Genomic DNA, 72,089 nt, shown 5'->3' with positions numbered 1-72,089 from the left:
ATAGGCTCATATTCAAAATGTCCTTCTCATATAACGGCAACGACTGCACAAATGAACTTCCTTTGTGAAAAATAGCAGACCACCGTTTTAAATAGATAGATAGATAGATAGATAGATAGATAGATAGATAGACAGATAGACAGATAGACAGACAGATAGATAGACAGATAGATAGATAGATAGATAGATAGATAGATAGATAGATAGATAGATAGATAGATAGATAGATAGATAGATAGATAGATAGATAGATAGATAGATGTGCCTTTATGCGCTCGTCTTCACAAAAACTACATGCAGGGTTTTAAACATCTCGTGTGGACAAAATATTGTTTGTTTTGCAAAGCCATGGCAAAAAGCAGAATAACTTGTAGGCTATAGCCTATACTTGAAAGGAAAACATATTTGCCGAGTAAAAACAGAGTTTGTGTTGTTGAATCATATATTTTTTTCTAGTAGCTACATCTTAAAATATAGAGCTCATGACAAATAAAGTTCCAGATGGACAAACATTAAATGCAAAAACCAGTGTGAATAACAGTATCTTAAAATAGAGAGTGGATATGGCCTATTTATGAATGAAATAAATTGTCATTTAAACTGATGCAAACAGGGAAAGAGAGTAGAATACACCTATTATCCTGTCGCCCCCTCTAGTGGACAGCATTAAGTAGTACGGCCTTCATTGCTCAGATAACGCAAGTCAATGGATTTTTTGGGAAAGTAAGTCTGAACAGTGAGAAAAGATATAAGCGAGTCAGACCAGTCTGAAGGTCTGAGCTGAGTTTGGTGAAGCATTAAAGTTCTAGGCGGAGTCAATTTCTCATATTAATAATAATAATAATAATAATGTTCAAATATGATGGCTTTCTTAAGCCAACATAATAAAGAAAACTCAGAGAAACATCGACCAATTCAGTATGTAATAAAATTTTATTAGTTTTATAATAAAACTAATAACATTTTAAAGGTATGCCGTGCTCTTCAACTTGCATGATTTTAATGAATCCCAAACCTGGTAATTTTGTCAGTATTAGGCTAATGTACGTGATTCTAGCTTCTCTCTTTTCTGTCTTTCTTTTCATGTGAACTGAGTAGGCTACACATGCTTACATTCATAAATATAAACTTTATTTCTATTAAATTTTCTAAATTATTTATAGCATATGTCACACACGCCTACCTGCCTTTTGATGTAAATAAAAGACGAGAGTGGTAGCTTAAATGTTACGGACATATTATCATGGGACCGTTCAGCCTATTATTGATTTTTATTTAGGCTACACTTTTATTCAAAGAGACGGAACTATTTGCACTGTATTTATCAATGGGAAATACATGATGCTAAAATAATCTGTCATATGGCTCACATTATTGGGGTCGCTTGCAAGTCGCAGCAGCACAAATTACGTGAACCAGCAACATATTTCTGCTTCAAATATTGTGCGTAGTTCACAGTGAGTGGTGGTTTCAGACATTATTTTATTAAAGTGCATTTGTAAGAGCCGCACTCGTACTGACTCTTATTCTGCCTGACAGAAAGAAAAGCGTGTAGCTTACGGAAGGCGGAGCGTTTTGGCCAATCAGATGAAAGGGGCGTTTCGGCGCTGCCCACGTGTGCAAATGAAATATCGAACCCATAATCCGATTTTTAAACCACAAACGAAAAATGAAAAATCGAGCCAAAATCTCATTTTTCGTTTTTTAAACTTAGCTAAAAAACGAATAAACGAGCTGGTTTTTATTTCTCATTATTTCATTCCAAACAGGAAATAAAATGACCAAAAAGTACACGGACCCTACAGATTCTTAAACTGTACAGGGCAGGTCCTATTGGGCTTTCTTCTGTGCAACTTTACACGTTTCACAGAAATCTTTACTTCAGAGTGATCACGGGTGAATCTGACTGCAGTAGATGTGAAAGATATTAATAAAAGTGATGTTATTTCAGCCAGCGCACATACCTGTATTTTCTTCCTGTTTTCGGTCGAAGTCCATAGTAATCGATTGTCGAGTTCACGCGCGTGATCATAGGTAACTAAACCTATGCGTGTGAACTCGACAATCGATTACTGTGGCCTTAGACCGAAAACAGGATGTAAATACAGGTATGTGTGCTGGCTGAAAGAACATAATTTTTATTAATATCTTTCACATCTACTGCAGTCAGATTCACCCGTGATCACTCTGAAGGAATCACTCACATGGCTGGGCACTTGTAATGACACATCAAGAATGTTAAGAGGCTAAAAGCAGGTTTAAAACTTGCCCCATTGAAGTCAACAGGGTGCAAATTTTAAAAAGAGGATAACATGTGTAGGCAGCACCGATTTTTGTCGTTGTTCTCTGTATTGACAGCACTCCAAATTTACAAAAAAATTAGCTCAATGTTAAAATTGACCGGAGTTCTCCTTTAAATCTGTGTAATGAAGCTGCGCTTGACAGCGCCGAGTGGGAGAGGCTCACTGACCAATGTTCAGTCAGCAGTCAGAACTTTTCTTTTAGAACTTTTTCCTACAGAGTGTAACAGATGTGCAAGAATCATGATTCTGTTTTTCCCTGCACACAAAACTCCAGAAGCCTTGTCATTATAAATTTTGGCCAAACTTTTAACGTTTGACCTGTAAATGTAACTCATAGCCCTAGAGCCGCTAGGTCTGCGCTGTGTGGCAACTTTTACAGCTCTTCCGACACTTAATGGCATCTCAGAGACATCCCAGAACCTGAAACCAACATTCTTCTTCCCCTGTTGGGAGCTGCAAAGAGACCCACAGAGAAATAACAAAACTTTCTCCTGCTACGTGACATCACACACACACAAACGTTTCTTTACACTCATCATGTAAGTCATTACTAAGATGTATTTGATAGGTTTGTGCGTTGCATAACTGGTTAGCCATGTTATGTGATGGTTATGATTTTCTGATTTGTAACTTGGAAGTGTTTCTTCTAAGTAAATGTCTCAAATAGAGTCAGGGTCTGGTAACCTAACCCCCCCTGCTCTCTCTCTATGTGACATTCCAGACTGAGAAGTTACATCACACACATACATACACAAAGAGACCAACCTTTGTGTGTAACTTAGGATAAGAAATATCGTTTTAAATATATTAAATATTTTAAATATATAATTCCATTATGCATGTGTGGTTAGTTTGCTTTATAATAGAGGTGTGGTTTGCTAGTGTATAGTTTTGAATTCTAAATGTTCACTGAAAGAAGGTTCCTCAATAGTGTCTTGTAACCCGACCTCGACAAGGTCATAAACTTTATGACTCCAAAGCTGCAGCTCATCCAGCTCCTCTGCAAGCCAACATTCCAACACATTAACACACACACACACACACACACACACACACACACACACACACACACACACACACACACACACACAACACACACACACACACACACACACACACACACACACACACAAAACACACACACACACACACACACACACACACACACACACACACACACACACACACACACACACACACACACAAACAGGCGCACATATCTTTGTGGGGACTCTCCATAGACGTAATGGTTTTTATACAGTACAAACTGTATATTCTGTCCCCTTACACTAACCCTACCCCTAAACCTATCCATCACAGGAAACATTCTGCATTTTTACATTTTCAAAAAAATATCATTTAGTATGTTTATTAACCCATTTCCCTCATGGGGACCGCTGGCTGGTCCCCACAATGGAGGTGATCTCAGGTTTCACTATCCTTGTGGGGCCATTTGGTTCCCACAATGTAATATAAACAAACACACACACACACACACACACACACACACACACACACACACACACACACACACACACACATACTAACCCAATGGATGAATTGCAAAAAGCAAGTGCATATTTACTATCTGGATGGCAGGCTACACGAATAAACAAGGTATGCAAAGTGGTGCAATGGATCGCTGGGTCCTACCACCTTGGTGAAAACTTGCTGGGACCCGAGGGGTATATATGCCTCCAGCAAAGGCTTCAGCAGATACCATTGGGGATACAGGCTTTGACCCCATAGGTGATATCTTTTCCCTTCAAGGTTTAGTCATAGAACATCAATGGAACAGAACAATACCTCCACACAGAGCAAACTTGAACTAATATAAACTTTTTCTTACAATTAATTTTCACACTTTACAGTTTTTTACAATCACTTTGCTACTATTTTCAGAACCTTGATGTCATTTTTCACAACTCTAGACACAAAACTCACAACCAATGATCAAAATGCACATTTTTCAAAACTCTAACCCTTTTCTCAATTGCTTGGATACAATACACATAAAACTTAGATCATTTGTTCATTCAACAAAAATCACCTGTTCAATATGACACAACTTAACATCAAAGTACTGCTATTTCAAAAGGCAATTCACACATTACATTTCAAATGAGTGTCTATTCATTTCCTTACATTGATCTAACTATCAATTGATACAACTGCTCAAAATGATAAGTTACTGTTGCATTACTCTTAATGCATAGTTGTATGGAAACAGACAAACAATCTTCCATGTTTACAGTAAATCATGAAAGTTTCAAGATAACGATCCATGGATATTGTAGTCTAATTGGTCCTTGCTCCACGCTAATTGAGCATGAACCAATTAGACTACAATATCCATGGATGTAGCCTACTGTAATATTTGTATCATAATGCTTCATCAGTCTATGGTCCCAAATACTGTACCACCTTTTCAGACTATTTACAGTATTGACAGCACTGCACTGTATAGATAATCACTCTTTTGTTTCTTACAGTACAAGCAAGCAAGTTGAGGGACACTGCATTTGATGTTTTACAGTACTGTCTTTTCTTTTCTATTTCATAGCTAATTATTTTTGCTTTGATCCAAATAAACCTATGTTGTGATTGTACTGTAGTGTTTTGCATCAATATATTACAAACTTTGTTCAGTGATTCCACTGTGTCTGTAGTATTCTCTCTACTACTGCAGTACTTTTACAGAGATGTATTTACTGTACATGTAGTGCCATAATGAAACCTGTATCACCTATTTTGTTCTACAATATTTAATGATTGTACGAACAATGACACAGTGAAACTATCGGTTGCTTGTGTGTGTGTGATCTATAGTTATGTTTCAATGGTATTTCACAGTAAATTTGTTTTTTGAACCAATGATTGTGCAAGTGCAAGATGTCTTTAAAGATGTGAATGCACAATGCAGTGTTTTGAACATTAGACAGCCTGTGTTACAAGTGATAACCGTTTTGAGTTTTGTGTCTAGAGTTTTGAAAAATGAGATCAAGGTTCTGAAAATAGTAGCAAAGTGATTGTAAAAAACTGTAATCATATAGTGAAGAGTGGTGTTGTAAATACCTAAAGAGTTACATATGCCAAGTAAGAAACAGTATAAGTGGCTACATGTGGTGTGATAGAACTTCAAGGCCCTAGGCATAGTTGTCTATAAAAATCTCGTACAGCAATCATGAGAACAGCAACATGAAAACAAATAAGAAGAACCCGTCAAAGTCTAGAACTCTTGATTAGTTTGATTCCATAATAACCCAATGGATGAATTGCAAAGCAAGTGCATATTTATTATCTGGAGGGCAGGCTACACGAATAAACAAGGTATGCAAAGTGGTGCAATGGATCGCTGGTTTCTACAGCCTTGGTGAAAACTTGCTGGGACCCGAGGGGTATATATGTCTCTTGCAAAGGCTTCAGCAGATACCATTGGGGAACAGGCTTTGACCCCATAGGTGATATCTTTTCCCTTCAAGGTTTAGTCATAGAACATCACTGGAACAGAACAATACATCCACACAAAGCAAACTTGAACTAATATAAACTTTTTCTTACAATTAATTTTCACACTTTAATCGTTGTAAATACCTAAAAAGTAACATATGCCAAGTAAGAAAACATATAAGTGGCTACATGTGGTGTGATAGAACTTCAAGGCCCTAGGCATAGTTGTCTATAAAAATCTCATACAGCAATCATGAGAACAGCAACATGAAAACAAATAAGAAGAACCCGTCAAAGTCTAGAACTCTTGATTAGTTTGATTCCATAATAACCCAATGGATGAATTGCAAAAAGCAAGTGCATATTTATTATCTGGAGGGCAGGCTACACGAATAAACAAGGTATGCAAAGGGGCAAAATGGATCGCTGGGTCCTACCACCTTGGTGAAAACTTGCTGGGACCCGAGGGGTATATATGTCTCTTGCAAAGGGTTTCAGTCGATACCATTGGGGAACAGGCTTTGACCCCATAGGTAATATCTTTTCCCTTCAAGGTTTAGTAATAGAACATCACTGGAACAGAACAATACATCCACACAGAGCAAACCTGAACTAATATAAACATCTTCTTACGATTAATTTTCACACTTTTATCATATAGTGACCAGTGGTGTTGTAAATACCTACAGAGTTACATATGCCAAGTAAGAAAACATATAAGTGGCTACATGTTGTGTGATAGAACTTCAAGACCCTAGGCATAGTTGTCTATAAAAATCTCATACAGCAATCATGAGAACAGCAACATGAAAGCAAATAAGAAGAACCCATCAAAGTCTAGAACTCTTGATTAGTTTGATTCCATAATAACCCAATGGATAAATTGCAAAGCAAGTGCATATTTATTATCTGGAGGGCAGGCTACAGGAATAAACAAGGTATGCAAAGGGGCAAGATGGATCGCTGGGTCCTACCACCTTGGTGAAAACTAGCTGGGACCCGATATGTCTCTTGCAAAGGCTTCAGCAGATTCCATTGGGGAACAGGCTTTGACACCATAGGTGATATATTTTCCCTGCAAAGTTTAGTCATAAAACATCACTGGAACAGAACAATACATCCACACAGAGCAAACTTGAACTAATATAAACTTTTTCTTACAATTAATTTTCACACTTTAATCGTTGTAAATACCTAAAGAGTTACATATGCCAAGTAAGAAAACATATAAGTGGCTACATGTGGTGTGATAGAACTTCTAGGCCCTAGGCATAGTTGTCTATAAAAATCTCATACAGCAATCATGAGAACAGCAACATGAAAACAAATAAGAAGAACCCGTCAAAGTGTAGAACTCTTGATTAGTTTGATTCCATAATAACCCAATGGATGAATTGCAAAGCAAGTGCATATTTATTATCTGGAGGGCAGGCTACACGAATAAACAAGGTATGCAAAGGGGCAAAATGGATCGCTGGGTCCTACCACCTTGGTGAAAACTTGCTGGGACCCGAGGGGTATATATGTCTCTTGCAAAGGCTTCAGCAGATACCATTGGGGAACAGGCTTTGACCCCATAGGTGATATCTTTTCCCTTCTAGGTTTAGTCATAGAACATCACTGGAACGGAACATTACATCCACACAGATCAAACTTGAACTAATATAAACTTTTTCTTACAATTAAATTTCACAATTTAATCATATAGTGAACAGTTGTGTTGTAAATACCTAAAGAGTTACATATGCCAAGTAAGAAAACATATAAGTGGCTACATGTGGTGTGATAGAACTTCAAGACCCTAGGCATGGTTGTCTATAAAAATCTCATACAGCAATCATGTGAAAAGCAACATGAAAGAAAATAAGAAGAACCCGTCAAAGTCTAGAACTCTTGATTAGTTTGATTCCATAATAACCCAATGGATGAATTGCAAAGCAAGTGCATATTTATTATCTGGAGGGCAGGCTACACGAATAAACAAGGTATGCAAAGGGGCAAAATGGATCGCTGGGTCCTACCACCTTGGTGAAAACTTGCTGGGACCCGAGGGGTATATATGCCTCCAGCAAAGGCTTCTGTAAATACCATTGGGGAACAGGCTTTAACCCCATAGATGATATATTTTCCCTTCAATTTTAGTCATAGAACATCACTGGAACAGAACAATACATCCACACAGAGCAAACTTGAACTAATATAAACTTTTTCTTACAATTAATTTTCACACTTTTATCATATAGTGACCAGTGGTGTTGTAAATACTTACAGAGTTACATATGCCAAGTAAGAAAACATATAAGTGGCTACATGTTGTGTGATAGAACTTCAAGACCCTAGGCATAGTTGTCTATAAAAATCTCATACAGCAATCATGTGAAAAGCAACATGAAATTAAATAAGAAGAACAAGTCAAAGTCTAGAACTCTTGATTAGTTTGATTCCAGAATAACCCAATGGATGAATTGCAAAAAGCAAGTGCATATTTACTATCTGGATGGCAGGGTACATGAATAAACAAGGTATGCAAAGTAGTGCAATGGATCGCTGGGTCCTACCACCTTGGTGAAAACTTGCTGGGACCCGAGGGGTATATATGCCTCCAGCAAAGGCTTCTGCAGATACCATTGGGGAACAGGCTTTGACCCCATAGGTGATATCTTTTCCCTTCAAGGTTTAGTAATAGAACATCACTGGAACAGAACAATACATCCACACAGAGCAAACTTGAACTAATATAAACTTCTTCTTACGATTAATTTTCACACGTTTATCATATAGTGACCAGTGGTGTTGTAAATACTTACAGAGTTACATATGCCAAGTAAGAAAACATATAAGTGGCTACATGTTGTGTGATAGAACTTCAAGACCCTAGGCATAGTTGTCTATAAAAATCTCATACAGCAATCATGTGAAAAGCAACATGAAAGAAAATAAGAAGAACCCGTCAAAGTCTAGAACTCTTGATTAGTTTGATTCCATAATAACCCAATGGATGAATTGCAAAAAGCAAGTGCATATTTACTATCTGGATGGCAGGGTACACGAATAAACAAGGTATGCAAAGTGGTGCAATGGATCGCTGGGTCCTACCACCTTGGTGAAAACTTGCTGGGACCCAAGGGGTATATATGCCTCCAGCAAAGGCTTCTGCAGATACCATTGGGGAACAGGCTTTGACCCCATAGGTGATATCTTTTCCCTTCAAGGTTTAGTCATAGAACATCACTGGAACAGAACAATACATCCACACAGAGCAAATTTGAACTAATGAACTAATAGAACTTCTAGGCCCTAGGCATAGTTGTCTATAAAAATCTCATACAGCAATCATGAGAACAGCAACATGAAAACAAATAAGAAGAATCCGTGATATCTTTTCCCTTCAAGGTTTAGTAATAGAACATCACTGGAACAGAACAATACATCCACACAGAGCAAACTTGAACTAATATAAACTTTTTCTTACAATTAAATTTCACACTTTAATCATATAGTGAACAGTGGTGTTGTAAATACATAAAGAGTTACATATGCCAAGTAAGAAAACATATAAGTGGCTACATGTGGTGTGATAGAACTTCTAGGCCCTAGGCATAGTTGTCTATAAAAATCTCATACAGCAATCATGAGAACAGCAACATGAAAGCAAATAAGAAGAACCCGTCAAAGTCTAGAACTCTTGATTAGTTTGATTCCATAATAACCCAATGGATGAATTGCAAAGCAAGTGCATATTTATTATCTGGAGGGCAGGCTACACGAATAAACAAGGTATGCAAAGGGGCAAAATGGATCGCTGGGTCCTACCACCTTGGTGAAAACTTGCTGGGAGCCGAGGGGTATATATGTCTCTTGCAAAGGTTTCAGCAGATACTATTGGGGAACAGGCTTTGACCCCATAGGTGATATCTTTTCCCTTCAAGGTTTAGTCATAGAACATCACTGGAACAGAACAATACATCCACACAGAGCAAACTTGAACTAATATAAACTTCTTCTTACGATTAATTTTCACACTTTTATCATATAGTGACCAGTGGTGTTTTAAATACTTACAGAGTTACATATGCCAAGTAAGAAAACATATAAGTGGCTACATGTTGTGTGATAGAACTTCAAAACCCAAGGCATAGTTGTCTATAAAAATCTCATACAGCAATCATGTGAAAAGCAACATGAAAGCAAATAAGAAGAACCCGTCAAAGTCTAGAACTCTTGATTAGTTTGATTCCATAATAACCCAATGGATGAATTGCAAAAAGCAAGTGCATATTTACTATCTGGATGGCAGGCTACACGAATAAACAAGGTATGCAAAGGGGCAAAATAGATCGCTGGGTCCTACCACCTTGGTGAAAACTTGCTGGGACCCAAGGGGTATATATGTCTCTTGCAAAGGCTTCAGCAGATACCATTGGGGAACAGGCTTTGACCCCATAGGTGATATCTTTTCCCTTCAAGGTTTAGTCATAGAACATCACTGGAACAGAACAATACATCCACCTAGAGCAAACTTGAACTAATATAACCTCTTCTTACGATTCATTTTCACACTTTTATCATATAGTGACCAGTGGTGTTGTAAATACCTACAGAGTTACATATACCCAGTAAGAAAACATATAAGTGGCTACATGTTGTGTGATAGAACTTCAAGACCCTAGGCATAGTTGTCTATAAAAATCTCATACAGCAATCATGTGAAAAGCAACATGAAAGAAAATAAGAAGAACCCGTCAAAGTCTAGAACTCTTGATTAGTTTGATTCCATAATAACCCAATGGATGAATTGCAAAGCAAGTGCATATTTATTATCTGGAGGACAGGCTACACGAATAAACAAGGTATGCAAAGGGGCAAAATGGATCGCTGGGTCCTACCACCTTGGTGAAAACTTGCTGGGACCCGAGGGGTATATATGTCTCTTGCAAAGGCTTCAGCGGATACCATTGGGGAAAAGGCTTTGACCCCATAGGTGATATCTTTTCCCTTCAAGGTTTAGTCATAGAACATCACTGGAACAGAACAATACATCCACACAGAGCAAACTTGAACTAATGAACTAATAGGACTTCTAGGCCCTAGGCATAGTTGTCTATAAAAATCTCATACAGCAATCATGAGAACAGCAACATGAAAACAAATAAGAAGAACCCGTCAAAGTCTAGAACTCTTAATTAGTTTGATTCCATAATAACCCAATGGATGAATTGCAAAGCAAGTGCATATTTATTATCTAGAGGGCAGGCTACACGAATAAACAAGGTATGCAAAGGGGCAAAATGGATCGCTGGGTCCTACCACCTTGGTGAAAACTTGCTGGGACCCGAGGGGTATATATGTCTCTTGCAAAGGCTTCAGCTGATACCATTGGGGAACAGGCTTTGACCCCATAGGTGATATCTTTTCACTTCAAGGTTTAGACATAGAACATCACTGGAACAGAACAATACATCCACACAGAGCAAACTTGAACTAATATAAACTTTTTCTTACAATTAAATTCCACACTTTAATCATATAGTGAACAGTGGTGTTGTAAATACCAAAAGAGTTACATATGCCATGTAAGAAAACATATAAGTGGCTACATGTGGTGTGATAGAACTTCTAGGCCCTAGGCATAGTTGTCTATAAAAATCTCATACAGCAATCATGAGAACAGCAACATGAAAGCAAATAAGAAGAACCCGTCAAAGTCTAGAACTCTTGATTAGTTTGATTCCATAATAACCCAATGGATGAATTGCAAAGCAAGTGCATATTTATTATCTGGAGGGCAGGCTACACGAATAAACAAGGTATGCAAAGGGGCAAAATGGATCGCTGGGTCCTACCACCTTGGTGAAAACTTGCTGGGAGCCGAGGGGTATATATGTCTCTTGCAAAGGTTTCAGCAGATACTATTGGGGAACAGGCTTTGACCCCATAGGTGATATCTTTTCCCTTCAAGGTTTAGTCATAGAACATCACTGGAACAGAACAATACATCCACACAGAGCAAACTTGAACTAATATAAACTTCTTCTTACGATTAATTTTCACACTTTTATCATATAGTGACCAGTGGTGTTGTAAATACTTACAGAGTTACATATGCCAAGTAAGAAAACATATAAGTGGCTACATGTTGTGTGATAGAACTTCAAAACCCAAGGCATAGTTGTCTATAAAAATCTCATACAGCAATCATGTGAAAAGCAACATGAAAGCAAATAAGAAGAACCCGTCAAAGTCTAGAACTCTTGATTAGTTTGATTCCATAATAACCCAATGGATGAATTGCAAAAAGCAAGTGCATATTTACTATCTGGATGGCAGGCTACACGAATAAACAAGGTATGCAAAGGGGCAAAATAGATCGCTGGGTCCTACCACCTTGGTGAAAACTTGCTGGGACCCAAGGGGTATATATGTCTCTTGCAAAGGCTTCAGCAGATACCATTGGGGAACAGGCTTTGACCCCATAGGTGATATCTTTTCCCTTCAAGGTTTAGTCATAGAACATCACTGGAACAGAACAATACATCCACCTAGAGCAAACTTGAACTAATATAACCTCTTCTTACGATTCATTTTCACACTTTTATCATATAGTGACCAGTGGTGTTGTAAATACCTACAGAGTTACATATACCCAGTAAGAAAACATATAAGTGGCTACATGTTGTGTGATAGAACTTCAAGACCCTAGGCATAGTTGTCTATAAAAATCTCATACAGCAATCATGTGAAAAGCAACATGAAAGAAAATAAGAAGAACCCGTCAAAGTCTAGAACTCTTGATTATTTTGATTCCATAATAACCCAATGGATGAATTGCAAAGCAAGTGCATATTTATTATCTGGAGGACAGGCTACACGAATAAACAAGGTATGCAAAGGGGCAAAATGGATCGCTGGGTCCTACCACCTTGGTGAAAACTTGCTGGGACCCGAGGGGTATATATGTCTCTTGCAAAGGCTTCAGCGGATACCATTGGGGAAAAGGCTTTGACCCCATAGGTGATATCTTTTCCCTTCAAGGTTTAGTCATAGAACATCACTGGAACAGAACAATACATCCACACAGAGCAAACTTGAACTAATGAACTAATAGGACTTCTAGGCCCTAGGCATAGTTGTCTATAAAAATCTCATACAGCAATCATGAGAACAGCAACATGAAAACAAATAAGAAGAACCCGTCAAAGTCTAGAACTCTTAATTAGTTTGATTCCATAATAACCCAATGGATGAATTGCAAAGCAAGTGCATATTTATTATCTAGAGGGCAGGCTACACGAATAAACAAGGTATGCAAAGGGGCAAAATGGATCGCTGGGTCCTACCACCTTGGTGAAAACTTGCTGGGACCCGAGGGGTATATATGTCTCTTGCAAAGGCTTCAGCTGATACCATTGGGGAACAGGCTTTGACCCCATAGGTGATATCTTTTCACTTCAAGGTTTAGACATAGAACATCACTGGAACAGAACAATACATCCACACAGAGCAAACTTGAACTAATATAAACTTTTTCTTACAATTAAATTCCACACTTTAATCATATAGTGAACAGTGGTGTTGTAAATACCTAAAGAGTTACATATGCCATGTAAGAAAACATATAAGTGGCTACATGTGGTGTGATAGAACTTCTAGGCCCTAGGCATAGTTGTCTATAAAAATCTCATACAGCAATCATGAGAACAGCAACATGAAAGCAAATAAGAAGAACCCGTCAAAGTCTAGAACTCTTGATTAGTTTGATTCCATAATAACCCAATGGATGAATTGCAAAGCAAGTGCATATTTATTATCTGGAGGGCAGGCTACACGAATAAACAAGGTATGCAAAGGGGCAAAATGGATCGCTGGGTCCTACCACCTTGGTGAAAACTTGCTGGGACCCGAGGGGTATATATGTCACTTGCAAAGGCTTCAGCAGATACTATTGGGGAACAGGCTTTGACCCCATAGGTGATATCTTTTCGCTTCAAGGTTTAGTCATAGAACATCACTGGAACAGAACAATACATCTACACAGAGCAAACTTGAACTAATATAAACTTCTTCTTACGATTAATTTTCACACTTTTATCATATAGTGAACAGTGGTGTTGTAAATACTTACAGAGTTACATATGCCAAGTAAGAAAACATATAAGTGGCTACATGTTGTGTGATAGAACTTCAAGACCCTAGGCATAGTTGTCTATAAAAATCTCATACAGCAATCATGTGAAAAGCAACATGAAAGAAAATAAGAAGAACCCGTCAAAGTCTAGAACTCTTGATTAGTTTGATTCCATAATAACCCAATGGATGAATTGCAAAAAGCAAGTGCATATTTACTATCTGGATGGCAGGGTACACGAATAAACAAGGTATGCAAAGTGGTGCAATGGATCGCTGGGTCCTACCACCTTGGTGAAAACTTGCTGGGACCCAAGGGGTATATATGCCTCCAGCAAAGGCTTCTGCAGATACCATTGGGGAACAGGCTTTGACCCCATAGGTGATATCTTTTCCCTTCAAGATTTAGTCATAGAACATCACTGGAACAGAACAATACATCCACACAGAGCAAACTTGAACTAATGAACTAATAGAACTTCTAGGCCCTAGGCATAGTTGTCTATAAAAATCTCATACAGCAATCATGAGAACAGCAACATGAAAACAAATAAGAAGAATCCGTGATATCTTTTCCCTTCAAGGTTTAGTAATAGAACATCACTGGAACAGAACAATACATCCACACAGAGCAAACTTGAACTAATATAAACTTTTTCTTACAATTAAATTTCACACTTTAATCATATAGTGAACAGTGGTGTTGTAAATACATAAAGAGTTACATATGCCAAGTAAGAAAACATATAAGTGGCTACATGTGGTGTGATAGAACTTCTAGGCCCTAGGCATAGTTGTCTATAAAAATCTCATACAGCAATCATGAGAACAGCAACATGAAAGCAAATAAGAAGAACCCGTCAAAGTCTAGAACTCTTGATTAGTTTGATTCCATAATAACCCAATGGATGAATTGCAAAGCAAGTGCATATTTATTATCTGGAGGGCAGGCTACACGAATAAACAAGGTATGCAAAGGGGCAAAATGGATCGCTGGGTCCTACCACCTTGGTGAAAACTTGCTGGGAGCCGAGGGGTATATATGTCTCTTGCAAAGGTTTCAGCAGATACTATTGGGGAACAGGCTTTGACCCCATAGGTGATATCTTTTCCCTTCAAGGTTTAGTCATAGAACATCACTGGAACAGAACAATACATCCACACAGAGCAAACTTGAACTAATATAAACTTCTTCTTACGATTAATTTTCACACTTTTATCATATAGTGACCAGTGGTGTTTTAAATACTTACAGAGTTACATATGCCAAGTAAGAAAACATATAAGTGGCTACATGTTGTGTGATAGAACTTCAAAACCCAAGGCATAGTTGTCTATAAAAATCTCATACAGCAATCATGTGAAAAGCAACATGAAAGCAAATAAGAAGAACCCGTCAAAGTCTAGAACTCTTGATTAGTTTGATTCCATAATAACCCAATGGATGAATTGCAAAAAGCAAGTGCATATTTACTATCTGGATGGCAGGCTACACGAATAAACAAGGTATGCAAAGGGGCAAAATAGATCGCTGGGTCCTACCACCTTGGTGAAAACTTGCTGGGACCCAAGGGGTATATATGTCTCTTGCAAAGGCTTCAGCAGATACCATTGGGGAACAGGCTTTGACCCCATAGGTGATATCTTTTCCCTTCAAGGTTTAGTCATAGAACATCACTGGAACAGAACAATACATCCACCTAGAGCAAACTTGAACTAATATAACCTCTTCTTACGATTCATTTTCACACTTTTATCATATAGTGACCAGTGGTGTTGTAAATACCTACAGAGTTACATATACCCAGTAAGAAAACATATAAGTGGCTACATGTTGTGTGATAGAACTTCAAGACCCTAGGCATAGTTGTCTATAAAAATCTCATACAGCAATCATGTGAAAAGCAACATGAAAGAAAATAAGAAGAACCCGTCAAAGTCTAGAACTCTTGATTAGTTTGATTCCATAATAACCCAATGGATGAATTGCAAAGCAAGTGCATATTTATTATCTGGAGGACAGGCTACACGAATAAACAAGGTATGCAAAGGGGCAAAATGGATCGCTGGGTCCTACCACCTTGGTGAAAACTTGCTGGGACCCGAGGGGTATATATGTCTCTTGCAAAGGCTTCAGCGGATACCATTGGGGAAAAGGCTTTGACCCCATAGGTGATATCTTTTCCCTTCAAGGTTTAGTCATAGAACATCACTGGAACAGAACAATACATCCACACAGAGCAAACTTGAACTAATGAACTAATAGGACTTCTAGGCCCTAGGCATAGTTGTCTATAAAAATCTCATACAGCAATCATGAGAACAGCAACATGAAAACAAATAAGAAGAACCCGTCAAAGTCTAGAACTCTTAATTAGTTTGATTCCATAATAACCCAATGGATGAATTGCAAAGCAAGTGCATATTTATTATCTAGAGGGCAGGCTACACGAATAAACAAGGTATGCAAAGGGGCAAAATGGATCGCTGGGTCCTACCACCTTGGTGAAAACTTGCTGGGACCCGAGGGGTATATATGTCTCTTGCAAAGGCTTCAGCTGATACCATTGGGGAACAGGCTTTGACCCCATAGGTGATATCTTTTCACTTCAAGGTTTAGACATAGAACATCACTGGAACAGAACAATACATCCACACAGAGCAAACTTGAACTAATATAAACTTTTTCTTACAATTAAATTCCACACTTTAATCATATAGTGAACAGTGGTGTTGTAAATACCTAAAGAGTTACATATGCCATGTAAGAAAACATATAAGTGGCTACATGTGGTGTGATAGAACTTCTAGGCCCTAGGCATAGTTGTCTATAAAAATCTCATACAGCAATCATGAGAACAGCAACATGAAAGCAAATAAGAAGAACCCGTCAAAGTCTAGAACTCTTGATTAGTTTGATTCCATAATAACCCAATGGATGAATTGCAAAGCAAGTGCATATTTATTATCTGGAGGGCAGGCTACACGAATAAACAAGGTATGCAAAGGGGCAAAATGGATCGCTGGGTCCTACCACCTTGGTGAAAACTTGCTGGGAGCCGAGGGGTATATATGTCTCTTGCAAAGGTTTCAGCAGATACTATTGGGGAACAGGCTTTGACCCCATAGGTGATATCTTTTCCCTTCAAGGTTTAGTCATAGAACATCACTGGAACAGAACAATACATCCACACAGAGCAAACTTGAACTAATATAAACTTCTTCTTACGATTAATTTTCACACTTTTATCATATAGTGACCAGTGGTGTTGTAAATACTTACAGAGTTACATATGCCAAGTAAGAAAACATATAAGTGGCTACATGTTGTGTGATAGAACTTCAAAACCCAAGGCATAGTTGTCTATAAAAATCTCATACAGCAATCATGTGAAAAGCAACATGAAAGCAAATAAGAAGAACCCGTCAAAGTCTAGAACTCTTGATTAGTTTGATTCCATAATAACCCAATGGATGAATTGCAAAAAGCAAGTGCATATTTACTATCTGGATGGCAGGCTACACGAATAAACAAGGTATGCAAAGGGGCAAAATAGATCGCTGGGTCCTACCACCTTGGTGAAAACTTGCTGGGACCCAAGGGGTATATATGTCTCTTGCAAAGGCTTCAGCAGATACCATTGGGGAACAGGCTTTGACCCCATAGGTGATATCTTTTCCCTTCAAGGTTTAGTCATAGAACATCACTGGAACAGAACAATACATCCACCTAGAGCAAACTTGAACTAATATAACCTCTTCTTACGATTCATTTTCACACTTTTATCATATAGTGACCAGTGGTGTTGTAAATACCTACAGAGTTACATATACCCAGTAAGAAAACATATAAGTGGCTACATGTTGTGTGATAGAACTTCAAGACCCTAGGCATAGTTGTCTATAAAAATCTCATACAGCAATCATGTGAAAAGCAACATGAAAGAAAATAAGAAGAACCCGTCAAAGTCTAGAACTCTTGATTATTTTGATTCCATAATAACCCAATGGATGAATTGCAAAGCAAGTGCATATTTATTATCTGGAGGACAGGCTACACGAATAAACAAGGTATGCAAAGGGGCAAAATGGATCGCTGGGTCCTACCACCTTGGTGAAAACTTGCTGGGACCCGAGGGGTATATATGTCTCTTGCAAAGGCTTCAGCGGATACCATTGGGGAAAAGGCTTTGACCCCATAGGTGATATCTTTTCCCTTCAAGGTTTAGTCATAGAACATCACTGGAACAGAACAATACATCCACACAGAGCAAACTTGAACTAATGAACTAATAGGACTTCTAGGCCCTAGGCATAGTTGTCTATAAAAATCTCATACAGCAATCATGAGAACAGCAACATGAAAACAAATAAGAAGAACCCGTCAAAGTCTAGAACTCTTAATTAGTTTGATTCCATAATAACCCAATGGATGAATTGCAAAGCAAGTGCATATTTATTATCTAGAGGGCAGGCTACACGAATAAACAAGGTATGCAAAGGGGCAAAATGGATCGCTGGGTCCTACCACCTTGGTGAAAACTTGCTGGGACCCGAGGGGTATATATGTCTCTTGCAAAGGCTTCAGCTGATACCATTGGGGAACAGGCTTTGACCCCATAGGTGATATCTTTTCACTTCAAGGTTTAGACATAGAACATCACTGGAACAGAACAATACATCCACACAGAGCAAACTTGAACTAATATAAACTTTTTCTTACAATTAAATTCCACACTTTAATCATATAGTGAACAGTGGTGTTGTAAATACCTAAAGAGTTACATATGCCATGTAAGAAAACATATAAGTGGCTACATGTGGTGTGATAGAACTTCTAGGCCCTAGGCATAGTTGTCTATAAAAATCTCATACAGCAATCATGAGAACAGCAACATGAAAGCAAATAAGAAGAACCCGTCAAAGTCTAGAACTCTTGATTAGTTTGATTCCATAATAACCCAATGGATGAATTGCAAAGCAAGTGCATATTTATTATCTGGAGGGCAGGCTACACGAATAAACAAGGTATGCAAAGGGGCAAAATGGATCGCTGGGTCCTACCACCTTGGTGAAAACTTGCTGGGACCCGAGGGGTATATATGTCACTTGCAAAGGCTTCAGCAGATACTATTGGGGAACAGGCTTTGACCCCATAGGTGATATCTTTTCGCTTCAAGGTTTAGTCATAGAACATCACTGGAACAGAACAATACATCTACACAGAGCAAACTTGAACTAATATAAACTTCTTCTTACGATTAATTTTCACACTTTTATCATATAGTGAACAGTGGTGTTGTAAATACTTACAGAGTTACATATGCCAAGTAAGAAAACATATAAGTGGCTACATGTTGTGTGATAGAACTTCAAGACCCTAGGCATAGTTGTCTATAAAAATCTCATACAGCAATCATGTGAAAAGCAACATGAAAGAAAATAAGAAGAACCCGTCAAAGTCTAGAACTCTTGATTAGTTTGATTCCATAATAACCCAATGGATGAATTGCAAAAAGCAAGTGCATATTTACTATCTGGATGGCAGGGTACACGAATAAACAAGGTATGCAAAGTGGTGCAATGGATCGCTGGGTCCTACCACCTTGGTGAAAACTTGCTGGGACCCAAGGGGTATATATGCCTCCAGCAAAGGCTTCTGCAGATACCATTGGGGAACAGGCTTTGACCCCATAGGTGATATCTTTTCCCTTCAAGATTTAGTCATAGAACATCACTGGAACAGAACAATACATCCACACAGAGCAAACTTGAACTAATGAACTAATAGAACTTCTAGGCCCTAGGCATAGTTGTCTATAAAAATCTCATACAGCAATCATGAGAACAGCAACATGAAAACAAATAAGAAGAATCCGTGATATCTTTTCCCTTCAAGGTTTAGTAATAGAACATCACTGGAACAGAACAATACATCCACACAGAGCAAACTTGAACTAATATAAACTTTTTCTTACAATTAAATTTCACACTTTAATCATATAGTGAACAGTGGTGTTGTAAATACATAAAGAGTTACATATGCCAAGTAAGAAAACATATAAGTGGCTACATGTGGTGTGATAGAACTTCTAGGCCCTAGGCATAGTTGTCTATAAAAATCTCATACAGCAATCATGAGAACAGCAACATGAAAGCAAATAAGAAGAACCCGTCAAAGTCTAGAACTCTTGATTAGTTTGATTCCATAATAACCCAATGGATGAATTGCAAAGCAAGTGCATATTTATTATCTGGAGGGCAGGCTACACGAATAAACAAGGTATGCAAAGGGGCAAAATGGATCGCTGGGTCCTACCACCTTGGTGAAAACTTGCTGGGAGCCGAGGGGTATATATGTCTCTTGCAAAGGTTTCAGCAGATACTATTGGGGAACAGGCTTTGACCCCATAGGTGATATCTTTTCCCTTCAAGGTTTAGTCATAGAACATCACTGGAACAGAACAATACATCCACACAGAGCAAACTTGAACTAATATAAACTTCTTCTTACGATTAATTTTCACACTTTTATCATATAGTGACCAGTGGTGTTTTAAATACTTACAGAGTTACATATGCCAAGTAAGAAAACATATAAGTGGCTACATGTTGTGTGATAGAACTTCAAAACCCAAGGCATAGTTGTCTATAAAAATCTCATACAGCAATCATGTGAAAAGCAACATGAAAGCAAATAAGAAGAACCCGTCAAAGTCTAGAACTCTTGATTAGTTTGATTCCATAATAACCCAATGGATGAATTGCAAAAAGCAAGTGCATATTTACTATCTGGATGGCAGGCTACACGAATAAACAAGGTATGCAAAGGGGCAAAATAGATCGCTGGGTCCTACCACCTTGGTGAAAACTTGCTGGGACCCAAGGGGTATATATGTCTCTTGCAAAGGCTTCAGCAGATACCATTGGGGAACAGGCTTTGACCCCATAGGTGATATCTTTTCCCTTCAAGGTTTAGTCATAGAACATCACTGGAACAGAACAATACATCCACCTAGAGCAAACTTGAACTAATATAACCTCTTCTTACGATTCATTTTCACACTTTTATCATATAGTGACCAGTGGTGTTGTAAATACCTACAGAGTTACATATACCCAGTAAGAAAACATATAAGTGGCTACATGTTGTGTGATAGAACTTCAAGACCCTAGGCATAGTTGTCTATAAAAATCTCATACAGCAATCATGTGAAAAGCAACATGAAAGAAAATAAGAAGAACCCGTCAAAGTCTAGAACTCTTGATTAGTTTGATTCCATAATAACCCAATGGATGAATTGCAAAGCAAGTGCATATTTATTATCTGGAGGACAGGCTACACGAATAAACAAGGTATGCAAAGGGGCAAAATGGATCGCTGGGTCCTACCACCTTGGTGAAAACTTGCTGGGACCCGAGGGGTATATATGTCTCTTGCAAAGGCTTCAGCGGATACCATTGGGGAACAGGCTTTGACCCCATAGGTGATATCTTTTCCCTTCAAGGTTTAGTCATAGAACATCACTGGAACAGAAAAATACATCCACACAAAGCAAACTTGAACTAATATAAACTTTTTCTTACAATTAATTTTCACACTTTAATCGTTGTAAATACCTAAAAAGTAACATATGCCAAGTAAGAAAACATATAAGTGGCTACATGTGGTGTGATAGAACTTCAAGGCCCTAGGCATAGTTGTCTATAAAAATCTCATACAGCAATCATGAGAACAGCAACATGAAAACAAATAAGAAGAACCCGTCAAAGTCTAGAACTCTTGATTAGTTTGATTCCATAATAACCCAATGGATGAATTGCAAAAAGCAAGTGCATATTTATTATCTGGAGGGCAGGCTACACGAATAAACAAGGTATGCAAAGGGGCAAAATGGATCGCTGGGTCCTACCACCTTGGTGAAAACTTGCTGGGACCCGAGGGGTATATATGTCTCTTGCAAAGGGTTTCAGTCGATACCATTGGGGAACAGGCTTTGACCCCATAGGTAATATCTTTTCCCTTCAAGGTTTAGTAATAGAACATCACTGGAACAGAACAATACATCCACACAGAGCAAACCTGAACTAATATAAACATCTTCTTACGATTAATTTTCACACTTTTATCATATAGTGACCAGTGGTGTTGTAAATACCTACAGAGTTACATATGCCAAGTAAGAAAACATATAAGTGGCTACATGTTGTGTGATAGAACTTCAAGACCCTAGGCATAGTTGTCTATAAAAATCTCATACAGCAATCATGTGAAAAGCAACATGAAAGAAAATAAGAAGAACCCGTCAAAGTCTAGAACTCTTGATTAGTTTGATTCCATAATAACCCAATGGATGAATTGCAAAGCAAGTGCATATTTATTATCTGGAGGACAGGCTACACGAATAAACAAGGTATGCAAAGGGGCAAAATGGATCGCTGGGTCCTACCACCTTGGTGAAAACTTGCTGGGACCCGAGGGGTATATATGTCTCTTGCAAAGGCTTCAGCGGATACCATTGGGGAAAAGGCTTTGACCCCATAGGTGATATCTTTTCCCTTCAAGGTTTAGTCATAGAACATCACTGGAACAGAACAATACATCCACACAGAGCAAACTTGAACTAATGAACTAATAGGACTTCTAGGCCCTAGGCATAGTTGTCTATAAAAATCTCATACAGCAATCATGAGAACAGCAACATGAAAACAAATAAGAAGAACCCGTCAAAGTCTAGAACTCTTAATTAGTTTGATTCCATAATAACCCAATGGATGAATTGCAAAGCAAGTGCATATTTATTATCTAGAGGGCAGGCTACACGAATAAACAAGGTATGCAAAGGGGCAAAATGGATCGCTGGGTCCTACCACCTTGGTGAAAACTTGCTGGGACCCGAGGGGTATATATGTCTCTTGCAAAGGCTTCAGCTGATACCATTGGGGAACAGGCTTTGACCCCATAGGTGATATCTTTTCACTTCAAGGTTTAGACATAGAACATCACTGGAACAGAACAATACATCCACACAGAGCAAACTTGAACTAATATAAACTTTTTCTTACAATTAAATTCCACACTTTAATCATATAGTGAACAGTGGTGTTGTAAATACCTAAAGAGTTACATATGCCATGTAAGAAAACATATAAGTGGCTACATGTGGTGTGATAGAACTTCTAGGCCCTAGGCATAGTTGTCTATAAAAATCTCATACAGCAATCATGAGAACAGCAACATGAAAGCAAATAAGAAGAACCCGTCAAAGTCTAGAACTCTTGATTAGTTTGATTCCATAATAACCCAATGGATGAATTGCAAAGCAAGTGCATATTTATTATCTGGAGGGCAGGCTACACGAATAAACAAGGTATGCAAAGGGGCAAAATGGATCGCTGGGTCCTACCACCTTGGTGAAAACTTGCTGGGAGCCGAGGGGTATATATGTCTCTTGCAAAGGTTTCAGCAGATACTATTGGGGAACAGGCTTTGACCCCATAGGTGATATCTTTTCCCTTCAAGGTTTAGTCATAGAACATCACTGGAACAGAACAATACATCCACACAGAGCAAACTTGAACTAATATAAACTTCTTCTTACGATTAATTTTCACACTTTTATCATATAGTGACCAGTGGTGTTTTAAATACTTACAGAGTTACATATGCCAAGTAAGAAAACATATAAGTGGCTACATGTTGTGTGATAGAACTTCAAAACCCAAGGCATAGTTGTCTATAAAAATCTCATACAGCAATCATGTGAAAAGCAACATGAAAGCAAATAAGAAGAACCCGTCAAAGTCTAGAACTCTTGATTAGTTTGATTCCATAATAACCCAATGGATGAATTGCAAAAAGCAAGTGCATATTTACTATCTGGATGGCAGGCTACACAAATAAACAAGGTATGCAAAGGGGCAAAATAGATCGCTGGGTCCTACCACCTTGGTGAAAACTTGCTGGGACCCAAGGGGTATATATGTCTCTTGCAAAGGCTTCAGCAGATACCATTGGGGAACAGGCTTTGACCCCATAGGTGATATCTTTTCCCTTCAAGGTTTAGTCATAGAACATCACTGGAACAGAACAATACATCCACCTAGAGCAAACTTGAACTAATATAACCTCTTCTTACGATTCATTTTCACACTTTTATCATATAGTGACCAGTGGTGTTGTAAATACCTACAGAGTTACATATACCCAGTAAGAAAACATATAAGTGGCTACATGTTGTGTGATAGAACTTCAAGACCCTAGGCATAGTTGTCTATAAAAATCTCATACAGCAATCATGTGAAAAGCAACATGAAAGAAAATAAGAAGAACCCGTCAAAGTCTAGAACTCTTGATTAGTTTGATTCCATAATAACCCAATGGATGAATTGCAAAGCAAGTGCATATTTATTATCTGGAGGACAGGCTACACGAATAAACAAGGTATGCAAAGGGGCAAAATGGATCGCTGGGTCCTACCACCTTGGTGAAAACTTGCTGGGACCCGAGGGGTATATATGTCTCTTGCAAAGGCTTCAGCGGATACCATTGGGGAAAAGGCTTTGACCCCATAGGTGATATCTTTTCCCTTCAAGGTTTAGTCATAGAACATCACTGGAACAGAACAATACATCCACACAGAGCAAACTTGAACTAATGAACTAATAGGACTTCTAGGCCCTAGGCATAGTTGTCTATAAAAATCTCATACAGCAATCATGAGAACAGCAACATGAAAACAAATAAGAAGAACCCGTCAAAGTCTAGAACTCTTAATTAGTTTGATTCCATAATAACCCAATGGATGAATTGCAAAGCAAGTGCATATTTATTATCTAGAGGGCAGGCTACACGAATAAACAAGGTATGCAAAGGGGCAAAATGGATCGCTGGGTCCTACCACCTTGGTGAAAACTTGCTGGGACCCGAGGGGTATATATGTCTCTTGCAAAGGCTTCAGCTGATACCATTGGGGAACAGGCTTTGACCCCATAGGTGATATCTTTTCACTTCAAGGTTTAGTAATAGAACATCACTGGAACAGAACAATACATCCACACAGAGCAAACTTGAACTAATATAAACTTTTTCTTACAATTAAATTTCACACTTTAATCATATAGTGAACAGTGGTGTTGTAAATACCTAAAGAGTTACATATGCCATGTAAGAAAACATATAAGTGGCTACATGTGGTGTGATAGAACTTCTAGGCCCTAGGCATAGTTGTCTATAAAAATCTCATACAGCAATCATGAGAACAGCAACATGAAAGCAAATAAGAAGAACCCGTCAAAGTCTAGAACTCTTGATTAGTTTGATTCCATAATAACCCAATGGATGAATTGCAAAGCAAGTGCATATTTATTATCTGGAGGGCAGGCTACACGAATAAACAAGGTATGCAAAGGGGCAAAATGGATCGCTGGGTCCTACCACCTTGGTGAAAACTTGCTGGGACCCGAGGGGTATATATGTCACTTGCAAAGGCTTCAGCAGATACTATTGGGGAACAGGCTTTGACCCCATAGGTGATATCTTTTCGCTTCAAGGTTTAGTCATAGAACATCACTGGAACAGAACAATACATCTACACAGAGCAAACTTGAACTAATATAAACTTCTTCTTACGATTAATTTTCACACTTTTATCATATAGTGAACAGTGGTGTTGTAAATACCTAAAGAGTTACATATACCAAGTAAGAAAACATATAAGTGGCTACATGTGGTGTGATAGAGCTTCAAGGCCCTAGGCATAGTTGTCTATAAAAATCTCATACAGCAATCATGTGAAAAGCAACATGAAAGCAAATAAGAAGAACCCGTCAAAGTCTAGAACTCTTGATTAGTTTGATTCCATAATAACCCAATGGATGAATTGCAAAAAGCAAGTGCATATTTACTATCTGGATGGCAGACTACAAAAATAAACAAGGCATGCAAAGTGGTGCAATGGATCGCTGGGTCCTACCACCTTGGTGAAAACTTGCTGGGACCCGAGGGGTATATATGCCTCCAGCAAAAGCTTCAGCAGATACCATTGGGGAACAGGCTTTGACCCCATATAGGTGATATCTTTTCCCTTCAAGGTTTAGTCATAGAACATCACTGGAACAGAACAATACATCCACACAGAGCAAACTTGAACTAATATAAACTTTTTCTTGCAATTAATTTTCACACTTTAATCGTTGTAAATACCTAAAGAGTTACATATGCCAAGTAAGAAAACATATAAGTGGCTACATGTGGTGTGATAGAACTTCAAGGCCCTAGGCATAGTTGTCTATAAAAATCTCATACAGCAATCATGAGAACAGCTAAATGAAAATAAATAAGAAGAATCCGTCAAAGTCTAGAACTCTTGATTAGTTTGATTCCATAATAACCCAATGGATGAATTGCAAAAAGCAAGTGCATATTTACTATCTCGATGGCAGACTACACGAATAAAAAAGGTATGCAAAGTGGTGCAGTGGATCGCTGGGTCCTACCACCTTGGAGAAAACTTGATGGGACCCGAGGGGTATATATGCCTCCAGCAAAGGCTTCAGCAGATACCATTGGGGAACAGGCTTTGACCCCATAGGTGATATCTTTTCCCTTCAAGGTTTAGTCATAGAACATCACTGGAACAGAACAATACATCCACACAGAGCAAACTTGAACTAATATAAACTTTTTCTTGCAATTAATTTTCACACTTTAATCATATAGTGAACAGTGGTGTTGTAAATACCTAAAGAGTTACATATACCAAGTAAGAAAACATATGAGTGGCTACATGTGGTGTGATAGAACTTCAAGGCCCTAGGCATAGTTGTCTATAAAATTCTCATACAGCAATCATGTGAAAAGCAACATGAAAGCAAATAAGAAGAACCCGTCAAAGTCTAGAACTCTTGATTAGTTTGATTCCATAATAACCCAATGGATGAATTGCAAAAAGCAAGTGCATATTTACTATCTGGATGGCAGTCTACACGAATTAACAAGGTATGCAAAGTGGTGTAATAGAACGCTGGGTCCTACCTCCTTGGTAAAAGCTTGCTGGGACCCGAGGGGTATATATGCCTCCAGCAAAGGCTGCAGCAGATACCATTGGGGAACAGGCTTTGACCCCATACGTGATATCTTTTCCGTTCAAGGTTTAGTCATAGAACATCACTGGAACAGAACAATACATCCACACAGAGCAAACTTGAATTAACATAAACTTTTTCTTACAATTAATTTTCACACTTTAATCATATAGTGAACAGTGGTGTTGTAAATACCTAAAGAGTTACATATACCAAGTAAGAAAACATATAAGTGGCTACATGTGGTGTGATAGAACTTCAAGGCCCTAGGCATAGTTGTCTATAAAAATCTCAAACAGCAATCATGAGAACAGCAACATGAAAACAAATAAGAAGAACCCGTCAAAGTCTAGAACTCTTGATTACTTTGATTCCATAATAACCCAATGGATGAATTGCAAAGCAAGTGCATATTTATTATCTGGAGGGCAGGCTACACGAATAATCAAGGTATGCAAAGGGGCGAAATGGATCGCTGGGTCCTACCACCTTGGTGAAAACTTAATGGGACCCGAGGGGTATATATGCCTCCAGCAAAGGCTTCAGCAGATACCATTGGGGTACAGGCTTTGACCCCATAGGTGATATCTTTTCCCTTCAAGGTTTAGTCATAGAACATCACTGGAACAGAACAATACATCCACACAGAGTAACCTTTAACTAATATAAACTTTTTCTTACAATTAATTTTCAAACTTTAATTATATAGTGATTAGTGGTGTCGTAAATACCTAGAGAGTTACATATGCCAAGTAAGAAAACATATAAGTGGCTACATGTGGTGTGATAGAACTTCAAGGCCCTAGGCATAGTTGTCTATAAAAATCTCAAACAGCATTCAAGAGAACAGCAACATGAAAACAAATAAGAAGAACCCGTCAAAGTCTAGAACTCTTGATTAGTTTGATTCCATAATAACCCAATGGATGAATTGCAAAGCAAGTGCATATTTTCTATCTGGATGGCAGGCTACACTAATAAACAAGGTATGCAAAGTGGTGCAATGGATCGCTGGGTCCTACCACCTTGGATAAAACTTGCTGGGACCCGAGGGGTATATATGCCTCCAGCAAAGGCTTCAGCAGATACCATTGGGGAACAGGCTTTGACCCCATAGGTGATATCTTTTCCCTTCAAGGTTTAGTCATAGAACATCACTGGAACAGAACAATACATCCACACAGAGCAAACTTGAACTAATATAAACTTTTTCTTGCAATTAATTTTCACACTTTAATCGTTTTAAATACCTAAAGAGTTACATATGCCAAGTAAGAAAACATATAAGTGGCTACATGTGGTGTGATAGAACTTCAAGGCCCTAGGCATAGTTGTCTATAAAAATCTCAAACAGCAATCATGAGAACAGCAACATGAAAACAAATAAGAAGAACCCGTCAAAGTCTAGAACTCTTGATTAGTTTGATTCCATAATAACCCAATGGATGAATTGCAAAAAGCAAGGGCATATTTACTATCTGGATGGCAGGCTACACTAATAAACAAGGTATGCAAAGTGGTGCAATGGATCGCTGGGTCCTACCACCTTGGTGAAAACTTGCTGGGACCCGAGGGGTATATATGCCTCCAGCAAAGGCTTCAGCAGATACCATTGGGGAACAGGCTTTTGATAGGTGATATCTTTTCCCTTCAAGGTTTAGTCATAGAACATCACTGGAACAGAACAATACATCCACACAGAGCAAACTTGAACTAATATAAACTTTTTCTTACAATTAATTTTCACACTTTAATCATATAGTGAACAGTGGTGTTGTAAATACCTAAAGTGTTACATATGCCAAGTAAGAAAACATATAAGTGGCTACATGTGGTGTGATAGAACTTCAAGGCCCTAGGCATAGTTGTCTATTAAAATCTCATACAGCAATCATGTGAAAAGCAACATGAAAGCAAATAAGAAGAACCCGTCAAAGTCTAGAACTCTTGATTAATTTGATTCCATAATAACCCAATGGATGAATTGCAAAGCAAGTGCATATTTATTATCTGGAGGACAGGCTAAACGGATAAACAAGGTATGCAAAGGGGCGAAATGGATCGCTGGGTCCTACCACCTTGGTGAAAACTTGCTGGGACCTGAGTGGTATATATGCCTCCAGCAAAGGCTTCAGCAGATACCATTGGGGAACAGGCTTTGACCCCATAGGTGATATCTTTTCCCTCCAAGGTTTAGTCATAGAACAACACTGGAACAGAACAACACATCCACACAGAGCAAACTTGAACTAATATAAACTTTTTCTTACAATTAATTTTCACACTTTAATCATATAGTGAACAGTGGTGTTGTAAATACCTAAAGAGTTACATATGCCAAGTAAGAAAACATATAAGTGGCTACATGTGGTGTGATAGAACTTCAAGGCCCTAGGCATAGTTGTCTATAAAAATCTCATACAGCAATCATGTGAAAAGCAACATGAAAGCAAATAAGAAGAACCCGTCAAAGTCTAGAACTCTTGATTAGTTTGATTCCATAATAACCCAATGGATGAATTGCAAAAAGCAAGTGCATATTTACTATCTGGATGGCAGACTACAAAAATAAACAAGGCATGCAAAGTGGTGCAATGGATCGCTGGGTCCTACCACCTTGGTGAAAACTTGCTGGGACCCGAGGGGTATATATGCCTCCAGCAAAGGCTTCAGCAGATACCATTGGGGAACAGGCTTTGACCCAATAGGTGATATCTTTTCCCTTCAAGGTTTAGTAATAGAACATCACTGGAACAGAACAATACATCCACACAGAGCAAACTTGAACTAATATAACCTCTTCTTACGATTAATTTTCACACTTTTATCATATAGTGACCAGTGGTGTTGTTAATACCTACAGAGTTACATATGCCCAGTAAGAAAACATATAAGTGGCTACATGTTGTGTGATAGAACTTCAAGACCCTAGGCATAGTTGTCTATAAAAATCTCATACAGCAATCATGTGAAAAGCAACATGAAAGCAAATAAGAAGAACCCGTCAAAGTCTACAACTCTTGATTAGTTTGATTCCATAATAACCCAATGGATGAATTGCAAAGCAAGTGCATATTTATTATCTGGAGAGCAGGGTACACGAATAAACAAGGTATGCAAAGTGGTGCAATAGATCGCTGGGTCCTACCACCTTGGTGAAAACTTGCTGGGACCCGAGGGGTATATATGCCTCCAGCAAAGGCTTCTGCAGATACCATTGGGGAACAGGCTTTGACCCCATAGGTGATATCATTTCCCTTCAAGGTTTAGTCATAGAACATCACTGGAACAGAACAATACATCCACACAGAGCAAACTTGAACTAATATAACCTCTTCTTACGATTCATTTTCACACTTTTATCATATAGTGACCAGTGGTGTTGTAAATACCTACAGAGTTACATATGCCCAGTAAGAAAACATATAAGTGGCTACATGTTGTGTGATAGAACTTCAAGACCCTAGGCATAGTTGTCTATAAAAATCTCATACAGCAATCATGTGAAAAGCAACATGAAAGAAAATAAGAAGAACCCGTCAAAGTCTAGAACTCTTGATTAGTTTGATTCCATAATAACCCAATGGATGAATTGCAAAAAGCAAGTGCATATTTCCTATCTGGATGGCAGGCTACTCAAATAAACAAGGTATGCAAAGTGGTGCAATGGATCGCTGGGTCCTACCACCTTGGTGAAAACTTGCTGGGACCCGAGGGGTATATATGCCTCCAGCAAAGGCTTCAGCAGATACCATTGGGGAACAGGCTTTGACCCCATAGGTGATATATTTTCCCTTCAAGGTTTAGTCATAGAACATCACTGGAACAGAAAAATACATCCACACAGAGCAAACTTGAACTAATATAAACTTTTTCTTGCAATTAATTTTCACACTTTAATCATTGTAAATACCTAAAGAGTTACATATGCCAAGTAAGAAAACATACAAGTGGCTATATCTGGTGTGATAGAACTTCAAGGCCCTAGGCATAGTTGTCTATAAAAATCTCATACAGCAATCATGTGAAAAGCAACATAAAAGCAAATAAGAAGAACCCGTCAAAGTCTACAACTCTTGATTAGTTTGATTCCATAATAACCCAATGGATGAATTGCAAAAAGCAAGTGCATATTTACTATCTGGAGGCCAGACTACACGAATAAACAAGGTATGCAAAGTGGTGCAATGGATCGCTGGGTCCTACCACCTTGGTGAAAACTTGCTGGGACCCGAGGGGTATATATGCCTCCAGCAAAGGCTTCAGCAGATATCATTGGGGAACAGGCTTTGACCCCATAGGTGATATCTTTTCCCTTTAAGATTTAGTCATACAACATCACTGGAACAGAACAATACAGAGCAAACTTGAACTAATATAAACTTTTCTTACAATTCATTTTCACACTTTAATCATATAGTGAACAGTGGTGTTGTAAATACCTAAAGAGTTACATATGCCAAGTAAGAAAACATATAAGTGGCTATATGTGGTGTGATAGAACTTCAAGGCCCTAGGCATAGTTGTCTATAAAAATCTCATACAGCAATCATGAGAACAGCAACATGAAAACAAATAAGAAGAACCCGTCAACGTCTAGAACTCTTGATTAGTTTGAATCCATAATAACTCAATGGATGAATTGCAAAGCAAGTGCATATTTATTATCTGGAGGGCAGGCTACACGAATAAACAAGGTCTGCAAAGGGGCGAAATGGATTGCTGGGTCCCACCACCTTGGTGAAAACTTGCTGGGACCCGAGGGGTATATATGGCTCTTGCAAAGAATTCAGCAGATACCATTAGGGAACAGGCTTTGACCCCATAGGTGATATCTTTTCCCCTCAAGGTTTAGTCATAGAACATCTCTGGAACAGAACAATACATCCACACAGAGCAAACTTGAACTAATATAAACTTTTTCTTACAAATAATTTTCACACTTTAATTATATACCTAAAGAGTTACATATGCCAAGTAAGAAAACATAAAAGTGGCTACATGTGGTGTGATAGAACTTCAAGTCCCTAGGTATAGTTGTCTATAAAAATCTCATAAAGCAATCATGTGAAAAGCAACATGAAAGCAAATAAGAAGAACCCATCAAAGTCTAGAACTCTTGATTAGTTTGATTTCAAATAACCCAATGGATGAATTGCAAAGCAAGTGCATATTTAGTATCTGGAGGGCAGGCTACACGAATAAACAAGGTATGCAAAGGGGCGAAATGGATCGCTGGGTCCTACCACCTTGGTGAAAACTTGCTGGGACCCGAGGGATATATATGTCTCCAGTAAAGGCTTCAGCAGATACCATTGGGGAACAGGCTTTGACCCTATAGGTGATATCTTTTCCCTTCAAGGTTTAGTCATAGAACATCACTGGAACAGAACAATACATCCATACGGAGCAAACTTGAACCAATATAAACTTTTTCTTACAATTAATTTTCACAATTTAATTATATAGTGAACAGTGGTGTTGTAAATACCTAAAGAGTTACATATACCAAGTAAGAAAACATATAAGTGGCTACATGTGGTGTGATAGAACTTCAAGGCCCTAGGCATAGTTGTCTATAAAATTCTCATACAGCAATCATGTGAAAAGCAACATGAAAGCAAATAAGAAGAACCCGTCAAAGTCTAGAACTCTTGATTAGTTTGATTCCATAATAACCCAATGGATGAATTGCAAAAAGCAAGTGCATATTTACTATCTGGATGGCAGGCTACTCAAATAAACAAGGTATGCAAAGTGGTGCAATGGATCGCTGGGTCCTACCACCTTGGTGAAAACTTGCTGGGACCCGAGGGGTATATATGCCTCCAGCAAAGGCTTCAGCAGATACCATTGGGGAACAGGCTTTGACCCCATAGGTGATATATTTTCCCTTCAAGGTTTAGTCATAGAACATCACTGGAACAGAAAAATACATCCACACAGAGCAAACTTGAACTAATATAAACTTTTTCTTGCAATTAATTTTCACACTTTAATCTTTGTAAATACCTAAAGAGTTACATATGCCAAGTAAGAAAACATACAAGTGGCTATATCTGGTGTGATAGAACTTCAAGGCCCTAGGCATAGTTGTCTATAAAAATCTCATACAGCAATCATGTGAAAAGCAACATAAAATCAAATAAGAAGAACCCGTCAAAGTCTACAACTCTTGATTAGTTTGATTCCATAATAACCCAATGGATGAATTGCAAAAAGCAAGTGCATATTTACTATCTGGAGGCCAGACTACACGAATAAACAAGGTATGCAAAGTAGCGCAATGGATCGCTGGGTCCTACCACCTTGGTGAAAACTTGCTGGGACCCGAGGGGTATATATGCCTCCAGCAAAGGCTTCAGCAGATATCATTGGGGAACAGGCTTTGACCCCATAGGTGATATCTTTTCCCTTTAAGATTTAGTCATACAACATCACTGGAACAGAACAATACAGAGCAAACTTGAACTAATATAAACTTTTTCTTACAATTCATTTTCACACTTTAATCATATAGTGAACAGTGGTGTTGTAAATACCTAAAGAGTTACATATGCCAAGTAAGAAAACATATAAGTGGCTATATGTGGTGTGATAGAACTTCAAGGCCCTAGGCATAGTTGTCTATAAAAATCTCATACAGCAATCATGAGAACAGCAACATGAAAACAAATAAGAAGAACCCGTCAACGTCTAGAACTCTTGATTAGTTTGAATCCATAATAACTCAATGGATGAATTGCAAAGCAAGTGCATATTTATTATCTGGAGGGCAGGCTACACGAATAAACAAGGTCTGCAAAGGGGCGAAATGGATCGCTGGGTCCCACCACCTTGGTGAAAACTTGCTGGGACCCGAGGGGTATATATGGCTCTTGCAAAGGATTCAGCAGATACCATTAGGGAACAGGCTTTGACCCCATAGGTGATATCTTTTCCCCTCAAGGTTTAGTCATAGAACATCTCTGGAACAGAACAATTCATCCACACAGAGCAAACTTTAACTAATATACACTTTTTCTTGCAATTAATTTTCACACTTTAATTATATACCTAAAGAGTTACATATGCCAAGTAAGAAAACATATAAGTGGCTACATGTGGTGTGATAGAACTTCAAGGCCCTAGGCATAGTTGTCTATGAAAATCTCATACAGCAATCATGTGAAAAGCAACATGAAAGCAAATAAGAAGAACCCGTCAAAGTGTAGAACTCTTGATTGTTTAAAGTGCATATTTACTATCTGGAGGGCAGACTACACGAATAAACAAGGTATGCAAAGTGGTGCAATGGATCGCTGGGTCCTACCACCTTGGTGAAAACTTGCTGGGACCCGAGGGGTATATATGCCTCCAGCAAAGGCTTCAGCAGATACCATAGGGGAACAGGCTTTGACCCCATAGGTGATATTTTTCTCCTTCAAGGTTTAGTCATAGAACATCACTGGAACAGAACAGTGCATCCACACAGAGCAAACTTGAACTAATATAAACTTTTTCTTGCAATTAATTTTCACACTTTAATCATATAGTGAACAGTGGTGTTGTAAATACATACAGAGTTACATATGCCAAGTAAAAAACATAAAAGTGGCTACATGTTGTGTGATAGAACTTCAAGGCCCTAGGCATAGTTGTCTATAAAAATCTCATACAGCAATCATGAGAACAGCAACATAAAAACAAATAAGAAGAACCCGTCAAAGTCTAGAACTCTTGATTAGTTTGATTCCATAATAACCCAATGGTTGAATTGCAAAGCAAATGCATATTTATTATCTGGAGGGCAGGCTACACGAATAAACAAGGTATGCAAAGGGGAGAAATGGATCGCTGGGTCCTACCACCTTGGTGAAAACTTGCTGGGACCCGAGGGGTATATATGCCTCCAGCAAAGGCATCAACGGATACCATTGGGGAACAGGCTTTGACCCCATAGGTGATATCTTTTCCCTTCAAGGTTTAGTCATAGAACATCACTGGAACAGAACAATACATCCACACAGAGCAAACTTGAACTAATATAAACTTTTTCTTGCAATTCATTTTCACACTTTAATCGTTGTAAATACCTAAAGAGTTACATATGCCAAGTAAGAAAACATATAAGTGGCTACATGTGGTGTGATAGAACTTCAAGGCCCTAGGCATAGTTGTCTATAAAAATCTCATACAGCAATCATGTGAAAAAGCAACATGAAAGCAAATAAGAAGAACCCGTCAAAGTCTAGAACTCTTGATTAGTTTGATTCCATAATAACCCAATGGATGAATTGCAAAAAGCAAGTGCATATTTACTATCTGGATGGCAGACTACACGAATAAACAAGGTATGCAAAGTGGTGCAATGGATTGCTGAGTCCTACCACCTTGGTGAAAACTTGCTGGGACCCGAGGGGTATATATGCCTCCAGCAAAGGATTCAGCAAATACCATTGGGGAACAGGCTTTGACCCCATAGGTGATATCTTTTCCCTTTAAGATTTAGTCATACAACATCACTGGAACAGAACAATATAGAGCAAACTTGAACTAATATAAACTTTTTCTTACAATTCATTTTCACACTTTAATCATATAGTGAACAGTGGTGTTGTAAATACCTAAAGAGTTACATATGCCAAGTAAGAAAACATATAAGTGGCTATATGTGGTGTCATAGAACTTCAAGGCCCTAGGCATAGTTGTCTATAAAAATCTCATACAGCAATCATGTGAAAAGCAACATGAAAGCAAATAAGAAGAACCCGTCAAAGTCTAGAACTCTTGATTAGTTTGATTCCATAATAACACAATGGATGAATTGCAAAGCAAGTGCATATTTATTATCTGGAGGGCAGGCTACACGAATAAACAAGGTATGCAAAGGGGCGAAAAGGATCGCTGGGTCCTATCACCTTGGTGAAAACTTGCTGGGACCCGAGGGGTATATATGCCTCCAGCAAAGGCTTCAGCAAATACCATTGGGGAACAGGCTTTGACCCCATAGGTGATATCTTTTCCCTTTAAGATTTAGTCATACAACATCACTGGAACAGAACAATATAGAGCAAACTTGAACTAATATAAACTTTTTCTTACAATTAATTTTCACACTTTAATCATATAGTGAACAGTGGTGTTGTAAATACCTAAAGAGTTACATATGCCAAGTAAGAAAACATATAAGTGGCTATATGTGGTGTCATAGAACTTCAAGGCCCTAGGCATAGTTGTCTATAAAAATCTCATACAGCAATCATGTGAAAAGCAACATGAAAGCAAATAAGAAGAACCCGTCAAAGTCTAGAACTCTTGATTAGTTTGATTCCATAATAACACAATGGATGAATTGCAAAGCAAGTGCATATTTATTATCTGGAGGGCAGGCTACACGAATAAACAAGGTATGCAAAGGGGCGAAATGGATCGCTGGGTCCTATCACCTTGGTGAAAACTTGCTGGGACCCGAGGGGTATATATGCCTCCAGCAAAGGCTTCAGCTGATACCATTGGGGAACAGGTTTTGACCCCATAGGTGATATCTTTTCCCTTCAAGGTTTAGTCATAGAACATCACTGGAACAGAACAATACATCCACACAGAGCAAACTTGAACTAATATAAACTTTTTCTTACAATTCATTTTCACACTTTAATCATATAGTGAACAGTGGTGTTGTAAATACCTAAAGAGTTACATATGCCAAGTAAGAAAACATAAAAGTGGCTACATGTGGTGTGATAGAACTTAAAGTCCCTAGGTATAGTTGTCTATAAAAATCTCATAAAGCAATCATGTGAAAAGCAACATGAAAGCAAATAAGAAGAACCTGTCAAAGTCTAGAACTCTTGATTAGTTTGATTTCATAATAACCCAATGGATGAATTGCAAAGCAAGTGCATATTTAGTATCTGGAGGGCAGGCTACACGAATAAACAAGGTATGCAAAGGGGCGAAATGGATCGCTGGGTCCTACCACCTTGGTGAAAACTTGCTGGGACCCGAGGGGTATATATGCCTCCAGCAAAGGCTTCAGCAGATACCATTGGGGAAAGGGCTTTGACCCCATAGGTGATATCTTTTCCCTTCAAGGTTTAGTCATATAACATCACTGGAAAAGAACAATGCATCCACACAGAGCAAACTTGAACTAATATAAACTTTTTCTTACAATTAATTTTCACACTTTAATCATATAATGAACAGTGGTGTTGTAAATACCTAAAGAGTTACATATGCCAAGTAAGAAAACATATAAGTGGCTATATGTGGTGTGATAGAACTTCAAGGCCCTAGGCATAGTTGTCTATAAAAATCTCATACAGCAATCATGTGAAAAGCAACATGAAAGCTAATACGAAGAACCCGTCAAAGTCTAGAACTCTTGATTGGTTAAAGTGCATATTTACTATCTGGAGGGCAGACTACACGAATAAACAAGGTATGCAAAGTGGTGCAATGGATTGCTGGGTCCTACCACCTTGGTGAAATCTTGCTGGGACCCGAGGGGTATATATGCCTCCAGCAAAGGCTTCAGCAGATGCCATTGGGGAACAGGCTTTGACCCCATAGGTGATATCTTTTCCCTTTAAGATTTAGTCATACAACATCACTGGAACAGAACAATACAGAGCAAACTTGAGCTAATATAAACTTTTTCTTGCAATTAATTTTCACACTTTAATCATTGTAAATACCTAAAGAGTTACATATGCCAAGTAAGAAAACATATAAGTGGCTACATGTGGTGTGATAGAACTTCAAGGCCCTAGGCATAGTTGTCTATAAAATTCTCATACAGCAATCATGTGAAAAGCAACATGAAAGCAAATAACAAGAACCCGTCAAAGTCTAGAACTCTTGATTAGTTCGATTCCATAATAACCCAATGGATGAATTGCAAAAAGCAAGTGCATATTTACTATCTGGATGGCAGACTACACGAATAAACAAGGTATGCAAAGTGGTACAATGGATCGCTGGGTCCTACCACCTTGTTGAAAACTTGCTGGGACCCGAGGGGTATATATGCCTCCAGCAAAGGCTTCAGCAGATACCATTGGGGAACAGGCTTTGAACCTATAGGTGATATATTTTCCCTTCAAGGTTTAGTCATAGAACATCACTGGAACAGAACAATACATCCACACAGAGCAAACTTGAACTAATATTAACTTTTTCTTGCAATTAATTTTCACACTTTAATCATTGTAAATACCTAAAGAGTTATATATGCCAAGTAAGAAAACATATAAGTGGCTACATGTGGTGTGATAGAACTTCAAGGCCCTAGGCATAGTTGTCTATAAAAATCTCATACAGCAATCATGTAAAAAGAAAAATGAAAGCAAATAAGAAGAACCCGTCAAAGTCTAGAACTCTTGATTAGTTTGATTCCATAATAACCCAATGGATGAATTGCAAAAAGCAAGTGCATATTTACTATCTGGAGGGCAGACTACACGAATAAAAAAGGTATGCAAAGTGGTGCAATGGATCGCTGGGTCCTACAACCTTGGTGAAAACTTGTTGGGACCCGAGGGGTATACAGTATATGCCTCCAGCAAAGGCTTCAGCAGACACCATTGGGGAACAGGCTTTTGATAGGTGTTATCTTTTCCCTTCAAGGTTTAGTCATAGAACATCACTGGAACAGAACAGTGCATCCACACAGAGCAAACTTGAACTAATATAAACTTTTTCTTGCAATTAATTTTCACACTTTAATCATATAGTGAACAGTGGTGTTGTAAATACATACAGAGTTACATATGCCAAGTAAAAAACATAAAAGTGGCTACATGTTGTGTGATAGAACTTCAAGGCCCTAGGCATAGTTGTCTATAAAAATCTCATACAGCAATCATGAGAACAGCAACATAAAAACAAATAAGAAGAACCCGTCAAAGTCTAGAACTCTTGATTAGTTTGATTCCATAATAACCCAATGGTTGAATTGCAAAGCAAATGCATATTTATTATCTGGAGGGCAGGCTACACGAATAAACAAGGTATGCAAAGGGGAGAAATGGATCGCTGGGTCCTACCACCTTGGTGAAAACTTGCTGGGACCCGAGGGGTATATATGCCTCCAGCAAAGGCATCAACGGATACCATTGGGGAACAGGCTTTGACCCCATAGGTGATATCTTTTCCCTTCAAGGTTTAGTCATAGAACATCACTGGAACAGAACAATACATCCACACAGAGCAAACTTGAACTAATATAAACTTTTTCTTGCAATTCATTTTCACACTTTAATCGTTGTAAATACCTAAAGAGTTACATATGCCAAGTAAGAAAACATATAAGTGGCTACATGTGGTGTGATAGAACTTCAAGGCCCTAGGCATAGTTGTCTATAAAAATCTCATACAGCAATCATGTGAAAAAGCAACATGAAAGCAAATAAGAAGAACCCGTCAAAGTCTAGAACTCTTGATTAGTTTGATTCCATAATAACCCAATGGATGAATTGCAAAAAGCAAGTGCATATTTACTATCTGGATGGCAGACTACACGAATAAACAAGGTATGCAAAGTGGTGCAATGGATTGCTGAGTCCTACCACCTTGGTGAAAACTTGCTGGGACCCGAGGGGTATATATGCCTCCAGCAAAGGATTCAGCAAATACCATTGGGGAACAGGCTTTGACCCCATAGGTGATATCTTTTCCCTTTAAAATTTAGTCATACAACATCACTGGAACAGAACAATATAGAGCAAACTTGAACTAATATAAACTTTTTCTTACAATTCATTTTCACACTTTAATCATATAGTGAACAGTGGTGTTGTAAATACCTAAAGAGTTACATATGCCAAGTAAGAAAACATATAAGTGGCTATATGTGGTGTCATAGAACTTCAAGGCCCTAGGCATAGTTGTCTATAAAAATCTCATACAGCAATCATGTGAAAAGCAACATGAAAGCAAATAAGAAGAATCCGTCAAAGTCTAGAACTCTTGATTAGTTTGATTCCATAATAACACAATGGATGAATTGCAAAGCAAGTGCATATTTATTATCTGGAGGGCAGGCTACACGAATAAACAAGGTATGCAAAGGGGCGAAAAGGATCGCTGGGTCCTATCACCTTGGTGAAAACTTGCTGGGACCCGAGGGGTATATATGCCTCCAGCAAAGGCTTCAGCAAATACCATTGGGGAACAGGCTTTGACCCCATAGGTGATATCTTTTCCCTTTAAGATTTAGTCATACAACATCACTGGAACAGAACAATATAGAGCAAACTTGAACTAATATAAACTTTTTCTTACAATTAATTTTCACACTTTAATCATATAGTGAACAGTGGTGTTGTAAATACCTAAAGAGTTACATATGCCAAGTAAGAAAACATATAAGTGGCTATATGTGGTGTCATAGAACTTCAAGGCCCTAGGCATAGTTGTCTATAAAAATCTCATACAGCAATCATGTGAAAAGCAACATGAAAGCAAATAAGAAGAACCCGTCAAAGTCTAGAACTCTTGATTAGTTTGATTCCATAATAACACAATGGATGAATTGCAAAGCAAGTGCATATTTATTATCTGGAGGGCAGGCTACACGAATAAACAAGGTATGCAAAGGGGCGAAATGGATCGCTGGGTCCTATCACCTTGGTGAAAACTTGCTGGGACCCGAGGGGTATATATGCCTCCAGCAAAGGCTTCAGCTGATACCATTGGGGAACAGGTTTTGACCCCATAGGTGATATCTTTTCCCTTCAAGGTTTAGTCATAGAACATCACTGGAACAGAACAATACATCCACACAGAGCAAACTTGAACTAATATAAACTTTTTCTTACAATTCATTTTCACACTTTAATCATATAGTGAACAGTGGTGTTGTAAATACCTAAAGAGTTACATATGCCAAGTAAGAAAACATAAAAGTGGCTACATGTGGTGTGATAGAACTTAAAGTCCCTAGGTATAGTTGTCTATAAAAATCTCATAAAGCAATCATGTGAAAAGCAACATGAAAGCAAATAAGAAGAACCTGTCAAAGTCTAGAACTCTTGATTAGTTTGATTTCATAATAACCCAATGGATGAATTGCAAAGCAAGTGCATATTTAGTATCTGGAGGGCAGGCTACACGAATAAACAAGGTATGCAAAGGGGCGAAATGGATCGCTGGGTCCTACCACCTTGGTGAAAACTTGCTGGGACCCGAGGGGTATATATGCCTCCAGCAAAGGCTTCAGCAGATACCATTGGGGAAAGGGCTTTGACCCCATAGGTGATATCTTTTCCCTTCAAGGTTTAGTCATATAACATCACTGGAAAAGAACAATGCATCCACACAGAGCAAACTTGAACTAATATAAACTTTTTCTTACAATTAATTTTCACACTTTAATCATATAATGAAAAGTGGTGTTGTAAATACCTAAAGAGTTACATATGCCAAGTAAGAAAACATATAAGTGGCTATATGTGGTGTGATAGAACTTCAAGGCCCTAGGCATAGTTGTCTATAAAAATCTCATACAGCAATCATGTGAAAAGCAACATGAAAGCTAATACGAAGAACCCGTCAAAGTCTAGAACTCTTGATTGGTTAAAGTGCATATTTACTATCTGGAGGGCAGACTACACGAATAAACAAGGTATGCAAAGTGGTGCAATGGATTGCTGGGTCCTACCACCTTGGTGAAATCTTGCTGGGACCCGAGGGGTATATATGCCTCCAGCAAAGGCTTCAGCAGATACCATTGGGGAACAGGCTTTGACCCCATAGGTGATATCTTTTCCCTTTAAGATTTAGTCATACAACATCACTGGAACAGAACAATACAGAGCAAACTTGAGCTAATATAAACTTTTTCTTGCAATTAATTTTCACACTTTAATCATTGTAAATACCTAAAGAGTTACATATGCCAAGTAAGAAAACATATAAGTGGCTACATGTGGTGTGATAGAACTTCAAGGCCCTAGGCATAGTTGTCTATAAAATTCTCATACAGCAATCATGTGAAAAGCAACATGAAAGCAAATAACAAGAACCCGTCAAAGTCTAGAACTCTTGATTAGTTCGATTCCATAATAACCCAATGGATGAATTGCAAAAAGCAAGTGCATATTTACTATCTGGATGGCAGACTACACGAATAAACAAGGTATGCAAAGTGGTACAATGGATCGCTGGGTCCTACCACCTTGTTGAAAACTTGCTGGGACCCGAGGGGTATATATGCCTCCAGCAAAGGCTTCAGCAGATAACATTGGGGAACAGGCTTTGAACCTATAGGTGATATATTTTCCCTTCAAGGTTTAGTCATAGAACATCACTGGAACAGAACAATACATCCACACAGAGCAAACTTGAACTAATATTAACTTTTTCTTGCAATTAATTTTCACACTTTAATCATTGTAAATACCTAAAGAGTTATATATGCCAAGTAAGAAAACATATAAGTGGCTACATGTGGTGTGATAGAACTTCAAGGCCCTAGGCATAGTTGTCTATAAAAATCTCATACAGCAATCATGTAAAAAGAAAAATGAAAGCAAATAAGAAGAACCCGTCAAAGTCTAGAACTCTTGATTAGTTTGATTCCATAATAACCCAATGGATGAATTGCAAAAAGCAAGTGCATATTTACTATCTGGAGGGCAGACTACACGAATAAAAAAGGTATGCAAAGTGGTGCAATGGATCGCTGGGTCCTACAACCTTGGTGAAAACTTGTTGGGACCCGAGGGGTATACAGTATATGCCTCCAGCAAAGGCTTCAGCAGACACCATTGGGGAACAGGCTTTTGATAGGTGTTATCTTTTCCCTTCAAGGTTTAGTCATAGAACATCACTGGAACAGAACAGTGCATCCACACAGAGCAAACTTGAACTAATATAAACTTTTTCTTGCAATTAATTTTCACACTTTAATCATATAGTGAACAGTGGTGTTGTAAATACATACAGAGTTACATATGCCAAGTAAAAAACATAAAAGTGGCTACATGTTGTGTGATAGAACTTCAAGGCCCTAGGCATAGTTGTCTATAAAAATCTCATACAGCAATCATGAGAACAGCAACATAAAAACAAATAAGAAGAACCCGTCAAAGTCTAGAACTCTTGATTAGTTTGATTCCATAATAACCCAATGGTTGAATTGCAAAGCAAATGCATATTTATTATCTGGAGGGCAGGCTACACGAATAAACAAGGTATGCAAAGGGGAGAAATGGATCGCTGGGTCCTACCACCTTGGTGAAAACTTGCTGGGACCCGAGGGGTATATATGCCTCCAGCAAAGGCATCAACGGATACCATTGGGGAACAGGCTTTGACCCCATAGGTGATATCTTTTCCCTTCAAGGTTTAGTCATAGAACATCACTGGAACAGAACAATACATCCACACAGAGCAAACTTGAACTAATATAAACTTTTTCTTGCAATTCATTTTCACACTTTAATCGTTGTAAATACCTAAAGAGTTACATATGCCAAGTAAGAAAACATATAAGTGGCTACATGTGGTGTGATAGAACTTCAAGGCCCTAGGCATAGTTGTCTATAAAAATCTCATACAGCAATCATGTGAAAAAGCAACATGAAAGCAAATAAGAAGAACCCGTCAAAGTCTAGAACTCTTGATTAGTTTGATTCCATAATAACCCAATGGATGAATTGCAAAAAGCAAGTGCATATTTACTATCTGGATGGCAGACTACACGAATAAACAAGGTATGCAAAGTGGTGCAATGGATTGCTGAGTCCTACCACCTTGGTGAAAACTTGCTGGGACCCGAGGGGTATATATGCCTCCAGCAAAGGATTCAGCAAATACCATTGGGGAACAGGCTTTGACCCCATAGGTGATATCTTTTCCCTTTAAAATTTAGTCATACAACATCACTGGAACAGAACAATATAGAGCAAACTTGAACTAATATAAACTTTTTCTTACAATTCATTTTCACACTTTAATCATATAGTGAACAGTGGTGTTGTAAATACCTAAAGAGTTACATATGCCAAGTAAGAAAACATATAAGTGGCTATATGTGGTGTCATAGAACTTCAAGGCCCTAGGCATAGTTGTCTATAAAAATCTCATACAGCAATCATGTGAAAAGCAACATGAAAGCAAATAAGAAGAATCCGTCAAAGTCTAGAACTCTTGATTAGTTTGATTCCATAATAACACAATGGATGAATTGCAAAGCAAGTGCATATTTATTATCTGGAGGGCAGGCTACACGAATAAACAAGGTATGCAAAGGGGCGAAAAGGATCGCTGGGTCCTATCACCTTGGTGAAAACTTGCTGGGACCCGAGGGGTATATATGCCTCCAGCAAAGGCTTCAGCAAATACCATTGGGGAACAGGCTTTGACCCCATAGGTGATATCTTTTCCCTTTAAGATTTAGTCATACAACATCACTGGAACAGAACAATATAGAGCAAACTTGAACTAATATAAACTTTTTCTTACAATTAATTTTCACACTTTAATCATATAGTGAACAGTGGTGTTGTAAATACCTAAAGAGTTACATATGCCAAGTAAGAAAACATATAAGTGGCTATATGTGGTGTCATAGAACTTCAAGGCCCTAGGCATAGTTGTCTATAAAAATCTCATACAGCAATCATGTGAAAAGCAACATGAAAGCAAATAAGAAGAACCCGTCAAAGTCTAGAACTCTTGATTAGTTTGATTCCATAATAACACAATGGATGAATTGCAAAGCAAGTGCATATTTATTATCTGGAGGGCAGGCTACACGAATAAACAAGGTATGCAAAGGGGCGAAATGGATCGCTGGGTCCTATCACCTTGGTGAAAACTTGCTGGGACCCGAGGGGTATATATGCCTCCAGCAAAGGCTTCAGCTGATACCATTGGGGAACAGGTTTTGACCCCATAGGTGATATCTTTTCCCTTCAAGGTTTAGTCATAGAACATCACTGGAACAGAACAATACATCCACACAGAGCAAACTTGAACTAATATAAACTTTTTCTTACAATTCATTTTCACACTTTAATCATATAGTGAACAGTGGTGTTGTAAATACCTAAAGAGTTACATATGCCAAGTAAGAAAACATAAAAGTGGCTACATGTGGTGTGATAGAACTTAAAGTCCCTAGGTATAGTTGTCTATAAAAATCTCATAAAGCAATCATGTGAAAAGCAACATGAAAGCAAATAAGAAGAACCTGTCAAAGTCTAGAACTCTTGATTAGTTTGATTTCATAATAACCCAATGGATGAATTGCAAAGCAAGTGCATATTTAGTATCTGGAGGGCAGGCTACACGAATAAACAAGGTATGCAAAGGGGCGAAATGGATCGCTGGGTCCTACCACCTTGGTGAAAACTTGCTGGGACCCGAGGGGTATATATGCCTCCAGCAAAGGCTTCAGCAGATACCATTGGGGAAAGGGCTTTGACCCCATAGGTGATATCTTTTCCCTTCAAGGTTTAGTCATATAACATCACTGGAAAAGAACAATGCATCCACACAGAGCAAACTTGAACTAATATAAACTTTTTCTTACAATTAATTTTCACACTTTAATCATATAATGAAAAGTGGTGTTGTAAATACCTAAAGAGTTACATATGCCAAGTAAGAAAACATATAAGTGGCTATATGTGGTGTGATAGAACTTCAAGGCCCTAGGCATAGTTGTCTATAAAAATCTCATACAGCAATCATGTGAAAAGCAACATGAAAGCTAATACGAAGAACCCGTCAAAGTCTAGAACTCTTGATTGGTTAAAGTGCATATTTACTATCTGGAGGGCAGACTACACGAATAAACAAGGTATGCAAAGTGGTGCAATGGATTGCTGGGTCCTACCACCTTGGTGAAATCTTGCTGGGACCCGAGGGGTATATATGCCTCCAGCAAAGGCTTCAGCAGATACCATTGGGGAACAGGCTTTGACCCCATAGGTGATATCTTTTCCCTTTAAGATTTAGTCATACAACATCACTGGAACAGAACAATACAGAGCAAACTTGAGCTAATATAAACTTTTTCTTGCAATTAATTTTCACACTTTAATCATTGTAAATACCTAAAGAGTTACATATGCCAAGTAAGAAAACATATAAGTGGCTACATGTGGTGTGATAGAACTTCAAGGCCCTAGGCATAGTTGTCTATAAAATTCTCATACAGCAATCATGTGAAAAGCAACATGAAAGCAAATAACAAGAACCCGTCAAAGTCTAGAACTCTTGATTAGTTCGATTCCATAATAACCCAATGGATGAATTGCAAAAAGCAAGTGCATATTTACTATCTGGATGGCAGACTACACGAATAAACAAGGTATGCAAAGTGGTACAATGGATCGCTGGGTCCTACCACCTTGTTGAAAACTTGCTGGGACCCGAGGGGTATATATGCCTCCAGCAAAGGCTTCAGCAGATACCATTGGGGAACAGGCTTTGAACCTATAGGTGATATATTTTCCCTTCAAGGTTTAGTCATAGAACATCACTGGAACAGAACAATACATCCACACAGAGCAAACTTGAACTAATATTAACTTTTTCTTGCAATTAATTTTCACACTTTAATCATTGTAAATACCTAAAGAGTTATATATGCCAAGTAAGAAAACATATAAGTGGCTACATGTGGTGTGATAGAACTTCAAGGCCCTAGGCATAGTTGTCTATAAAAATCTCATACAGCAATCATGTAAAAAGAAAAATGAAAGCAAATAAGAAGAACCCGTCAAAGTCTAGAACTCTTGATTAGTTTGATTCCATAATAACCCAATGGATGAATTGCAAAAAGCAAGTGCATATTTACTATCTGGAGGGCAGACTACACGAATAAAAAAGGTATGCAAAGTGGTGCAATGGATCGCTGGGTCCTACAACCTTGGTGAAAACTTGTTGGGACCCGAGGGGTATACAGTATATGCCTCCAGCAAAGGCTTCAGCAGACACCATTGGGGAACAGGCTTTTGATAGGTGTTATCTTTTCCCTTCAAGGTTTAGTCATAGAACATCACTGGAAAAGAACAATACATCCACACAGAGCAAACTTGAACTAATATAAACTTTTTCTTACAATTAATTTTCACACTTTAATCATATAGTGAACAGTGGTGTTGTAATTACCTAAAGAGTTACATATGCCAAGTAAGAAAACATATAAGTGGCTACATGTGGTGTGATAGAACTTCAAGGCCCTAGGCATAGTTGTCTATAAAAATCTCATAGAGCAATCATGTAAAAAGAAAAATGAAAGCAAATAAGAAGAACCCGTCAAAGTCTAGAACTCTTGATTAGTTTGCTTCCATAATAACCCAATGGATGAATTGCACAAAGCAAGTGCATATTTACTATCTGGAGGGCAGGCTACACTAATAAACAAGGTATGCAAAGTGGTGCAATGGATCGCTGGGTCCTACCACCTTGGTGAAAACTTGATGGGACCCGAGGGGTATATATGCCTCCAGCAAAGGCTTCAGCAGATACCATTGCGGAACAGGCTTTGACCCCATAGGTGATATCTTTTCCCTCCAAGGTTTAGTCATAGAACATCACTGGAACAGAACAATACATCCACACAGAACAAACTTGAACTAATATAAACTTTTTCTTACAATTAATTTTCACACTTTAATCATATGGTGAACAGTCGTGTTGTAAATACCTAAAGAGTTACATATGCCAAGTAAGAAAACATATAAGTGGCTACATGTGGTGTGATAGAACTTCAAGGCCCTAGGCATAGTTGTCTATAAAAATCTCATACAGCAATCATGTGAAAAGCAACATGAAAGCAAATAAGAAGAACCCATCAAAGTCTAGAACTCTTGATTAGTTTGATTCCATAATAACCCAATGGATGAATTGCAAAGCAAGTGCATATTTATTATCTGGAGGGCAGGCTAAACGAAAAAACAAGGTATGCAAAGGGGCGAAATGGATCGCTGGGTCCTACCACCTTGGTGAAAACTTGCTGGGATCCGAGGGGTATATATGCCTCCAGCAAAGGCTTCAAAAGATACCATTGGGGAACAGGCTTTCACACCATAGGTGATATCTTTTCCCTTCAAGGTTTAGTCATAGAACATCACTGGAACAGAACAATACATCCGCACAGAGCAAACTTGAACTAATACAAACTTTTTCTTGCAATTCATTTTCACACTTTAATCGTTGTAAATACCTAAAGAGTTACATATGCCAAGTAAGAAAACATATAAGTGGCTACATGTGGTGTGATAGAACTTCAAGGCCCTAGGCATAGTTGTCTATAAAAATCTCATACAGCAATCATGAGAACAGCAACATGAAAACAAGTAAGAAGAACCCGTCAAAGTCTAGAACTCTTGATTAGTTTGATTTCATAATAACCCAATGGATGAATTGCAAAAAGCAAGTGCATATTTACTATCTGGATGGCAGGCTACACTAATAAACAAGGTATGCAAAGTGGTGCAATGGATCGCTGGGTCCTACCACCTTGGTGAAAACTTGATGGGACCCTAGGGGTATATATGCCTCCAGCAAAGGCTTCAGCAGATACCACTGGGAAACAGGCTTTGACCCCATAGGTGATATATTTTCCCTTCAAGGTTTAGTCATAGAACATCACTGGAACAGAACAATACATCCACACAGAGCAAACGTGAACTAATATAAACTTTTTCTTGCAATAAATTTTCACACTTTAATCGTTGTAAATACCTGAAGAGTTACATATGCCAAGTAAGAAAACATATAAGTGGCAACATGTGGTGTGATAGAACTTCAAGGCCCTAGGCATAGTTGTCTATAAAAATCTCATACAGCAATCATGTTGTGTGATAGAACTTCAAGGCCCTAGGCATAGTTGTCTATAAAAATTTCATACAGCAATCATGAGAACAGCAACATGAAAACAACTAAGAAGAACCCGTCAAAGTCTAGAACTCTTGATTAGTTTGATTCCATAATAACCCAATGGATGAACTGCAAAAAGCAAGTGCATATTTACTATCTGGAGGGCAGACTACACGAATAAACAAGGTATGCAAAGTGGTGCAATGGATCGCTGGGTCCTACCACCTTGGTGAAAACTTGCTGGGACCCGAGGGGTATATATGCCTCCAGCAAAGGCTTCAGCAGATACCATTGGGGAACAGGCTTTGACCCCATACGTGATATCTTTTCCCTTCAAGGTTTAGTCATAGAACATCACTGGAACAGAACAATACATCCACACAGAGCAAACTTGAACTAATATAAACTTTTTCTTACAATTAATTTTCACACTTTAATCATATAGTGAACAGTGGTGTTGTAAATACCTAAAGAGTTACATATGCCAAGTAAGAAAACATATAAGTGGCTACATGTGGTGTGATAGAACTTCAAGGCCCTAGGCATAGTTGTCTATAAAAATCTAATACAGCAATCATGTGAAAAGCAACATAAAAGCAAATAAGAAGAACCCGTCAAAGTCTAGAACTCTTGATTAGTTTGATTCCATAATAACCCAATGGATGAATTGCAAAGCAAGTGCATATTTATTATCTGGAGGGCAGGCTAAACGAATAAACAAGGTATGCAAAGGGGCGAAATGGATCGCTGGGTCCTACCACCTTGGTGAAAACTTGCTGGGATCCGAGGGGTATATATGCCTCCAGCAAAGGCTTCAAAAGATACCATTGGGGAACAGGCTTTGACACCATAGGTGATATCTTTTCCCTTCAAGGTTTAGTCATAGAACATCACTGGAACAGAACAATACATCCGCACAGAGCAAACTTGAACTAATATAAACTTTTTCTTGCAATTCATTTTCAAACTTTAATCGTTGTAAATACCTAAAGAGTAACATATGCCAAGTAAGAAAACATATAAGTGGCTACATGTGGTGTGATAGAACTTCAAGGCCCTAGGCATAGTTGTCTATAAAAATCTCATACAGCAATCATGTGAAAAGCAACATTAAAGCAAATAAGAAGAACCCGTCAAAGTCTAGAACTCTTGATTAGTTTGATTCCATAATAACCCAATGGATGAATTGCAAAAAGCAAGTGCATATTTACTATCTGGAGGGCAGACTACACAAATAAAAAAGGTATGCAAAGTGGTGCAATGGATCGCTGGGTCCTACCACCTTGGTGAAAACTTGCTGGGATCCGAGGGGTATATATGCCTCCAGCAAAGGCTTCAAAATATACCAGTTGGGAACAGGCTTTGACCCCATAGGTGATATCTTTTCCCTTCAAGGTTTAGTCATAGAACATCACTGGAACAGAACAATACATCCGCACAGAGCAAACTTGAACTAATATAAACTTTTTCTCGCAATTCATTTTCACAGTTTAATCGTTGTAAATACCTACAGAGTTACATATGCCAAGTAAGAAAACATAAAAGTGGCTACATATTGTGTGATAGAACTTCAAGGCCCTAGGCATAGTTGTCTATAAAAATCTCATACAGCAATGATGAGAACAGCAACATGAAAACAAATAAGAAGAACCTGTCAAAGTCTAGAACTCTTGATTAGTTTGATTCCATAATAACCCAATGGATGAATTGCAAAAAGCAAGTGCATATTAACTATCTGGATGGCAGAATAAACGAATAAACAAGGTATGCAAATTGGTGCAATGGATCACTGTGTCCTACCACCTTGGTGAAAACTTGCTGGGATCCGAGGGGTATATATGCCTCCAGCAAAGACTTCAAAATATACCATTGGGGAACAGGCTTTGACCCCATAGGTGATATCTTTTCCCTTCAAGGTTTAGTCATAGAACATCACTGGAACAGAACAATACATCCGCACATAGCAAACTTGAACTAATATAAACTTTTTCTTGCAATTCATTTTCACACTTTAATCGTTGTAAATACCTAAAGAGTTACATATGCCAAGTAAGAAAACATATAAGTGGCTACATGTGGTGTGATAGAACTTCAAGGCCCTAGGCATAGTTGTCTATAAAAATCTCATACAGCAATCATGTGAAAAGCAACATAAAAGCAAATAAGAAGAACCCGTCAAAGTCTAGAACTCTTGATTAGTTTGATTCCATAATAACCCAATGGATGAATTGCAAAAAGCAAGTGCATATTTACTATCTGGAGGGCAGACTACACGAATAAAAAAGGTATGCAAAGTGGTGCAATGGATCGCTGGGTCCTACCACCTTGGTGAAAACTTGCTGGGACCCGAGGGGTATATATGCCTCCAGCAAAGGCTTCAGCAGATACCATTGGGGAACAGGCTTTGACCCCATAGGTCGTATCTTTTCCCTTCAAGGTTTAGTCATAGAACATCACTAGAACAGAACAATACATCCACACAGAGCAAACGTGAACTAATATAAACTTTTGTTTGCAATTAATTTTCACACTTTAATCGTTGTAAATACCTAAAGAGTTACATATGCCAAGTAAGAAAACATATAAGTGGCAACATGTGGTGTAATAGAACTTCAAGGCCCTAGGCATAGTTGTCTATAAAAATCTCATACAGCAATCATGTTGTGTGATAGAATTTCAAGGCCCTTGGCATAGTTGTCTATAAAAATCTCATACAGCAATCATGAGAACAGCAACATGAAAACAAATAAGAATAACCCGTCAAAGTCTAGAACTCTTGATTAGTTTGATTCCATAATAACCCAATGGATGAACTGCAAAAAGCAAGTGCATATTTACTATCTGGAGGGCAGACTACACGAATAAACAAGGTATGCAAAGTGGTGCAATGGATCGCTGGGTCCTACCACCTTGGTGAAAACTTGCTTGGACCCGAGGGGTATATATGCCTCCAGCAAAGGCTTCAGCAGATACCATTGGGGAACAGGCTTTGACTCCATAGGTGATATCTTTTCCCTTCAAGGTTTAGTCATAGAACATCACTGGAACAGAACAATACATCCACACAGAGCAAACTTGAACTAATATAAACTTTTTCTTGCAATTAATTTTCACACTTTAATCGTTGTAAATACCTAAAGAGTTACATATGCCAAGTAAGAAAACATATAAGTGGCTACATGTGGTGTGATAGAACTTCAAGGCCCTAGGCATAGTTGTCTATAAAAATCTCATACAGCAATCATGTGAAAAGCAACATGAAAGCAAATAAGAAGAACCCGTCAAAGTCTAGAACTCTTGATTAGTTTGATTCCATAATAACCCAATGGATGAATTGCAAAGCAAGTGCATATTTATTATCTGGAGGGCAGGCTAAACGAAAAAACAAGGTATGCAAAGGGGCGAAATGGATCGCTGGGTCCTACCACCTTGGTGAAAACTTGCTGGGATCCGAGGGGTATATATGCCTCCAGCAAAGGCTTCAAAAGATACCATTGGGGAACAGGCTTTCACACCATAGGTGATATCTTTTCCCTTCAAGGTTTAGTCATAGAACATCACTGGAACAGACCAATACATCCGCACAGATTAAACTTGAACTAATACAAACTTTTTCTTGCAATTCATTTTCACACTTTAATCGTTGTAAATACCTAAAGAGTTACATATGCCAAGTAAGAAAACATATAAGTGGCTACATGTGGTGTGATAGAACTTCAAGGCCCTAGGCATAGTTGTCTATAAAAATCTCATACAGCAATCATGAGAACAGCAACATGAAAACAAGTAAGAAGAACCCGTCAAAGTCTAGAACTCTTGATTAGTTTGATTTCATAATAACCCAATGGATGAATTGCAAAAAGCAAGTGCATATTTACTATCTGGATGGCAGGCTACACTAATAAACAAGGTATGCAAAGTGGTGCAATGGATCGCTGGGTCCTAACGCCTTGGTGAAAACTTGATGGGACCCGAGGGGTATATATGCCTCCAGCAAAGGCTTCAGCAGATACCATTGGGAAACAGGCTTTGACCCCATAGGTGATATATTTTCCCTTCAAGGTTTAGTCATAGAACATCACTGGAACAGAACAATACATCCACACAGAGCAAATGTGAACTAATATAAACTTTTTCTTGCAATTCATTTTCACACTTTAATCGTTGTAAATACCTAAAGAGTTACATATGCCAAGTAAGAAAACATATAAGTGGCTACATGTGGTGTGATAGAACTTCAAGGCCCTAGGCATAGTTGTCTATAAAAATCTCATACAGCAATCATGAGAACAGCAACATGAAAACAACTAAGAAGAACCCGTCAAAGTCTAGAACTCTTGATTAGTTTGATTCCATAATAACCCAATGGATGAACTGCAAAAAGCAAGTGCATATTTACTATCTGGAGGGCAGACTACACGAATAAACAAGGTATGCAAAGTGGTGCAATGGATCGCTGGGTCCTACCACCTTGGTGAAAACTTGCTGGGACCCGAGGGGTATATATGCCTCCAGCAAAGGCTTCAGCAGATACCATTGGGGAACAGGCTTTGACCCCATACGTGATATCTTTTCCCTTCAAGGTTTAGTCATAGAACATCACTGGAACAGAACAATACATCCACACAGAGCAAACTTGAACTAATATAAACTTTTTCTTACAATTCATTTTCACACTTTAATCATATAGTGAACAGTGGTGTTGTAAATACCTAAAGAGTTACATATGCCAAGTAAGAAAACATATAAGTGGCTACATGTGGTGTGATAGAACTTCAAGGCCCTAGGCATAGTTGTCTATAAAAATCTCATACAGCAATCATGTGAAAAGCAACATAAAAGCAAATAAGAAGAACCCGTCAAAGTCTAGAACTCTTGATTAGTTTGATTCCATAATAACCCAATGGATGAATTGCAAAGCAAGTGCATATTTATTATCTGGAGGGCAGGCTAAACGAATAAACAAGGTATGCAAAGGGGCGAAATGGATCGCTGGGTCCTACCACCTTGGTGAAAACTTGCTGGGATCCGAGGGGTATATATGCCTCCAGCAAAGGCTTCAAAAGATACCATTGGGGAACAGGCTTTGACACCATAGGTGATATCTTTTCCCTTCAAGGTTTAGTCATAGAACATCACTGGAACAGACCAATACATCCGCACAGAGCAAACTTGAACTAATATAAACTTTTTCTTGCAATTCATTTTCAAACTTTAATCGTTGTAAATACCTAAAGAGTTACATATGCCAAGTAAGAAAACATATAAGTGGCTACATGTGGTGTGATAGAACTTCAAGGCCCTAGGCATAGTTGTCTATAAAAATCTCATACAGCAATCATGTGAAAAGCAACATTAAAGCAAATAAGAAGAACCCGTCAAAGTCTAGAACTCTTGATTAGTTTGATTCCATAATAACCCAATGGATGAATTGCAAAAAGCAAGTGCATATTTACTATCTGGAGGGCAGACTACACGAATAAAAAAGGTATGCAAAGTGGTGCAATGGATCGCTGGGTCCTACCACCTTGGTGAAAACTTGCTGGGACCCGAGGGGTATATATGCCTCCAGCAAAGGCTTCAGCAGATACCATTGGGGAACAGGCTTTGACCCCATAGGTCGTATCTTTTCCCTTCAAGGTTTAGTCATAGAACATCACTGGAACAGAACAATACATCCAAACAGAGCAAACGTGAACTAATATAAACTTTTGTTTGCAATTAATTTTCACACTTTAATCGTTGTAAATACCTAAAGAGTTACATATGCCAAGTAAGAAAACATATAAGTGGCAACATGTGGTGTAATAGAACTTCAAGGCCCTAGGCATAGTTGTCTATAAAAATCTCATACAGCAATCATGTTGTGTGATAGAATTTCAAGGCCCTTGGCATAGTTGTCTATAAAAATCTCATACAGCAATCATGAGAACAGCAACATGAAAACAAATAAGAATGACCCGTCAAAGTCTAGAACTCTTGATTAGTTTGATTCCATAATAACCCAATGGATGAACTGCAAAAAGCAAGTGCATATTTACTATCTGGAGGGCAGACTACACGAATAAACAAGGTATGCAAAGTGGTGCAATGGATCGCTGGGTCCTACCACCTTGGTGAAAACTTGCTGGGACCCGAGGGGTATATATGCCTCCAGCAAAGGCTTCAGCAGATACCATTGGGGAACAGGCTTTGACTCCATAGGTGATATCTTTTCCCTTCAAGGTTTAGTCATAGAACATCACTGGAACAGAACAATACATCCACACAGAGCAAACTTGAACTAATATAAACTTTTTCTTTCAATTAATTTTCACACTTTAATCGTTGTAAATACCTAAAGAGTTACATATGCCAAGTAAGAAAACATATAAGTGGCTACATGTGGTGTGATAGAACTTAAAGGCCCTAGGCATAGTTGTCTATAAAAATCTCATACAGCAATCATGTGAAAAGCAACATGAAAGCAAATAAGAAGAACCCGTCAAAGTCTAGAACTCTTGATTAGTTTGATTCCATAATAACCCAATGGATGAATTGCAAAGCAAGTGCATATTTATTATCTGGAGGGCAGGCTAAACGAAAAAACAAGGTATGCAAAGGGGCGAAATGGATCGCTGGGTCCTACCACCTTGGTGAAAACTTGCTGGGATCCGAGGGGTATATATGCCTCCAGCAAAAGCTTCAAAAGATACCATTGGGGAACAGGCTTTCACACCATAGGTGATATCTTTTCCCTTCAAGGTTTAGTCATAGAACATCACTGGAACAGAACAATACATCCGCACAGAGCGAACTTGAACTAATACAAACTTTTTCTTGCAATTCATTTTCACACTTTAATCGTTGTAAATACCTAAAGAGTTACATATGCCAAGTAAGAAAACATATAAGTGGCTACATGTGGTGTGATAGAACTTCAAGGCCCTAGGCATAGTTGTCTATAAAAATCTCATACAGCAATCATGAGAACAGCAACATGAAAACAAGTAAGAAGAACCCGTCAAAGTCTAGAACTCTTGATTAGTTTGATTTCATAATAACCCAATGGATGAATTGCAAAAAGCAAGTGCATATTTACTATCTGGATGGCAGGCTACACTAATAAACAAGGTATGCAAAGTGGTGCAATGGATCGCTGGGTCCTACCACCTTGGTGAAAACTTGATGGGACCCGAGGGGTATATATGCCTCCAGCAAAGGCTTCAGCAGATACCATTGGGAAACAGGCTTTGACCCCATAAGTGATATATTTACCCTTAAAGGTTTAGTCATAGAACATCATTGGAACAGAACAATACATCCACACAGAGCAAATGTGAACTAATATAAACTTTTTCTTGCAATTCATTTTCACACTTTAATCGTTGTAAATACCTGAAGAGTTACATATGCCAAGTAAGAAAACATATAAGTGGCAACATGTGGTGTGATAGAACTTCAAGGCCCTAGGCATAGTTGTCTATAAAAATCTCATACAGCAATCATGTTGTGTGATAGAACTTCAAGGCCCTAGGCATAGTTGTCTATAAAAATCTCATACAGCAATCATGAGAACAGCAACATGAAAACAACTAAGAAGAACCCGTCAAAGTCTAGAACTCTTGATTAGTTTGATTCCATAATAACCCAATGGATGAACTGCAAAAAGCAAGTGCATATTTACTATCTGGAGGGCAGACTACACGAATAAACAAGGTATGCAAAGTGGTGCAATGGATCGCTGGGTCCTACCACCTTGGTGAAAACTTGCTGGGACCCGAGGGGTATATATGCCTCCAGCAAAGGCTTCAGCAGATACCATTGGGGAACAGGCTTTGACCCCATACGTGATATCTTTTCCCTTCAAGGTTTAGTCATAGAACATCACTGGAACAGAACAATACATCCACACAGAGCAAACTTGAACTAATATAAACTTTTTCTTACAATTAATTTTCACACTTTAATCATATAGTGAACAGTGGTGTTGTAAATACCTAAAGAGTTACATATGCCAAGTAAGAAAACATATAAGTGGCTACATGTGGTGTGATAGAACTTCAAGGCCCTAGGCATAGTTGTCTATAAAAATCTCATACAGCAATCATGTGAAAAGCAACATAAAAGCAAATAAGAAGAACCCGTCAAAGTCTAGAACTCTTGATTAGTTTGATTCCATAATAACCCAATGGATGAATTGCAAAGCAAGTGCATATTTATTATCTGGAGGGCAGGCTAAACGAATAAACAAGGTATGCAAAGGGGCGAAATGGATCGCTGGGTCCTACCACCTTGGTGAAAACTTGCTGGGATCCGAGGGGTATATATGCCTCCAGCAAAGGCTTCAAAAGATACCATTGGGGAACAGGCTTTGACACCATAGGTGATATCTTTTCCCTTCAAGGTTTAGTCATAGAACATCACTGGAACAGACCAATACATCCGCACAGAGCAAACTTGAACTAATATAAACTTTTTCTTGCAATTCATTTTCAAACTTTAATCGTTGTAAATACCTAAAGAGTTACATATGCCAAGTAAGAAAACATATAAGTGGCTACATGTGGTGTGATAGAACTTCAAGGCCCTAGGCATAGTTGTCTATAAAAATCTCATACAGCAATCATGTGAAAAGCAACATTAAAGCAAATAAGAAGAACCCGTCAAAGTCTAGAACTCTTGATTAGTTTGATTCCATAATAACCCAATGGATGAATTGCAAAAAGCAAGTGCATATTTACTATCTGGAGGGCAGACTACACAAATAAAAAAGGTATGCAAAGTGGTGCAATGGATCGCTGGGTCCTACCACCTTGGTGAAAACTTGCTGGGACCCGAGGGGTATATATGCCTCCAGCAAAGGCTTCAACAGATACCATTGGGGAACAGGCTTTGACCCCATAGGTCGTATCTTTTCCCTTCAAGGTTTAGTCATAGAACATCACTGGAACAGAACAATACATCCAAACAGAGCAAACGTGAACTAATATAAACTTTTGTTTGCAATTAATTTTCACACTTTAATCGTTGTAAATACCTAAAGAGTTACATATGCCAAGTAAGAAAACATATAAGTGGCAACATGTGGTGTAATAGAACTTCAAGGCCCTAGGCATAGTTGTCTATAAAAATCTCATACAGCAATCATGTTGTGCGATAGAATTTCAAGGCCCTTGGCATAGTTGTCTATAAAAATCTCATACAGCAATCATGAGAACAGCAACATGAAAACAAATAAGAATAACCCGTCAAAGTCTAGAACTCTTGATTAGTTTGATTCCATAATAACCCAATGGATGAACTGCAAAAAGCAAGTGCATATTTACTATCTGGAGGGCAGACTACACGAATAAACAAGGTATGCAAAGTGGTGCAATGGATCGCTGGGTCCTACCACCTTGGTGAAAACTTGCTGGGACCCGAGGGGTATATATGCCTCCAGCAAAGGCTTCAGCAGATACCATTGGGGAACAGGCTTTGACTCCATAGGTGATATCTTTTCCCTTCAAGGTTTAGTCATAGAACATCACTGGAACAGAACAATACATCCACACAGAGCAACCTTGAACTAATATAAACTTTTTCTTTCAATTAATTTTCACACTTTAATCGTTGTAAATACCTAAAGAGTTACATATTCCAAGTAAGAAAACATATAAGTGGCTACATGTGGTGTGATAGAACTTCAAGGCCCTAGGCATAGTTGTCTATAAAAATCTCATACAGCAATCATGTGAAAAGCAACATGAAAGCAAATAAGAAGAACCCGTCAAAGTCTAGAACTCTTGATTAGTTTGATTCCATAATAACCCAATGGATGAATTGCAAAGCAAGTGCATATTTATTATCTGGAGGGCAGGCTAAACGAAAAAACAAGGTATGCAAAGGGGCGAAATGGATCGCTGGGTCCTACCACCTTGGTGAAAACTTGCTGGGATCCGAGGGGTATATATGCCTCCAGCAAAGGCTTCAAAAGATACCATTGGGGAACAGGCTTTCACACCATAGGTGATATCTTTTCCCTTCAAGGTTTAGTCATAAAACATCACTGGAACAGAACAATACATCCGCACAGAGCGAACTTGAACTAATACAAACTTTTTCTTGCAATTCATTTTCACACTTTAATCGTTGTAAATACCTAAAGAGTTACATATGCCAAGTAAGAAAACATATAAGTGGCTACATGTGGTGTGATAGAACTTCAAGGCCCTAGGCATAGTTGTCTATAAAAATCTCATACAGCAATCATGAGAACAGCAACATGAAAACAAGTAAGAAGAACCCGTCAAAGTCTAGAACTCTTGATTAGTTTGATTTCATAATAACCCAATGGATGAATTGCAAAAAGCAAGTGCATATTTACTATCTGGATGGCAGGCTACACTAATAAACAAGGTATGCAAAGTGGTGCAATGGATCGCTGGGTCCTACCACCTTGGTGAAAACTTGATGGGACCCGAGGGGTATATATGCCTCCAGCAAAGGCTTCAGCAGATACCATTGGGAAACAGGCTTTGACCCAATAGGTGATATATTTTCCCTTCAAGGTTTAGTCATAGAACATCACTGGAACAGAACAATACATCCACACAGAGCAAATGTGAACTAATATAAACTTTTTCTTGCAATTCATTTTCACACTTTAATCGTTGTAAATACCTGAAGAGTTACATATGCCAAGTAAGAAAACATATAAGTGGCAACATGTGGTGTGATAGAACTTCAAGGCCCTAGGCATAGTTGTCTATAAAAATCTCATACAGCAATCATGTTGTGTGATAGAACTTCAAGGCCCTAGGCATAGTTGTCTATAAAAATCTCATACAGCAATCATGAGAACAGCAACATGAAAACAACTAAGAAGAACCCGTCAAAGTCTAGAACTCTTGATTAGTTTGATTCCATAATAACCCAATGGATGAACTGCAAAAAGCAAGTGCATATTTACTATCTGGAGGGCAGACTACACGAATAAACAAGGTATGCAAAGTGGTGCAATGGATCGCTGGGTCCTACCACCTTGGTGAAAACTTGCTGGGACCCGAGGGGTATATATGCCTCCAGCAAAGGCTTCAGCAGATACCATTGGGGAACAGGCTTTGACCCCATACGTGATATCTTTTCCCTTCAAGGTTTAGTCATAGAACATCACTGGAACAGAACAATACATCCACACAGAGCAAACTTGAACTAATATAAACTTTTTCTTACAATTAATTTTCACACTTTAATCATATAGTGAACAGTGGTGTTGTAAATACCTAAAGAGTTACATATGCCAAGTAAGAAAACATATAAGTGGCTACATGTGGTGTGATAGAACTTCAAGGCCCTAGGCATAGTTGTCTATAAAAATCTCATACAGCAATCATGTGAAAAGCAACATAAAAGCAAATAAGAAGAACCCGTCAAAGTCTAGAACTCTTGATTAGTTTGATTCCATAATAACCCAATGGATGAATTGCAAAGCAAGTGCATATTTATTATCTGGAGGGCAGGCTAAACGAATAAACAAGGTATGCAAAGGGGCGAAATGGATCGCTGGGTCCTACCACCTTGGTGAAAACTTGCTGGGATCCGAGGGGTATATATGCCTCCAGCAAAGGCTTCAAAAGATACCATTGGGGAACAGGCTTTGACACCATAGGTGATATCTTTTCCCTTCAAGGTTTAGTCATAGAACATCACTGGAACAGACCAATACATCCGCACAGAGCAAACTTGAACTAATATAAACTTTTTCTTGCAATTCATTTTCAAACTTTAATCGTTGTAAATACCTAAAGAGTTACATATGCCAAGTAAGAAAACATATAAGTGGCTACATGTGGTGTGATAGAACTTCAAGGCCCTAGGCATAGTTGTCTATAAAAATCTCATACAGCAATCATGTGAAAAGCAACATAAAAGCAAATAAGAAGAACCCGTCAAAGTCTAGAACTCTTGATTAGTTTGATTCCATAATAACCCAATGGATGAATTGCAAAAAGCAAGTGCATATTTACTATCTGGAGGGCAGACTACACGAATAAAAAAGGTATGCAAAGTGGTGCAATGGATCGCTGGGTCCTACCACCTTGGTGAAAACTTGCTGGGACCCGAGGGGTATATATGCCTCCAGCAAAGGCTTCAGCAGATACCATTGGGGAACAGGCTTTGACCCCATAGGTCGTATCTTTTCCCTTCAAGGTTTAGTCATAGAACATCACTGGAACAGAACAATACATCCACACAGAGCAAACGTGAACTAATATAAACTTTTGTTTGCAATTAATTTTCACACTTTAATCGTTGTAAATACCTAAAGAGTTACATATGCCAAGTAAGAAAACATATAAGTGGCAACATGTGGTGTAATAGAACTTCAAGGCCCTAGGCATAGTTGTCTATAAAAATCTCATACAGCAATCATGTTGTGTGATAGAATTTCAAGGCCCTTGGCATAGTTGTCTATAAAAATCTCATACAGCAATCATGAGAACAGCAACATGAAAACAAATAAGAATAACCCGTCAAAGTCTAGAACTCTTGATTAGTTTGATTCCATAATAACCCAATGGATGAACTGCAAAAAGCAAGTGCATATTTACTATCTGGAGGGCAGACTACACGAATAAACAAGGTATGCAAAGTGGTGCAATGGATCGCTGGGTCCTACCACCTTGGTGAAAACTTGCTGGGACCCGAGGAGTATATATGCCTCCAGCAAAGGCTTCAGCAGATACCATTGGGGAACAGGCTTTGACTCCATAGGTGATATCTTTTCCCTTCAAGCTTAAGTCATAGAACATCACTGGAACAGAACAATACATCCACACAGAGCAAACTTGAACTAATATAAACTTTTTCTTGCAATTAATTTTCACACTTTAATCGTTGTAAATACCTAAAGAGTTACATATGCCAAGTAAGAAAACATATAAGTGGCTACATGTGGTGTGATAGAACTTCAAGGCCCTAGGCATAGTTGTCTATAAAAATCTCATACAGCAATCATGTGAAAAGCAACATAAAAGCAAATAAGAAGAACCCGTCAAAGTCTAGAACTCTTGATTAGTTTGATTCCATAATAACCCAATGGATGAATTGCAAAGCAAGTGCATATTTATTATCTGGAGGGCAGGCTAAACGAATAAACAAGGTATGCAAAGGGGCGAAATGGATCGCTGGGTCCTACCACCTTGGTGAAAACTTGCTGGGATCCGAGGGGTATATATGCCTCCAGCAAAGGCTTCAAAAGATACCATTGGGGAACAGGCTTTGACACCATAGGTGATATCTTTTCCCTTCAAGGTTTAGTCATAGAACATCACTGGAACAGACCAATACATCCGCACAGAGCAAACTTGAACTAATATAAACTTTTTCTTGCAATTCATTTTCAAACTTTAATCGTTGTAAATACCTAAAGAGTTACATATGCCAAGTAAGAAAACATATAAGTGGCTACATGTGGTGTGATAGAACTTCAAGGCCCTAGGCATAGTTGTCTATAAAAATCTCATACAGCAATCATGTGAAAAGCAACATTAAAGCAAATAAGAAGAACCCGTCAAAGTCTAGAACTCTTGATTAGTTTGATTCCATAATAACCCAATGGATGAATTGCAAAAAGCAAGTGCATATTTACTATCTGGAGGGCAGACTACACGAATAAAAAAGGTATGCAAAGTGGTGCAATGGATCGCTGGGTCCTACCACCTTGGTGAAAACTTGCTGGGACCCGAGGGGTATATATGCCTCCAGCAAAGGCTTCAGCAGATACCATTGGGGAACAGGCTTTGACCCCATAGGTCGTATCTTTTCCCTTCAAGGTTTAGTCATAGAACATCACTGGAACAGAACAATACATCCAAACAGAGCAAACGTGAACTAATATAAACTTTTGTTTGCAATTAATTTTCACACTTTAATCGTTGTAAATACCTAAAGAGTTACATATGCCAAGTAAGAAAACATATAAGTGGCAACATGTGGTGTAATAGAACTTCAAGGCCCTAGGCATAGTTGTCTATAAAAATCTCATACAGCAATCATGTTGTGTGATAGAATTTCAAGGCCCTTGGCATAGTTGTCTATAAAAATCTCATACAGCAATCATGAGAACAGCAACATGAAAACAAATAAGAATGACCCGTCAAAGTCTAGAACTCTTGATTAGTTTGATTCCATAATAACCCAATGGATGAACTGCAAAAAGCAAGTGCATATTTACTATCTGGAGGGCAGACTACACGAATAAACAAGGTATGCAAAGTGGTGCAATGGATCGCTGGGTCCTACCACCTTGGTGAAAACTTGCTGGGACCCGAGGGGTATATATGCCTCCAGCAAAGGCTTCAGCAGATACCATTGGGGAACAGGCTTTGACTCCATAGGTGATATCTTTTCCCTTCAAGGTTTAGTCATAGAACATCACTGGAACAGAACAATACATCCACACAGAGCAAACTTGAACTAATATAAACTTTTTCTTTCAATTAATTTTCACACTTTAATCGTTGTAAATACCTAAAGAGTTACATATGCCAAGTAAGAAAACATATAAGTGGCTACATGTGGTGTGATAGAACTTAAAGGCCCTAGGCATAGTTGTCTATAAAAATCTCATACAGCAATCATGTGAAAAGCAACATGAAAGCAAATAAGAAGAACCCGTCAAAGTCTAGAACTCTTGATTAGTTTGATTCCATAATAACCCAATGGATGAATTGCAAAGCAAGTGCATATTTATTATCTGGAGGGCAGGCTAAACGAAAAAACAAGGTATGCAAAGGGGCGAAATGGATCGCTGGGTCCTACCACCTTGGTGAAAACTTGCTGGGATCCGAGGGGTATATATGCCTCCAGCAAAAGCTTCAAAAGATACCATTGGGGAACAGGCTTTCACACCATAGGTGATATCTTTTCCCTTCAAGGTTTAGTCATAGAACATCACTGGAACAGAACAATACATCCGCACAGAGCGAACTTGAACTAATACAAACTTTTTCTTGCAATTCATTTTCACACTTTAATCGTTGTAAATACCTAAAGAGTTACATATGCCAAGTAAGAAAACATATAAGTGGCTACATGTGGTGTGATAGAACTTCAAGGCCCTAGGCATAGTTGTCTATAAAAATCTCATACAGCAATCATGAGAACAGCAACATGAAAACAAGTAAGAAGAACCCGTCAAAGTCTAGAACTCTTGATTAGTTTGATTTCATAATAACCCAATGGATGAATTGCAAAAAGCAAGTGCATATTTACTATCTGGATGGCAGGCTACACTAATAAACAAGGTATGCAAAGTGGTGCAATGGATCGCTGGGTCCTACCACCTTGGTGAAAACTTGATGGGACCCGAGGGGTATATATGCCTCCAGCAAAGGCTTCAGCAGATACCATTGGGAAACAGGCTTTGACCCCATAGGTGATATATTTTCCCTTAAAGGTTTAGTCATAGAACATCACTGGAACAGAACAATACATCCACACAGAGCAAATGTGAACTAATATAAACTTTTTCTTGCAATTCATTTTCACACTTTAATCGTTGTAAATACCTGAAGAGTTACATATGCCAAGTAAGAAAACATATAAGTGGCAACATGTGGTGTGATAGAACTTCAAGGCCCTAGGCATAGTTGTCTATAAAAATCTCATACAGCAATCATGTTGTGTGATAGAACTTCAAGGCCCTAGGCATAGTTGTCTATAAAAATCTCATACAGCAATCATGAGAACAGCAACATGAAAACAACTAAGAAGAACCCGTCAAAGTCTAGAACTCTTGATTAGTTTGATTCCATAATAACCCAATGGATGAACTGCAAAAAGCAAGTGCATATTTACTATCTGGAGGGCAGACTACACGAATAAACAAGGTATGCAAAGTGGTGCAATGGATCGCTGGGTCCTACCACCTTGGTGAAAACTTGCTGGGACCCGAGGGGTATATATGCCTCCAGCAAAGGCTTCAGCAGATACCATTGGGGAACAGGCTTTGACCCCATACGTGATATCTTTTCCCTTCAAGGTTTAGTCATAGAACATCACTGGAACAGAACAATACATCCACACAGAGCAAACTTGAACTAATATAAACTTTTTCTTACAATTAATTTTCACACTTTAATCATATAGTGAACAGTGGTGTTGTAAATACCTAAAGAGTTACATATGCCAAGTAAGAAAACATATAAGTGGCTACATGTGGTGTGATAGAACTTCAAGGCCCTAGGCATAGTTGTCTATAAAAATCTCATACAGCAATCATGTGAAAAGCAACATAAAAGCAAATAAGAAGAACCCGTCAAAGTCTAGAACTCTTGATTAGTTTGATTCCATAATAACCCAATGGATGAATTGCAAAGCAAGTGCATATTTATTATCTGGAGGGCAGGCTAAATGAATAAACAAGGTATGCAAAGGGGCGAAATGGATCGCTGGGTCCTACCACCTTGGTGAAAACTTGCTGGGATCCGAGGGGTATATATGCCTCCAGCAAAGGCTTCAAAAGATACCATTGGGGAACAGGCTTTGACACCATAGGTGATATCTTTTCCCTTCAAGGTTTAGTCATAGAACATCACTGGAACAGACCAATACATCCGCACAGAGCAAACTTGAACTAATATAAACTTTTTCTTGCAATTCATTTTCAAACTTTAATCGTTGTAAATACCTAAAGAGTTACATATGCCAAGTAAGAAAACATATAAGTGGCTACATGTGGTGTGATAGAACTTCAAGGCCCTAGGCATAGTTGTCTATAAAAATCTCATACAGCAATCATGTGAAAAGCAACATTAAAGCAAATAAGAAGAACCCGTCAAAGTCTAGAACTCTTGATTAGTTTGATTCCATAATAACCCAATGGATGAATTGCAAAAAGCAAGTGCATATTTACTATCTGGAGGGCAGACTACACAAATAAAAAAGGTATGCAAAGCTGTGCAATGGATCGCTGGGTCCTACCACCTTGGTGAAAACTTGCTGGGACCCGAGGGGTATATATGCCTCCAGCAAAGGCTTCAGCAGATACCATTGGGGAACAGGCTTTGACCCCATAGGTCGTATCTTTTCCCTTCAAGGTTTAGTCATAGAACATCACTGGAACAGAACAATACATCCAAACAGAGCAAACGTGAACTAATATAAACTTTTGTTTGCAATTAATTTTCACACTTTAATCGTTGTAAATACCTAAAGAGTTACATATGCCAAGTAAGAAAACATATAAGTGGCAACATGTGGTGTAATAGAACTTCAAGGCCCTAGGCATAGTTGTCTATAAAAATCTCATACAGCAATCATGTTGTGCGATAGAATTTCAAGGCCCTTGGCATAGTTGTCTATAAAAATCTCATACAGCAATCATGAGAACAGCAACATGAAAACAAATAAGAATAACCCGTCAAAGTCTAGAACTCTTGATTAGTTTGATTCCATAATAACCCAATGGATGAACTGCAAAAAGCAAGTGCATATTTACTATCTGGAGGGCAGACTACACGAATAAACAAGGTATGCAAAGTGGTGCAATGGATCGCTGGGTCCTACCACCTTGGTGAAAACTTGCTGGGACCCGAGGGGTATATATGCCTCCAGCAAAGGCTTCAGCAGATACCATTGGGGAACAGGCTTTGACTCCATAGGTGATATCTTTTCCCTTCAAGGTTTAGTCATAGAACATCACTGGAACAGAACAATACATCCACACAGAGCAACCTTGAACTAATATAAACTTTTTCTTTCAATTAATTTTCACACTTTAATCGTTGTAAATACCTAAAGAGTTACATATTCCAAGTAAGAAAACATATAAGTGGCTACATGTGGTGTGATAGAACTTCAAGGCCCTAGGCATAGTTGTCTATAAAAATCTCATACAGCAATCATGTGAAAAGCAACATGAAAGCAAATAAGAAGAACCCGTCAAAGTCTAGAACTCTTGATTAGTTTGATTCCATAATAACCCAATGGATGAATTGCAAAGCAAGTGCATATTTATTATCTGGAGGGCAGGCTAAACGAAAAAACAAGGTATGCAAAGGGGCGAAATGGATCGCTGGGTCCTACCACCTTGGTGAAAACTTGCTGGGATCCGAGGGGTATATATGCCTCCAGCAAAGGCTTCAAAAGATACCATTGGGGAACAGGCTTTCACACCATAGGTGATATCTTTTCCCTTCAAGGTTTAGTCATAAAACATCACTGGAACAGAACAATACATCCGCACAGAGCGAACTTGAACTAATACAAACTTTTTCTTGCAATTCATTTTCACACTTTAATCGTTGTAAATACCTAAAGAGTTACATATGCCAAGTAAGAAAACATATAAGTGGCTACATGTGGTGTGATAGAACTTCAAGGCCCTAGGCATAGTTGTCTATAAAAATCTCATACAGCAATCATGAGAACAGCAACATGAAAACAAGTAAGAAGAACCCGTCAAAGTCTAGAACTCTTGATTAGTTTGATTTCATAATAACCCAATGGATGAATTGCAAAAAGCAAGTGCATATTTACTATCTGGATGGCAGGCTACACTAATAAACAAGGTATGCAAAGTGGTGCAATGGATCGCTGGGTCCTACCACCTTGGTGAAAACTTGATGGGACCCGAGGGGTATATATGCCTCCAGCAAAGGCTTCAGCAGATACCATTGGGAAACAGGCTTTGACCCCATAGGTGATATATTTTCCCTTCAAGGTTTAGTCATAGAACATCACTGGAACAGAACAATACATCCACACAGAGCAAATGTGAACTAATATAAACTTTTTCTTGCAATTCATTTTCACACTTTAATCGTTGTAAATACCTGAAGAGTTACATATGCCAAGTAAGAAAACATATAAGTGGCAACATGTGGTGTGATAGAACTTCAAGGCCCTAGGCATAGTTGTCTATAAAAATCTCATACAGCAATCATGTTGTGTGATAGAACTTCAAGGCCCTAGGCATAGTTGTCTATAAAAATCTCATACAGCAATCATGAGAACAGCAACATGAAAACAACTAAGAAGAACCCGTCAAAGTCTAGAACTCTTGATTAGTTTGATTCCATAATAACCCAATGGATGAACTGCAAAAAGCAAGTGCATATTTACTATCTGGAGGGCAGACTACACGAATAAACAAGGTATGCAAAGTGGTGCAATGGATCGCTGGGTCCTACCACCTTGGTGAAAACTTGCTGGGACCCGAGGGGTATATATGCCTCCAGCAAAGGCTTCAGCAGATACCATTGGGGAACAGGCTTTGACCCCATACGTGATATCTTTTCCCTTCAAGGTTTAGTCATAGAACATCACTGGAACAGAACAATACATCCACACAGAGCAAACTTGAACTAATATAAACTTTTTCTTACAATTAATTTTCACACTTTAATCATATAGTGAACAGTGGTGTTGTAAATACCTAAAGAGTTACATATGCCAAGTAAGAAAACATATAAGTGGCTACATGTGGTGTGATAGAACTTCAAGGCCCTAGGCATAGTTGTCTATAAAAATCTCATACAGCAATCATGTGAAAAGCAACATAAAAGCAAATAAGAAGAACCCGTCAAAGTCTAGAACTCTTGATTAGTTTGATTCCATAATAACCCAATGGATGAATTGCAAAGCAAGTGCATATTTATTATCTGGAGGGCAGGCTAAACGAATAAACAAGGTATGCAAAGGGGCGAAATGGATCGCTGGGTCCTACCACCTTGGTGAAAACTTGCTTGGATCCGAGGGGTATATATGCCTCCAGCAAAGGCTTCAAAAGATACCATTGGGGAACAGGCTTTGACACCATAGGTGATATCTTTTCCCTTCAAGGTTTAGTCATAGAACATCACTGGAACAGACCAATACATCCGCACAGAGCAAACTTGAACTAATATAAACTTTTTCTTGCAATTCATTTTCAAACTTTAATCGTTGTAAATACCTAAAGAGTTACATATGCCAAGTAAGAAAACATATAAGTGGCTACATGTGGTGTGATAGAACTTCAAGGCCCTAGGCATAGTTGTCTATAAAAATCTCATACAGCAATCATGTGAAAAGCAACATTAAAGCAAATAAGAAGAACCCGTCAAAGTCTAGAACTCTTGATTAGTTTGATTCCATAATAACCCAATGGATGAATTGCAAAAAGCAAGTGCATATTTACTATCTGGAGGGCAGACTACACGAATAAAAAAGGTATGCAAAGTGGTGCAATGGATCGCTGGGTCCTACCACCTTGGTGAAAACTTGCTGGGACCCGAGGGGTATATATGCCTTCAGCAAAGGCTTCAGCAGATACCATTGGGGAACAGGATTTGACCCCATAGGTCGTATCTTTTCCCTTCAAGGTTTAGTCATAGAACATCACTGGAACAGAACAATACATCCACACAGAGCAAAGGTGAACTAATATAAAGTTTTGTTTGCAAATAATTTTCACACTTTAATCGTTGTAAATACCTAAAGAGTTACATATGCCAAGTAAGAAAACATATAAGTGGCAACATGTGGTGTAATAGAACTTCAAGGCCCTAGGCATAGTTGTCTATAAAAATCTCATACAGCAATCATGTTGTGTGATAGAATTTCAAGGCCCTTGGCATAGTTGTCTATAAAAATCTCATACAGCAATCATGAGAACAGCAACATGAAAACAAATAAGAATAACCCGTCAAAGTCTAGAACTCTTGATTAGTTTGATTCCATAATAACCCAATGGATGAACTGCAAAAAGCAAGTGCATATTTACTATCTGGAGGGCAGACTACACGAATAAACAAGGTATGCAAAGTGGTGCAATGGATCGCTGGGTCCTACCACCTTGGTGAAAACTTGCTGGGACCCAAGGGGTATATATGCCTCCAGCAAAGGCTTCAGCAGATACCATTGGGGAACAGGCTTTGACTCCATAGGTGATATCTTTTCCCTTCAAGGTTTAGTCATAGAACATCACTGGAACAGAACAATACATCCACACAGAGCAAACTTGAACTAATATAAACTTTTTCTTGCAATTAATTTTCACACTTTAATCGTTGTAAATACCTAAAGAGTTACATATGCCAAGTAAGAAAACATATAAGTGGCTACATGTGGTGTGATAGAACTTCAAGGCCCTAGGCATAGTTGTCTATAAAAATCTCATACAGCAATCATGTGAAAAGCAACATGAAAGCAAATAAGAAGAACCCGTCAAAGTCTAGAACTCTTGATTAGTTTGATTCCATAATAACCCAATGGATGAATTGCAAAGCAAGTGCATATTTATTATCTGGAGGGCAGGCTAAACGAAAAAACAAGGTATGCAAAGGGGCGAAATGGATCGCTGGGTCCTACCACCTTGGTGAAAACTTGCTGGGATCCGAGGGGTATATATGCCTCCAGCAAAGGCTTCAAAAGATACCATTGGGGAACAGGCTTTCACACCATAGGTGATATCTTTTCCCTTCAAGGTTTAGTCATAGAACATCACTGGAACAGAACAATACATCCGCACAGAGCAAACTTGAACTAATACAAACTTTTTCTTGCAATTCATTTTCACACTTTAATCGTTGTAAATACCTAAAGAGTTACATATGCCAAGTAAGAAAACATATAAGTGGCTACATGTGGTGTGATAGAACTTCAAGGCCCTAGGCATAGTTGTCTATAAAAATCTCATACAGCAATCATGAGAACAGCAACATGAAAACAAGTAAGAAGAACCCGTCAAAGTCTAGAACTCTTGATTAGTTTGATTTCATAATAACCCAATGGATGAATTGCAAAAAGCAAGTGCATATTTACTATCTGGATGGCAGGCTACACTAATAAACAAGGTATGCAAAGTGGTGCAATGGATCGCTGGGTCCTACCACCTTGGTGAAAACTTGATGGGACCCGAGGGGTATATATGCCTCCAGCAAAGGTTTCAGCAGATACCATTGGGAAACAGGCTTTGACCCCATAGGTGATATATTTTCCCTTCAAGGTTTAGTCATAGAACATCACTGGAACAGAACAATACATCCACACAGAGCAAATGTGAACTAATATAAACTTTTTCTTGCAATTCATTTTCACACTTTAATCGTTGTAAATACCTGAAGAGTTACATATGCCAAGTAAGAAAACATATAAGTGGCAACATGTGGTGTGATAGAACTTCAAGGCCCTAGGCATAGTTGTCTATAAAAATCTCATACAGCAATCATGTTGTGTGATAGAACTTCAAGGCCCTAGGCATAGTTGTCTATAAAAATCTCATACAGCAATCATGAGAACAGCAACATGAAAACAACTAAGAAGAACCCGTCAAAGTCTAGAACTCTTGATTAGTTTGATTCCATAATAACCCAATGGATGAACTGCAAAAAGCAAGTGCATATTTACTATCTGGAGGGCAGACTACACGAATAAACAAGGTATGCAAAGTGGTGCAATGGATCGCTGGGTCCTACCACCTTGGTGAAAACTTGCTGGGACCCGAGGGGCATATATGCCTCCAGCAAAGGCTTCAGCAGATACCATTGGGGAACAGGCTTTGACCCCATACGTGATATCTTTTCCCTTCAAGGTTTAGTCATAGAACATCACTGGAACAGAACAATACATCCACACAGAGCAAACTTGAACTAATATAAACTTTTTCTTACAATTAATTTTCACACTTTAATCATATAGTGAACAGTGGTGTTGTAAATACCTAAAGAGTTACATATGCCAAGTAAGAAAACATATAAGTGGCTACATGTGGTGTGATAGAACTTCAAGGCCCTAGGCATAGTTGTCTATAAAAATCTCATACAGCCATCATGTGAAAAGCAACATAAAAGCAAATAAGAAGAACCCGTCAAAGTCTAGAACTCTTGATTAGTTTGATTCCATAATAACCCAATGGATGAATTGCAAAGCAAGTGCATATTTATTATCTGGAGGGCAGGCTAAACGAATAAACAAGGTATGCAAAGGGGCGAAATGGATCGCTGGGTCCTACCACCTTGGTGAAAACTTGCTGGGATCCGAGGGGTATATATGCCTCCAGCAAAGGCTTCAAAAGATACCATTGGGGAACAGACTTTGACCCCATAGGTGATATCTTTTCCCTTCAAGGTTTAGTCATAGAACATCACTGGAACAGAACAATACATCCACACAGAGCAAACGTGAACTAATATAAACTTTTTCTTGCAATTAATTTTCACACTTTAATCGTTGTACATACCTAAAGAGTTACATATGCCAAGTAAGAAAACATATAAGTGGCTACATGTGGTGTGATAGAACTTCAAGGCCCTAGGCATAGTTGTCTATAAAAATCTCATACAGCAATCA

Source organism: Scardinius erythrophthalmus (genome assembly GCF_964197995.2).
Source record: "Scardinius erythrophthalmus genome assembly, chromosome: 19".
In the NCBI taxonomy this organism is placed as follows: domain Eukaryota; kingdom Metazoa; phylum Chordata; class Actinopteri; order Cypriniformes; family Leuciscidae; genus Scardinius; species Scardinius erythrophthalmus.
This window is presented reverse-complemented; position numbering follows the sequence as displayed.